This window comes from Coregonus lavaretus (assembly GCF_964263955.1).
Source record: "Coregonus lavaretus genome assembly, chromosome: 1".
In the NCBI taxonomy this organism is placed as follows: Eukaryota; Metazoa; Chordata; class Actinopteri; order Salmoniformes; family Salmonidae; genus Coregonus; species Coregonus lavaretus.
The window spans coordinates 43,967,480-44,039,568 of record NC_139988.1 but is presented as its reverse complement, the minus strand read 5'-3'; the positions used below and the strand labels follow the sequence as shown (position 1 = coordinate 44,039,568).

Here is a 72,089-nt window from a genome sequence, read left to right as displayed (position 1 = left end):
TAAACACAGTGATCAGCTGGGTTCTGTGTAAAACCATTTTCACTAAGGTGATCATGCAACATTTTGTTCCAGTTCCATCCTGACTGTTTCAGGCCGTACAGTGACTTGTTCAGTTTGCAGACTAGTTGCTCACCTGAATCTGACCTGACTTCAAAACCCTCTGGTTGCTCCATGTACACTTCAAAGTCAATAGGAGCATGTAGATATGCTGTTTTGACATCCATCTGATGTAACTCTAAGTCATACTGAGCTGCTAGCTGCATCAAACAACGTACTGATGTCATGTTTGCAGTTGGAGAAAAAGTATCCTTATAGTCTATTCCTGCCACTTGACTATACCCCTTTGCAACATATCTTGCCTTGTATGTCTCAGTCTCATCTGAATTGTTTTTGACCGCATAGACCCACTGCCCCCCACTGCATTTTTACCCTCTGGCAGTGTGGTCAATGTGAATGTATCATTTTCCCTAAGGGAATCCATCTCCTCCTTCATAGCAGTAGCCCAAATCTCTGATTTTGGTGAAATCATTGCTTCTTTGAAGGTTTGTGGTGCATTGCACATTACTCTGTAGCAGTAGTCAACACTAGGTGGTATCTGGTCATCACACTTCACTTTACACTCATAGTCTTTTAAGTACTGAGGTTTCTTCCTCGCTCTGTCTCGATAGCATGGACTCTGACTATCTGAAGTCTCGATTTGCACATCTTGTGTCTCTTCGGAATTTTGATCTGCCATCTATATAAATAATTAATAATAATTAATAATCTTGGCTTTTGGCATGGGGGATTCAAATCTCTCCTCATTTCCAAATCTGTCTGAGTTTGGCGTTCGACTACACCTTTTGTAACGAACTTGACTAATCTGTTTTTAAGAACTTTTCCAGTGTCTGGGTAGTAGACTAGGTATGCTGGACTATTTTTATCATACCCGACAAAAATACCCTTTTCACATCTTGAGTCCAACTTTTTCTTGTTCTGTCTGTATGCATAGCAAACAGATCCACATTCTTTCATCTTTGAAAGATCAGGCTTTCTCCCAGTAAACATGTAGTGTGGAGTCTGTCCTACACGCTTATCGTAACACCTATTGTGAATTACTGCAGCAGTCATTACAGCATATGTCCACAATTTCTTTGGTAGGTTGCTCTCAAGTAGCATGCATCTTGCCATTTAAAACAGTGTTCTCCAATTTCTCTCAGCGGTCCCATTTTGATGGGGTGAGTAAGGGGCTGAAGTTTCATGTCTTATGGCATTCTTACTGAGCAGTGACTGGAACTCTTTGGCTGTGTACTCTGTGCCATTATCTGACCTGACACACTTTATTTTTCCGTAAGGGGCCACATCAGCAATAAACTTCTCAGTAGCTTTTACAGTATCACTCTTTGCTTTTAGGAAATACACAAAAACTGCCCCTGAATAATCATCCGTAAATGCTAGAGTATATCTGAACCCATCTTTCGCCTCTGGCTCAATAGGGCCAGCCAAATCAGTGTGCACAAGCTCAAGAGCTGTTTTTGCCTTTTCATCAGGCTCTCTGTTTCTGCTCTGAACAAATTTTCCCTGTGTGCAGATTTCACAGTTAAGGGTAGATTTGTCAATCTTACCTGTGATTTTCATTCCCTCTGTCACATTTTCTAACTTTGACACATCCTCAAAATTACAGTGGCCAAGAATTTTGTGCCATGTGTGAATATCATAGCACCCATGACATCCATCATCATTTTGATCACTTACAGTGTTAAGATAGTAAAGTCTATCGTACTCCTCGATGACAAAAGTGGTACCGTTCTTGTGGATGAGCTTGTTACACCCCTGTCGAAAGTTGACTGAAGCTCCGTTGGCTGTCGCTGCTTTAACAGAGAAAATGTCCTGTGGAAACGACGGCACGTACAGCGCCTTCGTCAGCGTTGTTTTCACCCGACGACCCGTGTTGTCTCTCAGGTAAACCTCCGCTGCACCTCTCCTCTCCGCGACACCATTCGTTCTTGTTCCGTCAGCCAGTTCCACGGAATGTTTTTCCGGTTTGAAAGACTCGTCAAACTCCTTAAACTTCCCGATGTCCGTGACTATATGTGACGTTGCTCCCGTATCAACCATCAGCCCTTTTTGTTTCAGTCCACGAACCTCAGTCACTTATTCTGAATGCAAATGTGTGGCCAGCATCTGTTGCTTGTTTCACATTGTCTCTTCTTTTTCGTCTGCAATTTGCGTCAGTATGAGTGGAGCTCTTGCAAAAACTACACCACTGTCACCGTTCTTTGTGCTCTCCAGTAACGGTACATTCCCGGGCCTTGTGCCCTTTCTGGCCACAGTTGAAGCAGGTTATCTCGGTCCCTTTATCTCTTCCTCTTGGCCAGCTAACTTTAATGTTAGTTGCCTTCATCACGTTGTCGTCAGTGGAAATGGCGCTAAACTTCTCGGTGCTTTCATAGCTCCTCAACTTGGTTTTGAACTTGCCATAAGTTGCCGGCTTGTCACTCTGCGTTATGTGGATGGCAAACGGCTTAAATTATTCGGGCAAACCTTTCAGAATCATTGCAATCAACAGCCCATCACTTAAAGTCTCTTCAGCATTCCTCAGTGCTGTAATAGCCGTCTCAGCACGAATTATATAATCCGTAACACTTTCGTCAGCAGCTTTCTGAAGAGAAGTTAGCTCAGTGCAGAGGCTAATCACACGTGGCTTCCCTTTACCTGCATAATGTTCCCTCAATATCTTCAACGCTTTTCTCCCATCATCTGCTGCTTCTCTCATTATCAGGGAAAGACTTTTATCATCCAAAACCTGTATCAATTCGGCGTAGGCTTCTTCATTTTTCTCTCCGTCTTCTTCATTTTCATCCACGCTCAATATGGTGGCCTTTAGCCCTAGCAAATGCAAGTGCCCCAAAAACTTCATCTCCCATAACTCGTAGTTTTTTTCATCTCCGTCGAAACATAATCTATTCCATCGGCTTCCATGTTCCCTCCTGGCCCCATAACCTGTTGGTGCTGTCATCTTCAGGACAGGAATACCGGCTTACTTAATGGAGGAATAAACACACATGTTCATCGTTGGTGTTTGAACCAGAACGCGGGAATGCCCTTTCTTTATTTTCGCACATGCGCAGTTGTACATCTCTCATAGGGCATGACTGTACCAGTGTAAGAACACAATTTATAACATATTAGTCTATATGTTAACACCTGTACCCTAAATGCCCTAAGGTCTCTGTTGGCCCCTTACACTAAGTCTAAATTTGTCCTGCTAGGTGACCTACACTGGGACATGCTTAAACCACCTGACCAAGTCCTAAATGTTAGGCCTACTGCTGCTAGGTAGCTCTCTCTCTGCTCTTCCCCTCCCCTCTGTCTGTTCTTGATTGCAGGAGTGAAGTCTGGTGTGCGGGAGTCAGGGTTCCAGCTGCAGCTCATTCACCATAATCACCTCAGCCTTTAAGACCCGGTCAAACTTGCCACTCATCGTCAGATCATAGTCAAGACGACCATGTTAGTCTCGCTGTTGACGCAACCTGCTTGTTTTCGCTCTTTGTGTTTTTGGCCTGTTCTATTTACTTTTCTCCTGTGCCACAGATTATTGGAACCTGACTCCTGCCTCCGCTTCACTCCTGCCACCACCACCCTGCCTTCCACTACCGGACCTCCCTTTTGGACTCACCACGGACACTAGGACGTTACGGTACCACTCCTGCTCAGAACCTGGATCTGTTACCCTCCCTGTAAACCTGGACTTGCTCTTCCCCTATTTTTGGAAACCTGGACAATTGCACATTGTAAATAAACCTGTTAAACCTTCTCTGGCTCGGTGTAGTTGTCTGCATTTGGGTTCACATCTAGTTAAATCGTGACAGTATGATCTGACCATGATGAACCCAGCAGACAGTAGCTCGGATACCACCCCAGAGTGCACTCAGATTCGGACTGCCATAGCCAATCAGGGCATTTTCCTTGTACAACATGATACTTTGTTGAAGACTATTGCTGAGAACAGTCAGGTGCTGCTTAATCAGGTTCAAGTACTCGCCTATCAAGTGTCTGCCCTTACTACTCAAGTTAATAATGCACCCCTCGGGCATGGCATACAAACTGCTCCTTCTCCTGCTCCACCTGTTTTTCCTGCCCCTCCAGCTCAGATCAGAGAGCCTTTTGTTCCTGCTCCAGAGCGCTATGACGGGAACATGGGAACCTGTGGTGATTTTTTGACTCAATGCTCGTTAGTGTTTGAACAACAGCCCCTCACCTACACCTCAGAAAGAGCCCGTATTGCCTACCTTATCAACTCTACTAGCGGTTCCGCTCGTGCCTGGGGATCCGCGGTCTGGGAGAGTCAGTCGGACATTTGCAACGCTTACGTTGCCTTCACCACTGAGATGAGGAAGGTTTTTGACCACCCCGTACGGGGCAAGGAGGCTGCGAAACGGTTGTTTTCTCTTCGGCAGGGGGCTCGCAGTGTGGCGGAGATGGCAGTGGAGTTTCGGACTTTAGCGGCAGTGAGTGGTTGGAATGACGAGGCATTACAAGGAATGTTCATCAATGCTTTGTCTGAGACTTTAAAAGATGAATTGGTGTCATATGATGAATCGCCTACGCTGGATAATCTTATTTCACTCACCATCAGGTTGGATAATCGGATTCGGGAGCGCCGCCAGGAGAGGAGTGTTAGTTCCAAGCAACCTGTCTGTCGTCAACAAACTCCTCCCCGCATCTTCCCTACGGAGAAAGCCGAGTCTTCCCGAGTCGATACGAGGAGCACTGAACCCGAAGCCATGGAGGTGGGTCGTGCACGGTTGTCCTCAGGGGAGCGTGCACGTCGTATTCAGGCTCGGGTCTGCCTGTATTGTGGAGAAGCTGGTCATTTCGTTCCGTCCTGCCCAGTTCGTCCGGGAAAAGGGCCGGCTCATCATTATTGGGAGAAGTTTTGGTGAGCCGAGCAGCGGATTCTTCCTATTCTCCCAGCATTCTGCTCCAGGCTTCCCTCCAGTGGCAGTCCCAGAATTTCTCTGTTAGTGCGCTGGTTGACTCTGGTGCCGATGAAAGCTTTTTGGATCGAGAGTTGGCTCAACAAATGGATTTGGAGACTGTTCCTATGGACCATCCGCTGCAGGCTAAGGGTCTAAATGGACAATTGTTGACCCGTATTACTCATCAGACTGTTCCTGTTTGTCTCAGAGTGTCGGGTAATCATCAGGAGAACATTCAATTCCATATCATTGACTGCCCACAGACCCTCCTGGTCCTTGGTATCCCCTGGCTCATAAGACACAATCCACACATTGATTGGGTGACAGGTAGAATTGTTTCATGGAGCACATTTTGTCATGTGAATTGTTTGTGTTCTGCTCAGACCCCTGCCAGCACTGTGCCTCAACCTCCACTGGAGTCCATGGATCTTTCTGCTGTCCCTGACGTGTATCATGACCTGGCATCTGTTTTCTGCAAACACAGAGCTACTTCTCTTCCTCCTCACCGGCCTTACGACTGCACCATTGACCTCCAGCCAGGAGCCCCTCTCCCCAGCAGTCACCTGTACAATCTCTCCCGCCCGGAGACGGAGGCTATGGAGAACTACATTCGGGACTCCTTGGCGGCAGGTATTATTCGTCCCTCCTCGTCACCTGTAGGAGCGGGATTCTTTTTTGTGGCTAAGAAGGATAAGACCCTCAGACCCTGTATTGATTTCCGTGGACTTAACAACATCACCATTAAGAACAAATATTCTCTGCCTTTAATTAATTCTGCTTTTCCCCTCCTTCATGGTGCAACTATCTTTACTAAACTGGATCTACGAAATGCGTATCACCTGGTGCGCATTCGTAAAGGTGATGAATGGAAGACTGCCTTCAACACACCCTTGGGACATTTTGAGTACCTGGTTATGCCTTTTGGGTTGTCCAATGCCCCTGCCATTTTTCAGGCACTAGTCAATTATGTCCTTCGGGACATGTTGAATCGGTTTGTTTTTGTCTATCTGGATGATATCCTGATTTTTTCAGAGTCCTCCCAGGAACATGAACTGCATGTGCGCCAGGTGTTGCAAAGGTTGTTGGAGAACAAACTGTTTGTGAAGGTGGAGAAATGTGAATTTCATGTGTCTGAGACCTCTTTTTTGGGTTAAATAATAGCTCAGGGGGAGTTGCGGATGGACCCAGCTAAGATCTCTGCTGTCACGGACTGGCCAGCCCCCTCCACCCGCAAACAACTTCAACGATTCCTGGGGTTTGCGAACTTCTATAGGAGGTTCATCAAGGACTACAGCCGCATTCGGCGCCACTCACCGCTCTCACCTCCATCGCACGACCGTTCGCTTGGAATGAAGGGGCCGAAGCAGTGTTTGAAGAACTGAAACATCGCTTCGCCTCGGCTCCCATTCTGATGCAGCCGGACCCCGACCGCCAGTTTGTCATGGAGGTGGATGCATCCGACACTGGGGTAGGTGCGGTGTTGTCACAACGTTCACCGGAAGATAACAAACTGCATCCCTGTGCTTTCCTTTCACGGAAACTTTCTCAGGCAGAGAGGAATTACGATGTTGGCAATCGTGAACTGCTCGCCGTGAAGCTGGCTCTCGAAGAGTGGCGGCATTGGCTGGAGGGGGCGGAACAACCCTTCATCGTTTGGACGGATCATAAGAATCTGGCATACATCCAGTCAGCGAAGCAGCTCAACCCCCGTCAAGCCAGGTGGGCACAAATTTTTGGTAGATTCGATTTTTCTCTGTCTCACCGTCCTGGGTCACGCAACATCAAGCCTGACGCCCTGTCTCGTGTTTATTCTGCTGTTGATACTGGTAGTAACCCTGAACCCATCTTGCCTCCTACCTGCAGTATTGCAGCCATTACATGTGACATCGAAGGGATTGTTAGACAGGCTCAACATCATCAAGCTGACCCTGGGAGCGGTCCTCCTAACCGGTTGTTTGTCCCTGAGTCTGTTCGCTCCCAGATACTTCAGTGGGCTCACTCGTCTCCCCTTACCTGTCACCCTGGAGTTACTCGGACCCTTGACTTTGTGCGACGGAAGTTCTGGTGGCCCAGGATGGAGGCGGACACTCGAGCCTTCATTGCTGCTTGTACGGTATGTGCACGAAGTAAGAACTCCACCCAGGCCAGCGCTGGTCATCTAAGACCTCTGCCAATACCCAGCCGGCCCTGGTCCCACATTGCTTTGGATTTTGTCACTGGACTTCCCCCCTCGTCTGGAAAGACTGTCATTCTTACTGTGATTGATCGTTTTTCTAAGTTTGCTCATTTTTTGGCCCTACCTAAACTGCCCACTGCCAGAGAAACGGCTGATATTTTGGTTGAACATGTGTTCCGCTCGCATGGTCTACCCACTGATATTGTCTCTGACAGGGGTCCCCAGTTTGTCTCCCAGGTATGGAAAGCTTTCTGTAAAGCTTTGGGCATTACATCCAGCCTGTCCTCTGGATATCACCCCCAGACCAACGGGCAAGTTCTATTTACTCTTCTCCTGTGCCACAGATTATTGGAACCTGACTCCTGCCTCCGCTTCACTCCTGCCACCACCACCCTGCCTTCCACTACCGGACCTCCCTTTTGGACTCACCACGGACACTAGGACATTACGGTACCACTCCTGCTCAGAACCTGGATCTGTTACCCTCCCTGTAAACCTGGACTTGCTCTTCCCCTATTTTTGGAAACCTGGACAATTGCACATTGTAAATAAACCTGTTAAACCTTCTCTGGCTCGGTGTAGTTGTCTGCATTTGGGTTCACATCTAGTTAAATCGTGACACTAAAGCAATGGGACACCCTTTCTCAGATTTTACCAATCCCACAAGGTATGACTCTAAAAACCCAGAAAAGGCTACTCTCCTTGATGTTATCCTCACAAATAATCCTGATAGGTATCAGTCTGGTGTTTTCTGTAATGACCTTAGTGATCACTGTTTTACAGCCTGTGTTCGTAATGGCTGCTCATTGAAATGACCTGTCCTGATTTGTCATAGACGCTTGCTAAAAAACTTTCATGAGCAAGTGTTCCTTCTTGACCTGGCCTCTGTAAATTGGTATAGAATCAGCTTGATCCCCTCTGTCGAAGACGCTTGGACCTTCTTTTTTTATATTTTCAGTGGTATTGTTAACAAACACGGCCCCATAAAGAAAATTAGAATTAAAAACAGGTTCAACCCCTGGTTCGACCGTGATCTGGCAGTTACTCCACCTCAAGAATACCTTTTGGCAAAAGGCTCGGCATACGCATACTCAGGCTAACTGGCACTCATTCAGGCAAATGAGAAATAAGTGCACTCAGGCTATCCGGAAAGCTAAAGTTAGTTACTTTAAGGAGCAGTTCTCTCTCTGTGGGTCTAACCCAAAGAAGTTCTGGAAAACGGTTAAATACCTGGAGAATAAACCCTCCTCCTCACAGCTGCTTGTTTATGATTTGGTTGTTACTGACAAGGAGCACATGGCTGAGCTCTTTAATCACCACTTCATTAAGTCAGGATTCCAATTTGACTCAGCCATGCCTCATTGCCATTCCAACATTTCCTCATCTCCCACCCCTTCTAATGCGATTAGCCCCGATGCTCCTCCCTCTTTTTCCCCTGCCCCGCTACAAAGTTTCTCGCTGCAGGCAGTAACTGAGTCCGAGGTACTAAAGGAGCTCCTTAAACTTGACCCCAAAAAAACATCTGGGTCAGATCCAACAATCAACTGACTGGTTTAGATGCTTTCTTCTTTAAGGTTGCAGCCCCTATCATCGCCTATCTCTGACCTTTTTAACCTCTCTCTCCTCTCTGGGGAGGTTCCCATTGCTTGGAAGGCAGCCATGGTGTGTCCTTTATTTAAAAGGGGAGATCAAGCTGATCCTAACTGTTATAGGCCAATTTCTATTTTGCACTCTTTATCAAAGGTGTTGGAAAAACTTGTCAATAATCAACTGACTGGCTTTCTTGATGTCAATAGTATTCTCTCTGGTATACAATCTGGTTTCCGCTCAGGTTATGGATGTGTCACTGCAACCTTAAAGGTCCTAAATTATGTCACCATTACTCTTGATTCTAAGCAATGTTGTGCTGCTATTTTTATTGAATTGGCCAAAGCTTTTGATATGGTAGATCATTCATTCTTGTTGGTCGGCTAAGGAGTATTGGTGTCTCTGAGGGGTCTTTGGCCTGGTTTGCTAACTCCTCTCTCAAAGAGTGCATAAAAAGTCAGAACATCTTCTGTCTCAGCCACTGCCTGTCACCAAGGGAGTACCCTAATTCTTGATCTTTGGCCCCATGCTCCTCTCAATTTACGTCAACAACATAGCTCAGGCAGTAGGAAGCTCTCTCATCCATTTATATGCAGATGATACAATATTATACTCAGCTGGCCCCTCCCTGGATTTTGTGTTAAACGCTCTACAACAAAGCTTTCTTAAATAATATAAATAATTGGTCATTTAGCAGACGCTCTTATCCAGAGCGACTTACAGGAGCAATTAGGGTTAAGTGCCTTGCTCAAGGGCACATCGACAGATTTTTCACCTAGTCGGCTCGGGGATTAGAACCAGCGACCTTTCGGTTACTGGCACAACACTCTTAACCACTAAGCTACCTGCCCACCGGTGTCCAAGAAGCTTTCTCTGCCCTTAACCTTGTTCTGAACACCTCCAAATCAAAGGTCATGTGGTTTGGTAAGAAGAATGCCCCTCTCCCCACCGGTGTGATTACTACCTCTGAGGGTTTAGAACTTGAGTTAGTCACCTCAAACAAGTATTTGGGAGTATGGCTAGACGGTACACTGTCCTTCTCTCAGCACATATCAAAGCTGCATGCTAAGGTTAAATCTAGACTTGGTTTCCTCGATCGTAATCGCTCCTCTTTCACCCCAGCTGCCAAACTAACCCTGATTCAGATGACCATCGTATTCATGCTAGATTACGGAGATGTAATTTATAGATCGGCAGGTAAGGGTGCTCTTGAGCGGCTAGATGTTCTTTACCATTCGGCCATCAGATTTGCCACCAATGCTCCTTATAGTACACATCACTGCACTCTATACTCCTCTGTAAACTGGTCATCTCTGTATACCCGTCACAAGACCGACTGGTTGATGGTTATTTATTACACCCTCTTAGGCCTCACTCCCCCATATCTGAGATACCTACTGCAGCCCTCATCCTCCACATACAACAACCATTCTGCCATTCATATTCTGTTAAAGGTCCCCAAAGCACACACATCCCTGGGTAGCTCCTCTTTTCAGTTCGCTGCAGCTAGCGACTGGAACGAGCTGCAAATAACACTCAAACTGAACAGTTTACTCTCCATCTCTACATTCGAAGACTCAATCATGGACACTCTTACTGACAGTTATGGCTGCTTCGCGTGATGTATTGTTGTCTCTACCTTCCTGCCTTTGTGCTGTTGTCTCTGCCCAATAATGTTTGTACCATGTTTTGTGCTGCTACCATGTTGTGTTGTCATGTGTTGCTGCCATGCTATGTTGTTGTCTTTGGTCTCTCTTTATTTCGTGTTGTGGTGTCTCTCTTGTCGTGATGTGTTTGTCCTATATTTTTATTTTTAATCCCAGCCCCGCAGGAGGCCTTTTGCCTTTTGGTAGGCCGTCATTGTAAATAAGAATTTGTTCTTAACTGACTTGCCTAGTTAAATAAAGGTGAAAAAAATATGTATATAAATAAATAAATTCATTACGGACACACCTCTCCCCATCTTTACAACCCTTGAATCTATATGTTTTGAGCATGACAGTTTACAATCTAAGGTAACACCAAGTAATTTAGTCTCCTCAACTTGTTCAACAGCAAAACCATTCATTACCAGAATCAGCTGAGGTCTAGAACTTAGGGAATGATTTGTACCAAATACAATGCTCTTAGTTTCAGAGATGTTCAAGACCAGTTTATTACTGGCCACCCATTCCAAAACAGACTGCAACTCTTTGTTAAGGGTTTCAGTGACTTCATTAGCTGTGGTTGCTGATGCGTATATGGTTGAATCATCAGCATACATAGACACACATGCTTTGTTTAATGCCAATGGCAGGTCATTGGTAAAAATAGAAAGAGAGTAGAGGGCCTAGAGAGCTGTCCTGCGGTACACCACAATTTACATGTTTGACATGAGAGGAGCTTCCATTCAATAAATTCCTCTGAGTCCTATTAGATAGATAGCTCTGAATCCACAATATGGCAGAGGTTGAAAAGCCATAACACAGAACAACAGGTTATTTTTCAACAACAGGTTATGGTCAATAATATCAAAGGCTGCACTGAAATCTAACATTACAGCTACCACAATCTTCTTATTTTCAATTTCTTTCCACCAATCTGCAGTCATTTGTGTCAGTGCCCTTCTCTATAAGCATGCTGAACGTCTGTTGTTAATTTGTTTACAGAGAAGTAGCATTGTATTTGGTCAAACACCATTTTTTTTCCAACAGTTTGCGAAGAGCTGGCAGTAAGCTAATAGGTCTGCTGTTAGAATGAATTATAGGTAGCGGAATGACTTTGGCTTCCCTCCAGGCCTAAGGTCAAAGACTTTCCTCTAGGTTCAGATTAAAAATATGTCAGATAGGAGTGGCTATAGAGTCAGCTATAATCCTCAGTAGCTTTCATCTAAGTTGCAATGCCTGGAGGTTTGTCATTATTGATCGATAACAATAATTTTCCAACCTCTCCCACACTAACTTTACAAAATTCTAACTTGCAATGCTTTTCTTTCATTACTATTATTTTTTTGATACATGAGTACGATGGCTCACTGTTCGTTGTTGGCATTTACTGCCTAAGTTTGCCCACTTTGCCAATTAAGTAATCATCAAAATAATTGGCAACATCAAATGGTTTTCTGATGAATAAGCCAACTGATTTGATGAAAGATGAAGTTGACCGACCACCTTGATTCAGTCTTATGTAGCAAAATTTGAAATGGTGTTTTTTACATTGGATAAAAGCAGAGACACAGAGCTACAAAATGGTATATCATACACAGCATTTAAGGGAACAATGGGAAAGTAATTCTGCTTTGGAAGTTGATAAACTTGTAATCTCACTTTGGAGAAAATGGCCTTTGAATGTTTTGGTAGCTACTGAAGAGCTATTCTTTGTCTACACCCATTCAGCATCGTTCACACCCTCTTAAGCTTTAGCCCTACCCATCTCGTTTTGCTCTCGGAGCATTCAGAGCGCACACTTGACGCTCTGGCCGATGAGTAGGGTTGATCCGAGCATTCTGACCTCACAACGGCAGTCAAGCACCCAAGCTAACTGGCTAACATTGGCTAGCTTGCTAGCTACTTCCAGACAGAAAATTGGGATTATGGTTCATTGTTTACCTTTAGATAACATTTAATGAGAGAACACCCCACTGACCATTTTACTCACCCTAGCAGAGCTGGTTAGGCTGTTTTCATGTTATCCAGCGCGTTGATGACTGTAACTGTGCTGCTGGCAACAATTTAAATACGTTGTTTTTGCCAACGTTTACTGACACCGGCCATATTCAACGGGTGTTGTGCGTTTGTAAATTCATCAGTTATTCTGCTCTCTGGCATACTCAGACTGAATTCACTAACGCACCCAAAATGGTTACTTGCATAGTGGAGTCTTTTGTCAGCAACAGGTGTAGCTGAAATATCCGAATCCACTAATTTGAAGGGTTGTCCACATACTTTTGTATATATAGTGTATATGACTGTTATCTAATTTTAGCAAGTTATTGACTTCATGAACCTTATTTGTAAGGCTACATATATTAATATGGGCTATTTTCAGCCCTTTCCTGGGTAGCATATCAGAGATAGACACTATGGAAAAGAGCAAGCAAAGCAAGATAAAAAAATTCAGCAGTCCATTTATCAGTTGTGTGTAAGTGTGTGTGTGTGTGCTGCGGGGTTGAAGTTACGAACCCATCGGTTTTACTATATAATATTTTCCATGATTTTGGGAGGGAGGGTGGACAATGAGCCTGTCATAGCGGATGCAAGCCATGTCCCCACGTGCTCTGGCAGTGTTCATGGCTGGGATAACTTATTTCCTCTTCTGGCGCACAGCTTAAGGATAGTCCTCGTTGAGGAAAATATACATTCCTCTCAAGTTCTTGGATCTTTCCAGAACAGCTACCTTGTCCTTGAACCTCAGGAACTTGACCACTATCAGCCTGGACCTGTCATCTGGGCCGGTGGTGGGTTTTCCAGTCCTGTGGGCGCGCTCCACCTCAATCTTCCTGTGGTCCATCTTCAGTTTCTCCAAGATCATTTCCCTCACTTTGTCCTCAGACTCCATCCAGGTCTTATGTGGAGATTCTGCAATTCCGTCCACAACCATGTTGTTCCGCCTTCATTGTCCCTCGAGATAATCTGATTTTTCCATCATCGTTATCATGGATTCACATAGTCTCAATTACTTACAGATTGCTGTCATCTTGCTGTTCTCCTGAAACATCACACTGTTGTACAAACTTCTTGGTATTTACCCACATGCTTGGCCAGTACACCACCTCTTGTAATCGTCGGTAGGTTTTGAAGACTCCAAGATGACCACTCATGGGGTTGTCATGATAAAGTTTGGATCATCTGATCAGTCAATGTAGAGGGGATGTAGACACAATAATTGGTGCTTTGTGTTCCCTCTCCTCTTTGAGTTTTTTTATTAGCTTTATACTGAATTATGCTGAACTTCTCACTGAAGCAGTACAACATTCAGTCTTTGAATCTTCCTCAGACAGACTATTGTGGATCTCCATGATGTCGGCATCATTCTGCTGTGCTCTCCACACACTCTCATCATCAAGAGGGAAATAATCATCCTGACCCTTACCGGTGGTGTAAATGCTGCACAATGGAGGACCGACAGTGGCGGCCTCTGTAATCCGAGAGAGGGTATCTGGTACAACATTCAGTTTTCCTTTTCGGTACTCAATGATGAAGTCAAACCTTTGGAGTCTGATAGACCAGTGAATGAGACGGCTGTTGGTCTTGCATGATGCCAGAACCCACTGCAGGGCAGCATGGTCTGTGACAACGGTGAAGACCTTCGCCTCCAAGTAGTAGCTCCATTTCTCCAGAGCCCAGACCACAGTGAGGCACTCCCATTCAGTCATTGAATAATTCCTCTGCAGAATTAAGGGTGCGACGTGTATTGTTGAGGCAAGACTGCTTAGAGTCCTGTTTGACTTGCATCCGTGTACACCATGAAATTAGCATTCAGGTTAGGATGTCCAAGCACTGGAGGAGTGATGATACTGTTTATGAGTGTTTCAAATGCGCTCTGGCATGCAGGAGTGCATTGGAACTTCACCCCCTTCTTCTTAAGGGGTTTGAGTGGTTCAGCAACCTTTGAAAGGTCAGGCACAAACATGTGGTACCATCCAAGCTGCTCATGCGGTAATGCCATCTTTCTCCACAGGGGCTCCTGCATCACGGTGTAAGTTGCTCATGTGTCCATTATGGCCTTCCATCTCCAGTTCCTAACAGTCCGGGGTTCCAGCAATTGTTGAGGAATATGAATAAGACAGCTAGGTGAGCTGTCTGAATGCTTCATGAATGCCATTGAGGCCGACCTAACCAAATGCAAGCCACCATGCCTGTCTAGACTGTCTGTCTTCTGTCCTTTCGGACCTTTTTCTGAATCCTGATGCTGGCCTTAGAGCGGAGAGGAACGTGGAGGATGTTTGCCCTTACACCTCCAATACATCACTGGACTTTTGTCTTGGTTCTTGGGCACAAACTGCAGAGACGATTTAGCCCCAGGTGGGTTGTTGGGATACCGGGATGAGGGAACAGTCCTTCTCAAACTGGGTCCCAAGATGCACCAGATCCTCCACATTCTGCACACATTCACGAAGTTGACTGGCAAGGCGGGGAACAATGTTCTTAAGAATGCGTTTGACCATCTCCTACTCAGTAATGTCAGCCTTCCATTGCCTACATAGAACTCGATAGGAGAAGGCAAAGTCCCGTATTGGCTCTGCTTCACCCTGGACTCTGTTACGAACCCGTTACGGACAGTTCATACTCATAGTCCTCTGAGAGGAAGGCTGAATGGAATCATTTCTGAAACTCCTCCCAAGTTGACACTTGTTCACGGGCTATCTCCCACCAGTCTCTTGCTGTATCATGGAGAACACTGCGGAGGGTGGCAAGAACCTCCAAGTCATTAAGGGTCCGGATAATCATTACACTTAGATAGGGAAAGCAGAGGATCAACATCATCTTCTGGGCTGCCAAAAATGGGGAAAAGGAGCTTGATAGGGAGGGAGCTCTAGAGGAGGCATGACAGTGGCAGGGGGTCTTGGTGAAACTAGAGTTCTGTTGTTTAACAGTGTCTTCAGCTGGGTTTTTCCCACACTATCTGTTCCTATTTCCTTAATGACAGAGCCAGTGACAGAGGTAAACACTGAGGGAGTTGCAGAGGGTTTGCCCAGATGGGAGAAGCACTGCATCACTAACTGAAGGTGAAGGGCTGTGGACTTCTGCGCTTTTTGCATCTCATTAGAGGTCTCCTTTTGACATTGTTCAATCAAACATTGTATTTCCCCTGTGAGTGAGTTCTTCATGTCCTCCATAACATCTTTCAGGTGAGCACACACTTCCTTCACAACAGAGGCTGACTCCTCTGCTCTCTGTTTTTGTTCCTCCTCAAGACAGGTCATGATTAGATGATGGTTAGTTTCAATTAATATTTTGAAACTTTGCATTTTTCCTTGAACATCCTGTTTCAGAGAATCTTGCAAATATTTCTGTCTCTGACAGTTTGTATTGGTTTTCCTCAATTTCATGGGGGAGATGAGCCAACTTCAGCTGCACATCTTTCTGATGAGCCTCCAGACTTTCACTGAGTTTGCAAATGGCGTTCTCCTGCATTGTCAAACTATTGTTGGTGTGTGTCCATTGTTGTTCCATTTGTCCAGTGAGCACAGAGACACCTCTCCCAGTCTGTCTGGTCAGTGTAACAGGAAGAGGTTGAGGGGAGGGTAATGGTGGAGAGATTATAGGCGGGCCAGAAGCCTGGGGATAAGGGAGAGTGCATTCCAACTCCGTTACAAAATCGAGTCCTTCCACAATGAAACAATCCCGGTCATACTGTAATTTCCATTAGGCGTGTCCACATTGACATAGTATGGGGTTCCAATAAAATACATGATTCAACAACTGTGTGTGGTGTGTTCATGGTTGATTTTCTCAATAGGTCACTAGGGAACAGCTGTTCAGGCACCAGTGCTGTAGCCGTACTGTTAGAGAGGGGTAAAGATAAAGATTTTTGTTTGGGCACAAGGCAGATATTAACCCTGCCGATAGAAATATAGTAGGATAGAGAGAGTACCACTACCAGACAAACACACATCAGCAGAAGAGACTGCCTAGAGTGTAGCCAGTGGAGAGAAAGAACAGGACACACCATAAAAACACAAATCACTGCACAGGGGTAACCTAACCAATAATATATCTCATAAAATAATAATGATTAGAGAAACTCAGAGGCAACTCCATAGACAATAAAGAACCCAGTCATCAACAGAGGTTTGCAATAATCTGTATTCATTCACAGAGTGAAGAGTGAGTGGGTGTATAACAGTGGAGGCTCCTCAGAGGGGGAAGGGGAGGACCATCCTCCTCAGTGAATTTCATAAAAATTAAAATAGGAAAACTTTGAAAAAGTTATCATTTTTAGATAAAACTATACTAAATATATTCACGTGAGAATGAATGAATCTAGTACCGAAAGCATAAGCTACAGCTAGCTAGCACTACAGTGCATAAAATGTGGTGAGTAGTTGACTCAAAGAGAGAGAAAGACAATAGCTGAACAGTTTTCAACAAATTAATTTCTTCAAAAATGAAGGAGAAGCAAGAGAGAGAGAAAGAGAGATTGTAATTTTTTTTCACTTTCAGTTTCACTTACTTCGCTAGCAAATGCAGTTTAGTTACTCAAACAACAGGCTCAGACAGATGGATGCTATGTTAGCTAGCTGGCTATGACTATCCAACACAACACTGGAACTGTTCCAAGTCAAGGTAAGCTTTTGGTTTTAATAATGTATTGCCACAGGGTCCTGCCGGTCTAATTGCTTACTGACTATACACTGTAACGTTACTGTATGATTGTAGCGGGTTTACTAACACATTCGTTCTATTAGCTAAAGTTACAGTGTCGGAAGTTTATATACACCTTAGCCAAATACATTTAAACTCAGTTTTCACAATTCCTGACATTTAATCATAGTAAAAATTCCCTGTCTTAGGTCAGTTAGGATCACCACTTTATTTTAAGAATGTGAAATGTCCGAATAATAGTAGAGAGAATGATTTATTTCAGCTTTTATTTCTTTCATCACATTCCCAGTAGGTCAGAAGTTTACATACACGCAATTAATATTTGGTAGCATTGCCTTTAAATTGTTTAACTTGGGTCAAACGTTTCGGGTAGCCTTCCATAAGCTTCCCACAATAAGTTGGGTGAATTTTGGCCCATTCCTCCTGACAGAGCTGGTGTAACTGAGTCAGGTTTGTAGGCCTCCTTGCTCGCAAACACTTTTTCAGTTCTGCCCTCAGATTTTCTATAGGATTGAGGTCAGGGCTTTGTGACGGCCACTCCAATACCTTGACTTTGTTGTCCTTAAGCCATTTTGCCACAACTTTGGAAGTATGCTTGGGGTCATTGTCCATTTGGAAGACCAATTTGCGACCAAGCTTTAACTTCCTGACTGATGTCTTGAAATGTTGCTTCAATATATCCACATCATTTTCCTTCCTCATGATGCTATCTATTTTGTGAAGAGAACCAGTCCCTCCTGCAGCAAAGCACCCCCACAGCATGATGCTGCCACCCCCTGTGCTTCATGGTTGGGATGGTGTTCTTCGGCTTGCAAGCTACCCCCTTTTCCTTCCAAACATAACAATGGTCATTATGGCCAAACAGTTGCAAACCGTAGTCTGGCTTTTTTATTGCGGTTTTGGAGCAGTGGCTTCTTCCTTGCTCAGCGGCCTTTCAGATTATGTCGATATAGGACTCATTTTACTGTGGATATATAGATACCTTTGTACCTGTTTCCTCCAACATCTTCACAAGGTCCTTTGCTGTTGTTCTGGAATTGATTTGCACTTTTCGCACCAAAGTACGTTCATCTCTAGGAGACAGAACGCATCTCATTCCTGAGCGGTATGACGGCTGCGTGGTCCCATGGTGTTTATACTTGCGTACTATTGTTTGTACAAATGAACGTGGTACTTTCAGGCATTTGGAAATTGCTCCCAAGGATGAACCAGACTTCTGGAGGTCTACAATTTTCTTTTTGAGGTCTTGGCTGATTTCTTTTGATTTTCCCAGGATGTCAAGCAAAGAGACACTGAGTTTGAAGGTAGGCCTTGAAATACATCCACAGGTACACCTCCAATTGACTCAAATGATGTCAATTAACCTAGCAGAAGCTTCTAAAGCCATGACATCGTTTTCTGGAATTTTCCAAACTGTTTAAAGGCACAGTCAACTTAGTGTATGTAAACTTCTGACCCACTGGAATTGTGATACAGTGAATTATAAGTGTAATAATCTGTCTGTAAACAATTGTTGGAAGAATTACTTGTGTCATGCACAAAGTAGATGTCCTAACCGACTTGCCAAAACTATAGTTTGTTAACAAGAAATTGGTGGAGTGGTTGAAAAACAAGTTTTAATGACTCCAACCTAAGTGTAGGTAAATGTCCGACTTCAACTGTATGTTGATTAGGACGTTACTTTAGCTAAAATTGGGACAACAATGTAGGCTGTGTGTAGCGGTTATGACATGGTTTGGAAAGGTTTATTCACCTGGTCACATACAGCTGATGTGTTGTTCATTGAAGTCCACAAACGAAAGGAAAAGGTGAGAGGAGGAGTGTGCATAGAAGCTAGAATGAATACAATGTGGCTGCTACGTATGAAAGTGAATTATGTTTATGCATGATCAGGTGTTTATTCATTCTGCCGATCCTGTTGAAAATGGTTCTTAAACGGAAACAAAAGAAACGGGAATAAAAACACCTGAATTTGTCCAATAGAAACTGTTGGACTAATGATTACACCCTAGATAAGCTAGATGCAGGCAAGATTGTGCAAGGCGGTATTGAATGTGTCACTGTTTGTCCATGTGTCACTGTCTGTCATCTCAAAATGTTCTTGACCTACATTGTAAACTTTAATTCATAGGTTAGGTTGTTGCAACCTCATGAGGGTATAGGGAAAATGTGAGTATCATGTAGTAGCCTAAACCTTTCGATGTTACATTGAACTGGGTGAATGGAGTATGAATGACAGTCATCCAACATGCTGTAATAGAAATAAGGCTATGCTCATTAAAATAAAAATCGTCCTCCCTCATCATAAACGACACTGACCGCCACTGGTGTATAAATGTGTGTTTAGCCCAAAACAAAAGGCCTTAAAATGAACCAAAGTCTCTTAGGCCAGTAAGCAATAGTCACACAATAAATCAAACAATTCAGTCAAAAATGATAATAAAAATGATAAACAATCTCATGTGCAGTGCATTAATAGTTCCCCAAAGGCACTGAACATAAAAGGGAGCGCAGCGCAAAGAGAGATAGAAAAAGAGAGAGAGAGAAAGAGAGAGGGTCTTAGCTGTTGCATCCAGGCTTGAAGGTGCATTCATCCATCCGACACAATCGTAAGTTGTTTGTTTGACAAAAGCTTTGCAACAATGTTGCTAGTAATCCATGAGATCAGAGGATAGAACAGTCCCAACAGGTTCCAACTCGTTTTATAAATTAAGCACGCCGAAAATACACAAGACTTCTGCATAAATTGCACACACCATCAAAACCGCAGCTCCAACCGAGAAAGCTTTCCCACAGAGACGGAAGAGACACATTTACTTCTTCTTCTTCTATGATATAATGGCGGTCTACAAACAAACGTTAAAGGTGCATGCCGCCACATACTTTGCTGGAGTGTGTGGTCAATCATGATTTACAACATTTCTAAATCCTCGAACCTAACTCAGTACTTCTGAGAAAATTTAAAAGAGCCCTACTAACTTCTAATAGACCCTACCCATCCCCAAAATCCCTTCCAAACCCTGTCCAACCCCGTCCAACCTCAATGACCCTACACGTCAATCTTTCCCTCTCTTCAACATACTTTCAACAATATAACAACACATGCTCCACCGTTTCATCGACCATACACTCCAGACACAAACCATTCACATGCTTGCCAACCAGATGTAATGACGAGTTCAATGTACAATCTCCTAAGCACAATCGAGCAAACACCACCTCTTACTTCCTAATGTAATCCTAATCCTAAAGTTGATCACGGCCGGTTATGACATAGCCTGGGATCGAACCCTGGTCTGTAGTGACGGCTCAAGCACTGCGATGCAGTGCCTTAGACTGCTGCGCCACTCGGGAGGTGCATACTATAATTCTAACATGTTGTACGTCCTCCACCCACTGGAGGGCATCTACTATCGCCAACAGCTCAACTGAGTATACTGACAAATCATCTGTTAGTCTTCTACATATCTGCACATCAAATTCAGGAATGTAAACGCCTGCTCCTGTGCTCCCACTATCTGGGTCCTTGGATCCATCTGTGAAAAGCAGGGGAAAAAAGCAAAAAAACTTCTACCAATGTAATTGTCAACCTGTTTCTCTATATCACTGACTTCTGACCAATCTTTCCTTTTCTCTACCAAGGTTAGATCAACAACAGGATCTCGGAGTAACCATGGAGGAACATCCCATATCACCACAGAAGGGCCAACCTCCAACTCCCTCAAACCACTCTCATCAGCAAGCTTTCCAACTATCCAACCAAAACCACTGCCTTGTCTACTAATATATTCCCAACAGTCATCTAGAACAGTAGCAGTGGGATGCTCAAACTCACAGCCTTTCAACCTAACCCAATAAGCTAATGACCCCCCCCAAAATCACTGTATATCCAAAGGCATCTCACCTGCCTCCACTAGTAAGGCACATACTGATATTAATTTAAATGCACCAATACATATCCTTAAAGCTATATACTGGATTCTGTCCAGCCTCTGAAGCCAAGTCTTCACCGCTGTTCCATAAACTATACACCCGTAATCAATTGTCATCCTGATCAGAGCTCTATAAATATCCATCAACGATAGTCTATCAGCACCACATTCATAACCAGAGACCAAGAGCTACCACCACTTTGTTTCAACATTTATGACATGATCTTTCCGTGTATATCGCTCATTGAACCATAGAGCCAAATGTTTGTATTTAGAAACCCTCCCCATAGGCTGTCCATACAGAAACAACTGTATATTATAAGTAACTACCAACATTCGAAAACACATCATTAATCATAACGTTGAACAAAATAGGACTTATAGCACTGCCTTGAGGAATACCATTGTCTACATAGTGATCAGATCCTATTTTAACTTGAAAATAGCAATTAAATAATGCCAAAACCCAGTTAAATAATCTCCCACCTATACCAAGTCTTTCCATCTGAATCAGTAGGCCTTCTCTCCACATAGTGTGATAAGCCTTTTCAGTGTCATAAAAGACAGTAGCCATTACTTCGTTTGTTCAATTTCATTGCTCACCTTTACTAATGCATCAAAAGTTGATCTACCTTTACATAATCCACTTTGACATTGACTCAATAAACCTCTATGTTCCAGGAAATATGACAATCTGTTGACTATCATCTTTTCCATCAGTTTACACAAGTTAGAGGTCAGTGCTATTGGTCTATAACTATCACCGCATGAAGGATCCTTACCAGGCTTTACAAAATATAATATTACGGCATGTTTCCAACAAGAAGGTATAACCCCCTCACTCCACATCTTATTAAATAATCCCAGGAGAACATGTATGACCTCATCAGGTAGATGCTTAAACACTACATAGCAAAACTGATCATGACCTGCGACTGTATATCCACAGCCTATTAAGGCTGAACTCATCTCATGCATGGTAAAAACAACATCCAAAGAAGAGTCAATAGTATCCCTTTTCTTATACACATTAACATGAGCATTTAAAATCTCACACCTGCGTTGCTTATATACTTCATCTAAAGAAACCCCACTATGTACCCTAGCAAATGTCTTCCCCAACAAGTCAGCTTTTCTTTATCAGTTATGGCAATTTTTTGAAACACAACCAAAATTGGAGAGGTCACAGAGGCAGGACATACATCAACCGGCCTCTCTAAAGACAACTCTCCAACAGACTTTAAGAAATGATCACCAAACTTTTTCCAGTCTGCTTTATGAAAGCACCATCTTCTGAATGGTACCCTATCTGGAGTAGTAACATCAAAGTTCATGGTACACTAAATCGGGAAATGATCACTTCAAACAGTAGAATCATTCATTACATTACATTCACACATACAGTAGATGCAATAGAGTTAGAAACCAGTGTGAGGTCCAGGCAGGATGTAACCCCTCTACCAACATCCATTGTTAAGACATACTAATGCTCTTGTTTCCATTATATCTTCCACAATAGTAAAATTAGCATCTGTATGTTGGCTTCCCCATAAACTAGTATGTGCATTAAAGTCACAGCACCATATCTCCAGAGCCCAATTCTCCTGAAATTTCATCAAACATCGCTACAGATAGTTGACGACAACGTTTGTAGAAATGTTGTAACTTAAGATTACTACCTGCACTGTAGATTTCCACCATCACTCATTCATATTCAGATGGGTCAGGTATATTATGATATACAATACCTTCCCTTATGAACGTAGCACACCCACCACCCTGTCCAATTGATCTATCAGATATAATTGAGCAATAACCAGGAATAATAAAATCAAGATGTGGTCTAAGCCATGTTTCTTGAACACATATCACATCAGGTTTGATCTCTAAAACAATTACATATTTCTTCAACTCCTGACAATTAGCAATAAGGCTTCTGGCATTCCACTGAAGGATAACAAAAACCATAACTCTAATTATCATCATACTGAGACATTCCATCATTAGTATTATTAGTCAACATATCAACAATCAAGGCGACAGTAACATCTGTTACTCCTAAAAACGATTTTGCTGCTTCCACAATGATCTTCAACTTGGCAGTTATTCTTTCCACAAATGCAGTCACATTGATAACCTTTCCAATGAAGGCTATGAAGTCAATCTGATTAACTATTAAGGTGTCCTTTGACACAACACATTTGTGAGAGGAAGATTTCTGAACAGGTCTCATATCTGTGTCTGGACCAACATAAGCAACATTTCCTACAGTAGGTCTACCTATTCCAGGAGTAACCCTATTATCTCCATCATTATGCCTATTAATTCCACCAATCTGCCTCGCAGCCTCTGCATAAGAGACATTATAAATGATTTTATATTTTTGGGCCTCTTTAGCCTCTTTCTGCATCTGGCAACCACCAAAATCTGGCATCCACCAAATGCTGCCTTGTTTTCAAAAGAAAAGCAATTTCTATGTCCATTAAAATAACATCGAATTGATCAGAAATACAGTGTAGACATTGTTAATGTTGTAAATGAGTATTGTAGCTGGAAACGACTGTTTTTAATGGAATATCTACAGAGGCCCATTATCAGCAACCATCAGTCCTGTATTCCAATGGCATGTTGTGTTTGCTAATCCAAGTTTATCATTTTAAAAGGCTAATTGATCATTAGAAAACCCTTTTGCAATTATTTTAGCACAGCTGAAAACTGTTATGCTGATTAAAGTTGCAATAAAACTGGCCTTCTTGATACTAGTTGAGTATCTGGAGCATCAGCAATTGTGGGTTCGATTACAGAATCAAAATGGCCAGAAACAAATCACTTTCTTCTGAAACTCGTCAGTCTATTCTTGTTCTGAGAAATGAAGGCTTTTCCATGTGAGAAATTGCCAAGAAACTGAAGATCTCGTACAACGCTGTGTACTACTCCCTCTAACCAGAATAGAAAGAGGAGTGGGAGGCCCCGGTGCACAACTGAGCAAGAGGACAAATACATTAGAGTGTCTAGTTTGAGAAACAGACGCCTCACAGGTCCTCAACTGACAGCTTCATTAAATAGTAACCGCAAAACACCAGTCTCAACATCAACAGTGAAGTATCAACTTCGGGATGCTGACCTTCTAGGCAGAGTTGCAAAGAAAAAGCCATATCTCAGACTGGCCAATAAAATATTAAGATGGGCAAAAGAACACTGGACAGAGGAAGATTGGAAAAAAGTGTTATAGACAGACAAATCAAAGTTTGAGGTGTTCGGATCACAAAGAAGAACATTAGTGAGACGCAGACCAAATGAAAAGATGCTGGAGGAGTGCTTGATGCCATCTGTCAAGCATGGTGGAGGCAATGTGTTGGTTTGGGGTTGCTTTGGTGGTGGTAAAGTGGGAGGTTTGTACAGGGTAAAAGGGATCTTGAAGAAGGAAGGCTATCACTCCATTTTGCAACGCCATGCCATACCCTGTGGACGGCGCTTGAGTGGAGCCAATTTCCTCCTACAACAGGACAATGACCCAAAGCACAGCTCCAAACTATGCAATAACTATTTAGGGAAGAAGCAGTCAGCTGGTAGCTGGTATTCTGTCTATAATGGATTGGCCAGCACAGTCACCAGATCTCATTGAGCTGTTGTGGGAGCAGCTTGACCATATGGTATGGAAGACGTGCCCATCAAGCCAATCCAACTTGTGGGAGGTGCTTCAGGAATCTCTTCAGATTACCTCAACAAATGGACAACTAGAATGCCAAAGGTCTGCAAGGCTGTAATTGCTGCAAATGGAGGATTCTTTGATGAAAGCAAAGTTTGAAGGACACAATTATTATTTCAATTAAAAATCATTATTCCTAACCTTGTCAATGACTTCATTTCCTATTCATTTAGCTATATTTCCTATTCAAACTCATTTCATGTGTGTTTTCCTCAAAAACAAGGACATTTCTAAGTGACCCCAAACTTTTGAACAACCCAGCTTAGCCAAAGCTCTAGGGACACGTCTTGTGATTTTCTTCCCATTGAGAGTTTTCATTTTCAGAATATTCCCTTGCTGACCATGGTTAGCACAGAATATTAACGGTCTACCATTACCAATGTACCGGGCTAATGTGACTTCACCTATCTCTTTCTTAACAGCATTGGTTAATAGAATAGGGTGTATTTGAGACCCCGTGGTTGCATCAAACACGATTACAACATTCCACTCATCATTACTTTTGTTTTTCACTACCTTCACGTTCTCAACACTAGAAGTGCCACTGCTGTCAGGAGCGCTTATAGCAGGGCCATTCTTTTTATTTTCACATTTCACCACAGACCATCCAGGTCTATGACTTTCATCAACCCCAACCATACCACAAAACTATCATCCATGTCGACCGCAGTCCAGCACAGCTGTTGCTAAAACCGCCTACCACAGTATAGAACGAATGCGTCTACCCGCTCCCACTTCCGCATCGGGCGGCAACTTCAGTTCCACTTCCTCCTTCCTGACAGCTGGTGCACTCTTAAAGTGGCAACACAGGGTGAAGTCTCTGTGCAGGATTACGCCACACCCTTATGCTTGTCCTCTCTGCCCTGCTCTGGGCTCAGTTGGGATATAACCTTTTTACGGAAGTAGTACCTATTCAGTATGGGAATTGGGACAGAAGAGCCCATATACTAAACAGTCTCAGAAGGAAAGGTCCCCTGTAGCTCAGTTGGTAGAGCATGGCGCTTGCAACGCCAGGATTGTGGGTTCGTTTCCCATGGGGGGCCAGTATGAAAATGTATGCACTAACTGTAAGTCGCTCTGGACAAGAGCGTCTGCTAAATGATTAAAATGTAAAAATGTAAAAGAAGACAATCTCAGAAGAAGACATAAGACTGAATGATCGGGCAAATTTTAGATTTCCACCTAAATAGACATACCCAAACACAATTATTTTTTTGTGAGATGGTCATAAATAATAACTGGTCATTTTGTATTGTTTTAGAAAGGTCTGGAACTCAACTTTCTTGCAAAAATAGTACATAGTACAAATATTATGAAAATATGAATAATCATATACTGTTTTTTTTCCTATTCAACAAAAGTGGGGCAATAGGGCTTGAAATGACTGAAATGCTTTCTAAATATAGTAAAAATCGAATTATAAATGAGTATAAGATTTAACCTTTTATATAACTGTAAAATAAATATGATCATACTTTGAGACAGTACAATATTGCCATTATTTCATATACAGTGAGGGAAAAAAGTATTTGATCCCCTGCTGATTTTGTACGTTTGCCCACTGACAAAGACATGATCAGTCTATAATTTTAATGGTAGATTTATTTCAACAGTGAGAGACAGAATAACAACAACAAAATCCAGAAAAACACATGTCAAAAATTTTATAAATTGATTTGCATTTTAATGAGGGAAATAAGTATTTAACCCCTCTGCAAAACGACTTAGTACTTGGTGGCAAAACCCTTGTTGGCAATCACAGAGGTCAGACGTTTCTTGAAGTTGGCCACCAGGTTTGCACACATCTCATGAGGGATTTTGTTCCACTCCTCTTTGCCGATCTTCTCCTAGTCATTAAGGTTTCGAGGCTGACGTTTGGCAACTCGAATCTTCAGCTCCCTCCACAGATTTTCTATGGGATTAAGGTCTGGAGACTGACTAGGCCACTCCAGGACATTAATGTGCTGCTTCTTGAGCCACTCCTTTGTTGCCTTGGCCGTGTGTTTTGGGTCATTGTCATGCTGGAATACCCATCCACGACCCATTTTCAATGCCCTGGCTGAAGGAAGGCGGTTATCACCCAAGATTTGACGGTACTTTGCCCCGTCCATCGTCCCTTTGATGCGGTGAAGTTGTCCTGTCCCCTTAGCAGTAAAACACCCCCAAAGCATAATGTTTCCACCTCAATGTTTGACGGTGGGGATGGTGTTCTTGGGGTCATAGGCAGCATTCCTCCTCCTCCAAACTCGGCGAGTTGAGTTGATGCCAAAGAGCTCGATTTTGGTCTCATCTGACCACAACACTTTCACCCAGTTCTCCTCTGAATCCTTCAGATGTCCATTGGCAAACTTCAGACGGGCATGTATATGTGATTTCTTGAGCAGGGGGACCTTGCGGGTGCTGCAGGATTTCAGTCCTTCACGGCGTAGTGTGTTACCAATTGTTTTCTTGGTGACTATGGTCCCAGCTGCCTTGAGATCATTGACAAGATCCTCCCGTGTAGTTCTTGGCTGAGTCCTCACCGTTCTCATGATCATTGCAACTCCACGAGGTGAGATCTTGCATGGAGCCCCAGGCCGAGGGAGATTGACAGTTATTTTGTGTTTCTTCCATTTTCGAATAATCGCACCAACTGTTGTCACCTTCTCACCAAGCTGCTTGGCGATGGTCTTGTAGCCCATTCCAGCCTTGTGTAGGTCTACAATCTTGTCCCTGACATCCTTGGAGAGCTCTTTGGTCTTGGCCATTGTGGAGAGTTTGGAATCTGATTGATTTATTGCTTCTGTGGACACGTGTCTTTTATACAGGTAACAAGCTGAGATTAGGAGCACTCCCTTTAAGAGTGTGCTCCTAATCTCAGCTCGTTACCTGTATAAAAGACACCTGGGAGCCAGAAATCTTTCTGATTGAGAGGGGGTCAATTACTTATTTCCCTCATTCAAATGCAAATCAATTTATAACATTTTTGACATGCGTTTTTCTGGATTTTTGTTTTGTTATTCTGTCTCTCACTGTTCAAATAAACCTACCATTAAACTTATAGACTGATCATTTCTTTGTCAGTGGGCAAACGTACAAAATCAGCAGGGGATCAAATACTTTTTTCCCTCACTGTAACTGATGACAGAGACTTTTCCCCTAAACATCCACTGAGTGGTGCAGAGACAACATTCAAATGTAAGCAGACTCGTTACAACTTCAGCTTTAAGCACAAAGTGATTTTGTCCATTTGTATCCTTGTTATAATTTTGCGAAATTATTTTGTATTTTTCCCTGTTGAGAGCTATAAATCCATCTGCGAACATCACAGCGGGAAGAAACTGATATTATTGCATCTGCTAGACTCCTGTTTCATATGCACTATTGCAAGCGCATCTGTGAGGTTCACAGGCACAGTAAATCGGTCCTTTGTCTGGATAGACAAATAAATGTGACACATCACTCCTTATGCAAATGTGGGGTCTGAAACCTGACACTTTAAGTCAGCTCAGTTAGAGAGTGGAAGAGAGAGCAGACCGATGTGGCTTTCTGGCACTATAAGACACGGGACCCTAAGGCGTTCACAGAGCGCTTTGTACACCAAAATGTCAGTCAGAACCAGAACCGCTCAAAGTTCCCCATATGGGGGACTTAACATCTAAGAAGTGTTTTCTTGAATGTGAATTTACTTTTCACTTGGGAAATATGAGTTGGTAATGAGTTCCATTCAGTGATGGCTCTGTATATAACTGCTGATTTGAGAAGACCTTTCCTTGGTCTGGTGGGTATCAGATGACCCAAACTTGACTGTCTGGTTTGGTGATTATGTCTATTGCCGGTATACACAAATTGGACTGAGAAATAAGGGGGTTTCTATATCTCTTAAACCGACACTATTCATTTCCCTGTGAGGATACCTTTCCAGTATTGCAGATTGAGATTAAGGATACAAAGGAACTTGATCATTTTTATCTCAACCAAAAACCTGCTTGTTGGGTTGGTTTTTTCACTCATCACTTGTTCAAAGGAAAAATAATACTGTCACTACCATGCCTTCCAAACAAGATACATTCACAAATGAGCTGAACATTTCAAAACTGTTCAGCAAAGAGGACAATGGAAGTTGACTTCAAAGATACACATTCATTATATAAACCAATGTGTTATGATTTACAGGCTTCATCTGTATATTGTCACATTTATTTACACACACTCAAACCAGTACATGTATTTCTAATTGAAAACAATTTATACTGAACAGAAATATTAACGCAACATGCAACAATATCAACAATTTTACTGAGTTACAGTTCATATAAGGAAATCAGTCAATTGAAATAAATCATTAGGCCCTAATCTATGGATTTCACATGACTGGGCAGGGGCGCAGCCATGGGTGGGCCTGGGAGGGCATAGGCCCATCCACTTGGGAGCCTATGCCCCTTTTATTGTCCCCAGCACAAGGTGCAACTGTGTAATGATCATGCTGTTTAATCAGCTTCTTGATATGCCACACCTGTCAGGTGCATGCATTATCTTGACAAAGGAGAAATGCTCACTAACAGGGATGTAAAGATATTTGTGCACATAATTTGAGAGAAATAAGCTTTTTGTGCGTATGGAAAGTTTCTGGGATCTTTTTTTTTTCCAGCTCATGAAATATGGGACCAACACTTTACATGTTGCATTTATATTTTTTTCAGTATAATTGCTTCCAGGGGTAAAATGCAGTCTGGCCATTGACATAACTGATTGTTAAAAGCAAGCTCTAACGCCAAAGTGTTAATCGGAAGGACATTTTGTGATTTAAAAAACTAGCTAAATTGTTAAAATGTCACATAGTGAATAGAAATTTCACCACATAGGCCTATGAATAGTCTTGAATTTGTATTTTAGAAAATGTGTTAAACATTGTGGCCCTGTGAGTGAGCGAGCTGCGACCTCTGCCAATATACTGGCAAAGCTCCCCATTAGGTACTGTAGGCTACAATGTTATTACAGTTGCAACACAATTCAATTAGCAAAGCCAGTGATATCAAAGTAGGCTAGCTGTCAATGCAGGGAACAGGACTTCCCGTATCCAACTAGTGACTGAGTGAACAACATCACACATACAGCACACTAATCCCGAATTCAAGACTTGAGACAGGACACCTTCTCAGCTAGAACAGGAGCCTCACCTCCAGGGAGAGGATCAAGACGCGTCTTTTTTGCTTCTCTAGGGGCACGTTGGTGGAGAGGAGAGAACGAACAGCAGGGAGGAAAGGAGCGACAGTGCACTGGGAGTGATGGAGAGGATAGGACCTGTTGTTTTCTTACAATAGCCTATGGAAAGTACTTGCCTGGGGACGTACACGTTAAATCCATGAGCTGCTCAAGTGAGATTGATAATGCAAGAAGACTGTACAATTCATGGGATCTGCTGAAAGTAAGTGAGTATTCTGCATATATTTTCAGAGTCTTATGTATGAAAGTGGTGGTGATTTGTTATTTCTATATATATATATATATATATATATATATATATATATATATATATATATATATATATATATATATATTTTACTTTCCACAACCTTAAATGTACAATGCTTATTGAATAACGTACCCATAGTGACAGCTTTATTTGGTTTTCTCCACCCCACGTCCTTTTGCTTATTTAATTCAAAGAGGTTTCATTCTAAATCGAATTGATTTCACATTTTGAGAATACATATAGGAAAGTACCCTCTGTCAGTTAGAATAACATAGTGATGTAACTTCATCTCATTAAATATTAAATATGCCTATAAACATTTTAAAGTTAAATGTTTAATCCCAAAAAAAATCTGTGTGATGCGCATAGTTCCTAATTAATATATTTTTTTCATTGGGGTGAGAATGAGATTGTATGTTTTCTGCACTTTAATATTCGACATAACCTAACAGTCTGTTCATGGACTGCTAAAAAGCCGTAAGACTGCTAAATAGTTAAGTAAATGGTTACCCGGACTATCTGCACAGGCAAAATCTTAGAGGAAAATCTGGTTAAATCTGCTTTCCACCAGATACTGAGAGATGAATTAATCTTTCAGCAGGACAGGACAATAACCTAAAAGGCCAAATCTACACTGGAGTTGCTTACCAAGAAGACAGTGAATGTTCCTGAGTGGCCGAGTTACGGTTTTGATTTAAATCTGCTTGAAAATCTATGGCAAGACCTGAAAATGGTTGTCTAGCAATAATCATAAACCAATTTGACAGAGCTTGAAGAATTTTGAAAATAATCATGGGCCAATGTTGCTCAATCCAGGTGTGGAAGCTCTTAGAGACTTAGCCAAAATGACTCAATGCTGTAATCACTGTAAAAGGTGATTCTAACATGTATTGACTCAGGGGGTTGAATACTTATCTAATCAAGATAAATTAGTGTTTTATTAAAAAATATTCAAACGTTAGATTTTTCTCCCAATTTGACATTAGAGAATTTTGTGTAGATCGTTGATGTTTGTGTAGATCAACTTTGGTCCCACTTTGTAACACAACAAAAAAAGGATACATCCATTTTAATCCCACTTTGTAACACATCAAAGTGTGGAAAATGTCAAGGGGTGTGAATACTTTCTGAAGGCACTGTATCTACAGTGGGGAGAACAAGTATTTGATACACTGCCGATTTTGCAGGTTTTCCTACTTACAAAGCATGTATAGGTCTGTAATTTTTATCATAGGTACACTTCAACTGTGAGAGACGGAATCTAAAACAAAAATCCAGAAAATCACATTGTATGATTTTTAAGTAATTAATTTTGCATTTTATTGCATGACATAAGTATTTGATACATCAGAAAAGCAGAACTTAATATTTGGTATAGAAACCCTTGTTTGCAAAAACAGAGATCATACGTTTCCTGAAGGTCTTGACCAGGTTTGCACACACTGCAGCAGGAATTTTGGCCCACTCCTCCATACAGACCTTCTCCAGATCCTTCAGGTTTCGGGGCTGTCGATGGGCAATACGGACTTTCAGCTCCCTCCAAAGATTTTCTATTGGGTTCAGGTCTGGAGACTGGCTAGGCCACTCCAGGACCTTGAGATGCTTCTTACGGAGCCAATCCTTAGTTGCCCTGGCTGTGTGTTTCGGGTCGTTGTCATGCTGGAAGACCCAGCCACGACCCATCTTCAATGCTCTTACTGAGGGAAGGAGGTTGTTGGCCAAGATCTCGCGATACATGGCCCCATCCATCCTCCCCTCAGGACATGCGCTGGCTTGAGCAGGGGGACCTTGCGTGAGCTGCAGGATTTTAATCCATGACGGCGTAGTGTGTTACTAATGGTTTTCTTTGAGACTGTGGTCCCAGCTCTCTTCAGGTCATTGACCAGGTCCTGCCGTGTAGTTCTGGGCTGATCCCTCACCTTCCTCATGATCATTGATGCCTCACGAGGTGAGATCTTGCATGGAGCCCCAGACCGAGGGTGATTGACTGTCATCTTGAACTTCTTCCATTTTCTAATAATTGCGCCAACAGTTGTTGCCTTCTCACCAAGCTGCTTGCCTATTGTCCTGTAGCCCATCCCAGCCTTGTGCAGGTCTACAATTTTATCCCTGATGTCCTTACACAGCTCTCTGGTCTTAGCCATTGTGGAGAGGTTGGAGTCTGTTTGATTGAGTGTGTGGACAGGTGTCTTTTATACAGGTAACGAGTTCAAACATGTGCAGTTAATACAGGTAATGAGTGGAGAACAGGAGGGCTTCTTAAAGAAAAACGAACAGGTCTGTGAGAGCCGGAATTCTTACTGGTTGGTAGGTGATCAAATACTTATGTCATGCAATAAAATGCAAATGAATTACTTAAAAATCATACAATGTGATTTTCTGGATTTTTGTTTTAGATTCCGTCTCTCACAGTTGAAGTGTACCTATGATAATAATTACAGACCTCTACATGCTTTGTAAGTAGGAAAACCTGCAAAATCGGCAGTGTATCAAATACTTGTTCTCCCCACTGTACCTCAATTACCTCATTCCCCTGCACATTGATCTGTTACTGGTACTGCCTGCATATAGCTCCATTCTTGTGAATGTTATTTATTTGTATTTTTTACCTCTGCATCGTTGGGAAGGGCTCTTTAGCATGCATTTCACGGTAAAGTCTACACCCGTTGTATTCGGCTCATGTGACAAATCAAATTTAATTTGATTTGATGGAAGAGCACAGACGTAAATTAATTCAGTCGGAACCCTATAAGGACAGGGATGCAGGTCCGAAATCTCCAAATCATCAAAAGCTCTGATTGATCTAAAATCATTAAAGCTGCAATATGTAACTTCTTGGGCGATCCAACCAAATTCACATAGAAAAATGAGTTATAGATCTGTCATTCGCATTGAAAGCAAGTCTAAGAAGCAATAGATATGTTTTATGTGCGCTATTTATATGCTGTATATATATATATATATATAAATATATATATATACAGTTGAAGTTGGAGGTTTACATACACTTAGGTTGGAGTCATTAAAACTTGTTTTTTCAACCACTCCACAAATTTCTTGTTAACAAACTATAGTTTTGGCAAGTCGGTTAGAACATCAACTTTGTGCAAGACACAAGTAATTTTTCCAACAATTGTTTACAGAAAGGTTATTTCATTTCAAATTCACTCTATCACAATTCCAGTGGGTCAGAAGTTTACATACACTAAGTTGACTGTGCCTTTAAACAGCTTGGAAAATTCCAGAAAATGATGTCATGGCTTTAGAAGCTTCTGATAGGCTAATTTATATAATTCGAGTCAATTGGAGGTGGACCTGTGGATGTATTTCAAGGCCTACCTTCAAACTCAGTGCCTCTTTGCTTGACATTATGGGAAAATCAAAAGAAATCAGCCAAGACCTCAGAAAATAAATTGTAGACCTCCACAAGTCTGGTTCATCCTTGGGAGCAATTTCCAAATGCCTGAAGGTACCACGTTCATCTGTACAAACAATAGTATGCAGGTTTAAACACCATGGGACCACGCAGCCTTCATACTGCTCAGGAAGGAGATGCGTTCTGTGTCCTAGAGATGAACGTACTTTGGTGCGAAAAGTGCAAATCAATCCCAGAACAACAGCAAAGGACCTTGTGAAGATGCTGGAGGAAACAGGTACAAAAGTATCTATATCCACAGTAAAACAAGTCCTATATCGACATAACCTGAAAGGCCGCTCCGCAAGGAAGAAGACACTTCTCCAAAATCGCCATAAAAAAGCCAGACTACGGTTTGCAACTGCACATGGGGACAAAGATCATACTTTTTGGAGAAATGTCCTCTGGTCTGATGAAACTAAAATAGAACTGTTTGGACATAATGAACATCGTTATGTTTGGAGGAAAAAAGGGGACGCTTGCAAGCCGAAGAACACCATCCCAACCGTGAAGCACGGGGGTGGCAGCATCATGCTGTGGGGTGCTTTGCTGCAGGAGGGACTGGTGCACTTCACAAAATAGATGGCATCATGAGGATGGAAAATTATGTGGATATATTGAAGCAGCATCTCAAGACATCAGTCAGGAAGTTAAAGCTTGGTCACAAATGGGTCTTCCAAATCGACAATGACCCCAAGCATACTTCCAAAGTTGTGGCAAAATGGCTTAAGGACAACAAAGTCAAGGTATTGGAGTGGCCATCACAAAGCCTTGACCTCAATCCTATAGAAAATGTGTGGGCAGAACTGAAAAAGTGTGTGCGAGCAAGGAGGCCTACAAACCTGACTCAGTTACACCAGCTCTGTCAGGAGCAATGGGCCAACATTCACCCAACATATTGTGGGAAGCTTGTGGAAGGCTACCCGAAACGCTTGACCCAAGTTAAACAATTTAAAGGCAATGCTACCAAATAGTAATTAAGTGTATGTAAACTTCTGACCCACTGGGAATGTGATGAAAGAAATAAAAGCTTAAATAAATCATTCTCTCTACTATTATTCTGACATTTCACATTCTTAAAATAAAGTGGTGAACCTAACTGACCTAAGACAGGGAATTTTTACTAGGATTAAATGTCAGGAATTGTAAAAAACTGAGTTTAAATGTATTTGGCTAAAGTGTATGTAAACTTCCGACTTCAACTGTATGTGCTGTAAAATTACTCACTTCAATCCACATAAATGGACATTGTTTCAGAGTGATTTGTGGCCAGTGGATAGAATCACCTTACAAAGCTGAAAGAGAATTAGCCAATTTACTCTCAGGATTAGAATAATATTGTGGAATATGAGCTGGCTGTAATAACCTGGACACCATTCAACACACAATAGAGTGTTATGAAATACTCAGAAATTCAATAGACAAGCCCTCTGCAAACAACAGCATCACTCTTGGTAGGGGGGAGGGGAAAGTGACAGGTAGAGAGAGAGGGAAGGAATGTTATGTTTTTGTTGTGTGTGTGTGTGTGTGTGTGTGTGTGTGTGTGTGTGTGTGAGCACAAGCAATTAATACAATTTAAAGATCAATTGTGCACACACATAGGCTAATCAGCAAATTAAATAGCCACTTGTTGCCATGTAATGCAAACTGAGATCACTAATTGTGAGGTGGAATATTGCATTAAATTAAAGTGCTTCTTTGATACGAACCAGCTCATCTCTATTTACCAAACCACTGGGACTAGAATGAATAATTTAGCCCTTCTTTATAATGGATTATAACCATGCAATTGGATTATCTGTGAATTAAAGGTGCACTATGCATAAATCCCTGTACAATTTCTTGGTTGCTAAAATTCTAATAGTTAGCCTAATTTCAGTTTATGTGACAAAACAAGCAAGTATAGTGTAGAGAATCATTGTACCATTAAAACCACTGTGAAATAAATTTTTCAGAACCAAATACATTGTATTTTCAGCTGTTTGAAGCTGGTGTACAAAACCGAAAGTAAAAGACACAAAAACGAAACTTAAGAACGGGAAGCATAGAAATAGCGCACATAGAACAGATCTATAACTTCTTAGACTTGCTTTCAATGTGAAAAAGTGACATATTGCAGCTTTAAAAATTTAGATCAATTAAATAAGCAAATGGGCGTGGGGTGGAGAAAACCAAATAAAGCTGTCACTATGGGTACGTTATTCAATAAGCATTGTAAATGTACGGTTGTGGAAAGTAATATACATATATATATATACACAGTTAAAGTCAGAAGTTTACATACACCTTAGCCAAATACATTTAAACTCCGTTTTTCACAATTCCTGACATTTAATCCTAGAAAAAATTCCCTGTTTTAGGTCAGTTAGGATCACTACTTTATTTTAAGAATGTGAAATGTCAGAATAATAGTAGAGAGAATGATTTATTTCAGCTTTTATTTCTTTCTTCACATTCCCAGTGGGTCAGAAGTTTACATACACTCAATTAGTATTTGGTAGCATTGCCTTTAAATTGTTTAACTTGGGTCAAACGTTTCCGGTAGCCTTCCTCAAGCTTCCCACAATAAGTTGGGTGAATTTTGGCCCATTCCTCTTGACAGAGCTGGTGTAACTGAGTCAGGATTGTAGGCCTCCTTGCTCGCACACGCTTTTTCAGTTCTGCCCAAACATTTTCTGTAGGATTGAGGTCAGGGCTTTGTGATGGCCAGTCCAACACCTTGACTTTGTTGTCCCTAAGCCATTTGACACAACTTTGGAAGTATGATTGGGGTCATTGTCCATTTGGAAGACCCATTTGCAACCAAGCTTTAACTTCCTGACTGATGTCTTGAGATGTTGCTTCAATATATCCACATACTTTTCCATCAATTTTGTGAAGTGCACCAGTCCCTCCTGCAGCAAAGCACCACCACAGCATGATGCTGCCACCCCCGTGCTTCACGGTTGGGATGCTGTTCTTCGGCTTGCAAGCATCCCCCTTTTTCCTCCAAACATAACGATGGTCATTATGGCCAAACAGTTCTATTTTTGTTTCATCAGACCAGAGGACATTTCTCCAAAAAGTAAGATCTTTGTCCCCATGTGCATTTGCAAACCGTAGTCTGGCTTTTTTTTTTGGCGGTTTTGGAGCAGTGGCTTATTCCTTGATGAGCGGCCTTTCAGGTTATGTCGATATAGGACTCGTTTTACTGTGGATATAGATACTTTTGTCCCTGTTTCCTCCAGCATCTTCACAAGGTCCTTTGCTGCTGGGATTGATTTGCACTTCTCACACCAAAGAATGTTAATCTCTAGGAGACAGAACGTGTCTCCTTCCTGAGCAGTATGACGGCTGCGTGGTCCCATGGTGTTTAAACTTGCTCACTATTGTTTGTACAGATGAATGTGGTACCTTCAGGCGTTTGGAAATTGCTCCCAAGGAGGAACCAGACTTGTGGAGGTCTACAATTAGTTTTCTGAGGTCTTGGCTGATTTCTTTTGATTTTCAAGGTAGGCCTTGAAATACATCCACAGGTACACCACCAATTGACTCAAATTATGTCAATTAGCCTATCAGAAGCTTCTAAAGCCATGACATCTTTTTCTGGAATTTTCCAAGCTGTTTAAAGGCACAGTCAACTTAGTGTATATAAACTTCTGACCCACTGGAATTGTGATACAGTGAATTATAAGTTTAATAATCTGTCTGTAAACAATTGTTGGAAAAATTACTTGTGTCATGCACAAAGTAGATGTCCTAACCGACTTGCCAAAACGATACTTTGTTAACAAGAAATTTGTGGTATGTGTATGTAAACTTCAGATTTCAACTGTAACATTAGGTCATTAACCCAGGGTTTGACTTGGATAAAGAGAAGTCTGGGGGCATGAATCTGTGTCATTGACTAATAATAAAACTATGAGCAGAAAACATACACAAGATGACATTTTTTTTCATGCTTATTTGATACAGCCAGCATGTTCAATTCTGAAATGTATATTTCATTAATCTTCATGAACATTCTCTGGTCTCTGTGTGAGTCATGCTAAGTTGAGAACAACTGTGTTCCAGGTGAAGATGTTCTCTTTGCTGTCTGAGTGACAAGTGGGATCTTCTCTTCACTCCAAAAGACCCTCCATCATACACCTGCATGGTTCCTGCAAGACACTTACACCATGACCCAAACACCTTATGAAATGGTTCCTGGAAGACACTGACATAACTTATGAAGTAGACACAAATAAAAACAACTTCTTGGGAATTCACCATGGGAGATCCCAACATCAGCCACCCAGCGGAGGTGTACGCTGAGACCCGTGACCACGTGCAGGGCGGAAGCGAGCTTGACCCATTTATGGATAACTACGACACGGACTATGGTGTTCCCGTCAACGAGATGCCCGACACCACGCAGGGCACAGCCTTCTTCGTTGCCACCATTGTCATCTCCGTGGTGCTCATCTGCATTATGCTCGTCTGCGGTGTTGGCAACTTCCTGTTTATAGCTACTTTGGCACGGTACAAGAAGCTGCGTAACATCACTAACCTACTCATAGCTAACCTGGCTATATCAGACTTCATAGTGTCAGATGTGTGTTGCCCGTTCCTGGTGGATTACTATGTGGTGAAGCAGCTGTCCTGGGACCATGGCCTGGTGCTGTGTGCCTCAGACAACTACCTCAGGACTGTGTCTCTCTACGTGTCCACTAACGCACTGCTGGCTATCGCTGCAGACAGGTGGGTGCCTCATCCCCTTCTATTGGTGTCTTTCAATGACAGGCATGTTAGTTTGTGTGTGTGTATGTGTGTGTGTCCAGTAATTGCCTTGCACAGTTTTATTTTGTTGAGGCCATCTTGACCCCTTGTGTTATTGGTACACAAGTCAGCCTTATAGCAATCAATAAGGAACTCAGCAGGGTCTACCATCAAAGTCTGTGTCACTATCTATAAATTGTCCCCTGTACGTGTCTTCCTTCCTTTGTCACACTGACCTGAAAAAGAAATAGGTTGGTTTGATGGAGTTTCTTACATACTGCTTCCACCTGTCAAATCATTTCAAAACAAACAAAAAAAGAGGAATAAAGTAAGCTATTGGAACAGGTCATTAATAAAAGATCAGCATGCCGTATAGAATCTAAGGCGGGACTCAACAGATGTTTTCTTCATTCACTCATCGAAAAGACCTGTCTCTCATCTTTTACAGTGAGGGAAAAAAGTATTTGATCCCCTGCTGATTTTGTATGTTTGCCCACTGACAAAGAAATGATCAGTCTATAATTGTAATGGTAGGTTTATTTGAACAGTGAGAGACAGAATAACAACAACAAAATCCAGAAAAACACATGTCAAAAATGTTATAAATTGATTTGCATTTTAATGAGGGAAATAAATATTTGACCCCCTCTCAATCAGAAAGACTTTTAGCTCCCAGGTATCTTTTATACAGGTAACGAGCTGAGATTAGGAGCAAACTCTTAAAGGGAGTGCTCCTAATCTCAGTTTGTTACCTGTATAAAAGACACCTGTCCACAGAAGCAATCAATTAATCAGATTCCAAACTCTCCACCATGGCCAAGACCAAAGTGCTCTCCAAGGATGTCAGCGACAAGATTGTAGACCTACACAAGGCTGGAATGGGCTACAAGACCATCGCCAAGCAACTTGGTGAGAAGGTGACAACAGTTGGTGCGATTATTCGCAAATGGAAGAAACACAAACTAACTGTCAATCTCCCTCGGCCTGGGACTCCATGCAAGATCTCACCTCGTGGAGTTGCAATGACCATGAGAACGGTGAGGAATCAGCCCAGAACTACACAGGAGGATATTGTCAATGATCTCAAGGCAGCTGGGACCATAGTCACCAAGAAAACAATTGGTAACACACTATGCCGTGAAGGACTGAAATCCTGCAGCGCCCGCAAGGTCCCCCTCATCAAGAAAGCACATATACAGGGCCGTCTGAAGTTTGCCAATGAACATCTGAATGATTCAGAGGAGAACTGGGTGAAAGTGTTGTGGTCAGATGAGGAGGAGGAATGCTGCCTATGACCCCAAGAACACCATCCCCACCGTCAAACATGGAGGTGGAAACATTATGCTTTGGAGGTGTTTTTCTGCTAAAGGGACAGGTCAACTTCACCGCATCAAAGGGACGATGGACGGGGCCATGTACCGTCAAATCTTGGGTGAGAACCTCCTTCCCTCAGCCAGGGCATTGAAAATGGGTGGTGGATGGGTATTCCAGCATGACAATGACCCAAAACACACAGCCAAGGCAACAAAGGAGTGGCTCAAGAAGAAGCACATTAATTTCCTGGAGTGGCCTAGCCAGTCTCCAGACCTTAATCCCATAGAAAATCTGTGGAGGGAGCTGAAGGTTCGAGTTGCCAAACGTCAGCCTCGAATCCTTAATGACTTGAAGAATATCTGCAAAGAGGAGTGGAACAAAATCCCTCCTGAGATGTGTGCAAACCTGGTGGCCAACTAGAAGAAACGTCTGACCTCTTTGATTGCCAACAAGGGTTTTGCCACCAAGTACTAAGTCATGTTTTGCAGAGGGGTCAAATACTTATTTCCCTCATTAAAATGCAAATCAATTTATAACATTTTTGACATGCGTTTTTCTGGATTTTTGTTGTTGTTATTCTGTCTCTCACTGTTCAAATAAACCTACCATTAAAATTATAGACTGATAATTTCTTTGTCAGTGGGCAAACGTAGAAAATCAGAAGGGGATCAAATACTTTTTTCCCTCACTGTACATGCTTAAAATTTTTTTATTTTAAGTCTAAAACTGTATCAATAATGAGAGAATAACTTTTCCATACTTCTGGATATGAGTATTACATTTTCTTCATGTTAATGGCTTGTGTCTATATTCATAGTCTCTTGCATGTTCTGGCTACAGTAGGTACTGGATTTGATTGTTCTGGCTGAGGTGTTCAAGTCTATAAAGAACAAAAACAGCAGATAACCCTAAGGGACACAACACGTAATTTTTATGTGGAAATTTGGGTAATATTTGGTAAAGACATTGATCAATGAGAGTTCAACCTTTATTCACCAACTCTCAAATACAACCAGAGGTTTGTTGAATTCCCAACGTGATATCACAACAACAAAAATGTCTGATTTTTGGTTTAGTTGTCATCTAAATGTGTTATCATTGTGTTTTCAACCATTTAAAAGCACAACAAAGTTCACATGGGAATACAATGTCAGATAGTTTGTATTTATACAACAACTTAATGTATCACTGTGCTTAATCTAATCAAGCCAATTAGTCAATTTCCAACAATCCCACCTCTGGAACGATGATCACTCTCATGTTCCACGATACCTAGAAAACATATTGACTTGAACAGGGAAGAGAGAAAATACGTTTAAAAATTTCACACCACCCTTGAATAAGATTGGGGTAAGAACCGTCCATCTGTTCTGTTCTATGCCAATGGGATGGTAGTCTCCATGCCAGTCTCCTTCATCCTCATCCTCGGATGTCGAAGCAAGGCACAGACTATGAGCCTTGTACGTAATTAATTCTACTGTATCCTCCAGCAAGCCATATGTATTTATGCGCTTTAACATTAGGATTCTGATTATATGGTAAAACAAAACCCCTACTATCAAGTACCCCCTCATGGTTGGCCCAAGCTATCATCTAGTTGGTTAATAACCTTCCTTTCGGAGGACACTAAAAGATAAGGTTTCAAGGGAGGAAAACCCTCCCTAGACTCAATAAATACATTCGAGCAGCGCACCCTCCCCTCACTTTGTGCTCTCCTCACAGCTTATGGGCCATGCTCTCTCTCTTTCTCTCCTTTTCAAATCATAATTAAAACAGTTGATAAATTATCCAACCCAATTTTAGAATGACAGTCCTTCATGCTTTACGTTGAGTCTATCACTCGAATTCAAGACCTTCAACTTATCACACACCGACACAGTTAGAATGTACATTTACAGACAGGGAAAATATATAGACAACTGTTTTACAGTTGCGAGTGGCATGTTAATGACAGATCGGTATCTCAATGCATTTTTTACCTAAATTACCATAAATGTCCCAGTGTGTAGACCTCCAAAATCAACCTGATGCCACAAATAAACAGTTTAGGGCAACCCTAAATCAATTTACAGGCAATGCCTGTCACAGTTGATGGTCCTTGATAATGTCCGATTTCAATATCTGGGGGATAATCACATTTTCCCAAGCACACGAATCTCTCACCTGAGCCTCCACCACCATTCTGTACAGTCTATTCTGTCAAGTCAATTTTCCCACCAGTGCACCAGCAGCATAAGAGGAGTTTGAACGTGATCTCTCTCCATGCTCACTCCACATGCACGGTCTCAGGACTAATGCCTCGCTCACGTCGCTAGTACACAGGTGGCTGGCTCGGACTCAGGTCTCAGTAGAAGTGGTGCAGGACAGGGCCATAGTGAACGCCATTTCTTCCGCCGGTTAGGGGGGGTGTGGTTCACACTGTTCTTGTATTATTCCTTCCATGCACATAGATACCATCGGTAGTCACTATCTCCATACCTTCGTGAGAGGATACACCAAAACAACAGTTTAAGGCATTTCTGATTCAGAAAATCCAAACAACTATTTACCGTATGACAAATTATTACCTTCCCAATTTTCTTTCAAACTTATCCAAAATAAGACCAGAGGACAATATTCAGAAAGTATTTCAAAACCCACACAAAGTAGGCTGTCTGATTGTTACAGAAGTGAGAATCATTGTCAATGCAAAAATGCAAACAACTATTTAGCAAATGGCGTCGGAGGAGATGGCTGACGTTTTACGGGCTCCTAACCAATTGTGCTATTGTGTGTGTGTTTTCGCGTTATTTGTACTTAATATTTCTGCCACCGTCTCTTATGACCGAAAAGAGCTTCTGCATGTCAGGACAGTGATTGCTCACCTCATACTGGACGAAGATCTTTTCCTTAATGAGTCGGACACAAAGGATTTTCTTCAGACACCTGACAAGGCCCAAATCCCTGTCATTCGCATGAGAAAGAGACAGAGATATCGGGGACGTAGGTCGGGGTGACTTGTAAGGATCCGACGGCGAGTGGGTAATCTGCCTCTACCATCAGTCCAATTAGCCAACGTACAATTATTGGATAACAAAATAGACGAACTACGATCACGGATATCCTACCAACGGGACATTAAAAACTGTATTATCTTATGTTTCACAGAGTTGTGGCTGAACGACGACATGGATACCATACAGCTGGCGGTAGCACCCAAATCTGTAGCCATGAAGTGCTTTGAAAGGCAATTCATGGCTCACATCAACATCATTATCCCAGAAACCCTAGACCCACTCCAATTTGCATACCACAGATGATGCAATCTCTGTTGCACTCCACACTGCCCTTTCCCACCTGGGCAAAAGGAACACCTACGTGAGAATGCTATTAATTGACTACAGCTCAGCGTTCAACACCATAGTGCCCTCAAAGCTCATCACTAAGCTAAGGATCCTGGGAGTAAACACTTCCCACTGCAACTGGAACCTGGACTTCCTGACGGGCCACCCCCAGATGGTAAGGGTAGGTAACAACACATCTGCCATGCTGATCCACAACACGGGGGCCCCTCAGGGGTGCGTGCTCAGTCCCCTCCTGTACTCCCTGTTCACCCATGACTGCATGGCCAGGCACGACTCCAACACCATCATTAAGATTGCCAACAACACAACAGTGGTAGGCTTGATCACCGACAACAATGACACAGCCCATAGGGAGGAGATCAGAGACCTGGCCATGTGGTGCCAAGATAACAACCTCCCCCTCAACGCGATCAAGAAAAAGGTGATGATTGTGGACTACAGGAAAAAGAGGACCGAGCATTACCCCACTCTCATCGACGGGGCTGTAGTGGAGCAGGTTGATAGCTTCAAGTTCCTTGGTGTCCACATCACCAACGAACTACCATGGTCCAAACACACTAAGACCATTGTGAATAGGGCACGACAAAGCCTATTCCCCCTCAGGAGACTGAAAAGATTTGGCATGGGTCCTCAGATCCTCAAAAAGTTCTACAGCTGCACCTTCGAGAGCATCCTGACTCTTTGCATCACTGCCTGGTATGGCAACTGCTCAGGCTCTGACCATAAGGCACCACAGAGGGTAGTGCGTACGGCCCAGTACATCACTGGGACTAAGCTTCCTGCCATCCAGGAACTCTATACCAGGCGGTGTCAGAGGAAGGCCCTAAAAATTGTCAAAGACTCCAGCCACCCTAGTCATAGACTGTTCTCTCTGCTACCACATGGCAAGCGGTACCGGAGCGCCACATCTAGGTCCAAAAGTCTTCTTAACAACTTCTACCCCCAAGCCATAAGACTCCTGAACAACTAATCAGAAGGCTACCTGGACTATTTGCTCCCTAACCCTAACCATAACCGCAATCCTAACCATAACCCACTTCTCCAGCGTGCCCGTGGCCATTGAAGGTGAGCATTTGCCCAGTGAAGTCGGTTACGGCACCAAACTGCAGTCAGGTCAATATCCTGGTGAGACGACGAGCACACAGATGAGCTTATCTGAGACGGTTTCTGACAGTTTGTGCAGAAATTCTTCGGTTGTGCATGCTCACAGCTTCATCAGCTGTCCGGGTGGCTGGTCTCAGACGATCCTGCAGGAGAAGAAGTTGAATGTGGAGGCCAGCAGGCGTGGTTATATGTGGTCTGCGGTTGTGAGGCCGGTTGGACATACCTCCAAATTCTCTCAAACAACGTTTTAGGCAGCTTATGGTAGAGAAATTAACATTCAACTCTCTGGCAACAGCTCTGGTAGACATTCCTGCAGTCAGCATGCCAATTGCACGCTCCCTCAAAACGTGAGACATATGTGGCATTGTGTTGTGACAACACTGCATATTTTAGAGTGGCCTTTTATTATCCACAGCACAAGGTGCACCTGTGTAGTGATCATGCTGTTTAATTATCTTCTTGACATGCCACAGCTGTAAGAAGAATGAATTATATTGGCAAAGGAGAAATACTCACTAACAGCGATGTAAACAAATTTGTGCACAGATTTTAGATATATCAGCTTTTTTTGCTTATGGAAAATGTCTAGGATCTTTTATTTCAGCTCATGAAACATGGGACCAACACTTTACATGTTGCGTTCACTTCAGCGCTGTCATTTTGAACAATGAAGTGAAAAAAACGTTGAAAAGTCAAATGACAGCTCCCTTTTTCCTTTTACGACTCTGAGGTAGGGTCAGGAGACGGAAAACAGAAGCATTCTGCAAATCAGCAGTCCGTCTTCTGATCTGCATGTGTATTCCGGGGGAAGAGAAGTCAGGAGATTTTACTTTTGTAACATAGGAAAATGGCGCCAATACAGCCCAGTGACAATTAAACACGTTTTCTGAACAATATACTTTATCTAACTGGAGGACTCATGACATGTTAGTATAACTTGAAGCGTACTGTAATATATACAGTACCAGTCAAAAGTTTGGACACACCTACTCATTCCAGGGTTTTTCTTTATTTTTATTATTTTCTGCATTGTAGAATAATAGTGAAGACATCAGAACTATGAAATAACACATATGGAATCATGTAGTAACTAAAAAAGTGTTAAACAAATCAAAATATATTTTATATTTGAGATTCTTCAATGTAGCCACCCTTTGCCTTGATAACAGCTTTGCACACTCTTGGCATTCTCTCAACCAGCTTCTTGAGGTAGTCACCTGGAATGCATTTCAATTAACAGGTGTGCCATGTTAAAAGTTAATTTGTGGAATTTCTTTCCATCTTAATGCGTTTGAGCCAATCATTTGTGTTGTGACAAGGTAGGGGGTTATACAGAAGATAGCCGTATTTGGTAAAAGACCAAGTCCATATTATGGCAAGAGTAGCTCAAATAAGCAAAGAGAAACGACAGTCCATCATTGCTTTAAGACATGAAGGTCAGTCAATCTGGAAAATGTCAAGAACTTTGAAGATTTCTTCAAGTGCAGTCGCAAAAACCATCAAGCGCTATGATGAAACTGGCTCTCATGAGGACCGCCACAGGAAAGGAAGACCCAGAGTTACCTCTGCTGCAGAGGATACATTCATTAGAGTTAACTGCTTCTCAGATTGCAGCCCAAATAAATGCTTCACAGAGTTCAAGTAACAGACACATCTCAACATCAACTGTTCAGAGGAGACTGCGTGAATCAGGCCTTCATGGTGAAATTGCTGCAAAGAAACCACTACTAAAGGATACCAATAATAAGAAGAGACTTGCTTGGGCAAAGAAACACAAGCAATGGACCATAGTCCTTTGGTCTGATGAGTCCAATTTTGAGATTTTTGGTTCCAACCACGTGTCTTTGTGAGACGCAGAGTAGGTGAACGGATCTCTGCATGTGTGGTTCCCACCGTGAAGCATGGAGGAGGAGGTGTGAGGGTGTGGGGTGCTTTGCTGGTGACGCTGTTGGTGATTTATTTCGAATTCAAGGCACACTTAACCAGCATGGCTACCACAGCATTCTGCAACGGTATGCCATCCCATCTGGTTTGCGCTTAGTGGGACTATAATTTGTTTTTCAACAGGACAATGACCCAAAACACACCTCCAGGCTGTGTAAGGGCTATTTGACCAAGAAGGAGAGTGATGGAGTGCTGCATCAGATGACCTGGCCTCCACAATCACCCAACCTCAACTCAATTGAGATGGTTTGGGATGAGTTGGACCGTAGAGTGAAGGAAAAGCAGCCAACAAGTGCTCAGCATATGTGGAAACTCCTTCAAGACTGTTGGAAAAGTATTCCTTATGAAGCTGGTTGAGAGAATGCCAAGAGTGTGCAAAGCTGTCATCAAGGCAAAGGGTGGCTACTTAATCTGAAATATAATATATAATTTGATTTGTTTAACACTTTTTTGGTTACTACATGATTCCATATGTGTTATTTCATAGTTTTGATGTCTTCACTATTATTCTACAATGTGGAAAATAGTCAAAATAAAGAAAAACCCTTGAATGAGTAGGTGTGTCCAAACTTTTGACTGGTACTGTATATGTATGAATTTGTAATTAAAAAGGGTATAACGTGTATTTGCTTTAACATGGAATGTGTGTATTTTATAACCTACAACCTACATATTTAATCCTACGGACTGTTGAACTGTTTTCTGTACAGTAGAAACATTCAGTGAACACTTATGAGAACATCTCAGATTTATCTTAAGGGACATGACTGCACTGAATTCTCAGAATCCACGGGGTGGTCCCGTGACGCCCTGTCCGGCCTAATCGGCCCGCCCTCTTTGAGTATCCCTATAAATGACAGAACTTGTAAACAGACGTGACATCAAGTTTATTTGAGGTGTGGCCACACCATGAGGAACGAATGACCTAATTCTCCTTGGAAACCAAACAATGACTGACAAAAACCTATCCTACTCATTCCGAAGCAATCATTCCAGAGGTGGTCCTGCAGGAATGCACTGTTTGCATTCGAGACTGACTGAGTTCGAAATCCATCCCGAATGGGAGTAGAGGAATAATTCACTGCATGGAAGAGCTCACATAGACTTTTCTTTCCTGGACTAAGAACTGAGAGGGAAAGAGAGAGAGTCTTGGACAACACGCCCTTTTCGGCTCCGTCCTATCCTAACGGAATCCTACTTGGCAAGCAACATCGACGTACAAGTAAATTACCCCATTGCAATATTAATTTCCTCTGAAAGTGTGTATAAAGTGGTGGAAGTCATTGAGTGTTGTAAGACGGCAGGTCTAATTTACAAACCCCTGGTCAATATTGTCCCGGCACTGTCCACATCAGATGCTAATCGATAGCCTAGTTCATGTCTATTCCTGGTTGGGGAACTCTAGAGTTCACGGTTACGAAAGCCTATGTTGACGTAATCTTATCACATTTTCTCTTTCAATGAATAAGATCATACTATTCTCAAAGGTCCTGTAAATGTGTTCTGTATTTGCCCGAGTTGAGTATGGAAGTTAATTTATACTGACCTGTGGAGACTGTGTTGTACCCCATTGTACCCTGTTTATATTGTGTTGTTAGTAAGAGTCTGTTGACGCACCCGTGAATCAATCTAAGTAACATAATGAAAAAATCCCCATCAAAATCTATCAGTTTAAGCTAGAAATATATTTTTTTAGACATCCAAAAAATTGGTCTTTCTTACGAAAACGTCTGTAGCGTCCGAACAGTTTGGGCTAAGGTTTGGGCTACCACTGTGAAAAGGGGAGACTCCCATGAACATGATGTAGTTCTCTGTTTGCTCTACAACCCCCACAAGTGTCACGGGAATTGTCAGAAGGTAACCCATACAAATGAAAGGACGTATAGAGGTAGTTTTGTGCCAACAGAAATAAGGAGTTGAATATTTCCTGAGCTTTCTTATCTCCTAGATAGAGGACAGACACTTGAAAACCTTATTCCTTACGATTTCTTTTATTTACTGTCTTTTTAAAATAATGTAGAATGTGTTATTCAATGTGTTTCTATGAGTTATAGTAGTAAAGGCCAAATTAAATATATATATATATATATATATTTTTTCTTTTTTCATACCTAAATTTCCAAACCAAATAGCTAAATGATTAATGGTATAACCATCTTAAAACAATTCCATATGTAAGCTTAGTTGAAACCCCTCCCCCCAAAGTCTTAGACTTTTAGAGGTTAACTAACTAATGTTCCAACTTATTTAGTCTAGTAAATAAAACCTTGAATTAATTATTTGTGGAGTGAAATTGTTTTAAGATGGTCATACTATGGATCATTTAGCTATTTATGAATTGGAGATGCTTACCAAGACAACATTGAATGTTCCTGTGTGGCCTAGATACAGTTTTGATTTAAACTGGCTTGCAAATGGCTGTCTAGCAATGATAAACAACCAACTTGACAGATCTTGAAGAATTTTTAAAAGAAAAATGTGCAAATATTGTACAATCCAGGTGTGCAAAGCTTTTACAGACTTACCCAGAAAAACTCACAGCATTAATCGCTGCCAAAGGTGATACTAACATGTATTGACTCAGGGGTGTGAATACTTACAGTGAGGGTAAAAAGTATTTGATCCCCTGCTGATTTTGTACGTTTGCCCACTGACAAATAAATGATCAGTCTATAATTTTAATGGTAGGTTTATTTGAACAGTGAGAGAAAGAATAACAACAAAAAAATCCAGAAAAACGCATGTCAAAAATGTTATAAATTGATTTGCATTTTAATGAGGGAAATAAGTATTTGACCCCCTCTCAATCAGAAAGATTTCTGGCTCCCAGGTGTCTTCTATAAAGGTAATGAGCTGAGATTAGGAGCACACTCTTAAAGGGAGTGCTCCTAATCTCAGCTTGATACCTGTATAAAAGACACCTGTCCACATAAGCAATCAATCAATCAGATTCCAAACTTTCCACCATGGCCAAGACCAAAGAGCTCTCCAAGGATGTCAGGGACAAGATTGTAGACCTACACAAGGCTAGAATGGGCTACAAGACCATCGCCAAGCAGCTTGGTGTGAAGGTGACAAAAGTTGGTGCGACTATTCGCAAATGGAAGAAACACAAAATAACTGTCAATCTCCCTCAGCCTGGGGCTCCATGCAAGATCTCACCTCGTGGAGTTGCAATGATCATGAGAACGGTGAGGAATCAGCCCAGAACTACACAGGAGGATCTTGTCAATGATCTCAAGGCAGCTGGGACCATAGTCACCAAGAAAACAATTGGTAACACACTACGCTGTGAAGGACTGAAATCCTGCAGCGCCCGCAAGGTCCCCCTGCTCAAGAAAGCATATATAAAGGCCCGTCTGAAGTTTGCCAATGAACGTCTGAATGATTCAGAGAACTGGGTGAAAGTGTTGTGGTCAGATGAGACCAAAATCGAGCTCTTTGGCATCAACTCAACTCGCCGTGTTTGGAGGAGGAGGAATGCTGCCTATGACCCAAAGAACACCATCCCCACCGTCAAACATGGAGGTGGAAACATTATGCTTTGGGGGTGTTTTTCTGCTAAGGGGACAAGACAAGGGAAGATGGACAGGGCCATGTACCGTCAAATCTTGGGTGAGAACCTCCTTCCATCAGCCAGGGCATTGCAAATGGGTTGTGGATGGGTATTCCAGCATGACAATGACCCAAAACACATGGCCAAGGCAACAAAGGAGTGGCTCAAGAAGAAGCACATTAAGGTCCTGGAGTGGCCTAGCCAGTCTCCAGACCTTAATCCTATAGTAAATCTGTGGAGGGAGCTGAAGGTTCGAGTTGCCAAACGTCAGCCTCGAAACCTTAATGACTTGGAGAAGATCTGCAAAGAGGAGTGGGACAAAGTCCCTCCTGAGATGTGTGCAAACCTGGTGGCCAACTACAAGAAACGTCTGACCTCTGTGATTGCCAACAAGGGTTTTGCCACCAAGTACTAAGTCATGTTTTGCAGAGGGGTCAAATACGTATTTCCCTCATTAAAATGCTAATCAATTTATAACATTTTTGACATGCGTTTTTCTGGATTATTTTGTTGTTATTCTGTCTATCACTGTTGAAATAAACCTACCATTAAAATTATAGACTGATCATGTCTTTGTCAGTGGGCAAACGTACAAAATCAGCAGGGGATCAAATACTTTTTTCCCTCAATGTATATAATTGAGAAAATAATCAAAAAACCTGTTTTCACTTTGTAATCATGGGGTATTGTTTGCAGATGGTGAGAACTAAAGAATATTTTTGAATTCAGGCTGTAACACAACAAAATGTGGAATAAGTCAAGGGGTATGAATACTTTCTGATGGCACTGAGTATACAGTGCATTGTTACATTACAGCCTCATTCTAAAATAGATTGAATTAAACATTTCCCTCATTAATCTACAGTCAATACCCTATAATGATGAAGCGAAAAAAGGTTTTTAGAAATGTTTGCAAATGTATTAAAAATAAAAAACAGAAATACCTTATTTACATAAATATTCAGACCCTTTGCTATGAGTCTCGAAATTGAGCTCATGTGCATCTTGTTTCCATTGGTCAACCTTGAGATGTCCCCCTGTGGTAAATTCAATTGATTGGACATGATTTGGAAAGGCACACACCTGTCTATATAAAGTCCCACAGTTGACAGTGCATGTCAGAGCAAAAACCAAGCCATGAGTCGAAGGAATTGTCCGTATATAGCTCCAAGACAGGATTGTGTCAAGGCACAGATCTGGGGAAGGGTGCCAAAAAATGTCTGCAGCATTGATGGTCCCCACAGTGGCCTCCATCATTCATAAATGGAAGAAGTTTGAACCACCAAGACTCTTCCTAGAGCTGGCCACCCGGCCAAACATAGCAATCGGGGGAGAAGGGCCTTGGTCAGGGAGGTGACCAAGAACCCGATGGTCACTCATACAGAGCTCCAGAGTTCCTCTGTGGAGATGGGAGAATCTTCCAGAATGACAACCATCTCTGCAGCACTCCACCAATCAGCCCTTTATGGTAGAGTGGCCAGACGGAAGCCACTCCTCAGTAAAAGGAGTTTGCCAAAAGGCACCTAAAAGACTCTCAGACCATGAGAAACAAGATTCTCTGGTCTTATGAAACCAAGATTGAACTCTTTGGTCTGAATGCCAAGCGTCACGACTGGTGGAAACTTGGCACCATCCCTACGGTGAAGCATGGTGGTGGCAGCATCATGCTGTGGGGATGTTCTTCAGCAGCAGGTACTGGGAGACTAGTCAGGATCGAGGGAAAGATTAACAGAGCAAAGTACATAGAGATCCTTGATGAAAACCTGCTCCAGAACGCTCAGGACCTCAGACTGGGGCGAAGGTTCACCTTCCACCAGGACAACGACCCTAAGCACACAGCCAAGACAACGCAGGAGTGGCTTTGGGACAAGTCTCTGAATGTCCTTGAATGGCCATGCCAGAGCCCGGACTTGAACCCGATCGAACATATCTGGAGAGACCTGAAAATAGCTGTGCAGTGATGCTCCCCATCCAACCTGACAGAGCTTGAGAGGATCTGCAGAGAAGAATGGGAGAAACTCCCCAAATACAGGTGTGCCAAGCTTGTAGCGTCATACTCAAGAAGGCTCGAGGCTATAATCGCTGCCAAAGGTGCTACAACAAAGTACTGAGTAAAGGGTCTGAACGCTTATGTAAATACTCATATATCAGTTTTTAATTTTAATACATTTTCAAAATGTTCTAAAAATCTGTTTTTGCTTTGTCATTATGGGGTATTGTGTGTAGATTGATGAAGGGAAAATATATATTCAACCCATTTTAGAATAACGTAACAAAGTGTGGAAAAAGTCAAGAGGTCTGAATACTTTCCGAATGCACTGTATATGCATTGTTAAAACGTTCATATAATTATGTGTATGTCCCTAACAGGGTGGAAATAGCTCATGGTCCATGTGTGAACAATCCACCTATAATTATTAGGATTTAAGAGCCTGAGCTTGACCAATGTGTTTTTCTTAAAGTTGTTCTTATTCTGATAGAATACTAAAAACATGACATATATATATATATATATATATATATATATATATATATATATATATATATATATATAGTTTTTCCCCTAAAGGTTATGAGGTCCAAAAGGCACCGGATAGTAGGAATGGCCCAGCTCTGCTCACCATGGGCAGTGCAGCCAGGGCTAGCACATTAGGGAGCGACACCACTTTATTATTTTCATGTCTATTACAACGAGACATTCCTTTCATGTTGCATATCCTCTTTCTATTGAGTATTTGATGTGCCTGCTATCTACATTATGTAAATACATCTTAGGGCTAGATTCTATCAGATCTGCGCTAGCCGACACCCGCATGGTGTGGTTTTTTTGGCGGCTCCCGGCATTATACCTGAAGCGGATATTCCAGCCTTGTTTACAAGTTATAACAATGGAATGTGAGATGTAATCTACACTTCGATTAGGCTGATAGAAATGCTCATTATTTAGTATAATGATTTTCTATTTCAGCGTCATTATTTCTATATAGCCTACACTTCATCATTCTGAACTTCTAACACGAGTGGGACGGATGTGGTTTTGTGACAATGATCACAAGCTGCTCACCGATTTGACAGCTACTGCGCAGTTAAACTTCTGGCACCGCCAAAACAAAACATCAGCTATGCGGGTGTTGGTTATCGCCGGTTAACTCTTGATCTGATTGAATCTAGGCCTTAGCCTCGCTATGATTATGAGAAGGTTGCGATATGATTTTTAAAAACTTTACTCATGGCCCAGGCTAAAGTTTTTCCTGGAAGATAGAGTGGAGATTCGTTGATGAGCATACTGCATAGCAAAAATTGGAGTGTTGAAATTTCAGGGTTAAACATTTCCGAGTTGATTTTCACTCCCAGAGTGTAATTTTAACACATTCTGATTTAAATGGTGTTCAGTGTTGGAGTTATTTGACAGAGTTTATCCGGTCAGTGTTAACCCAACTCCGCAGAGATGTAATTAAGCTCCGCCCATGCATTTCACTTCTTCGGTCGGAGAAAGAGGAGACAAGGTGGTGCCATTTTCTCCCTCCCATGCAGTACTACATGGTAAGTTGAATTAACTCAAACTTACTGAAACAATTATAAATTGATGCTGAGAATTTCAGTATGAACAATGAAACATCTACAGAGAATATATGCCTCACAAAACCGTGTTTGTTGCCAGGACTGAGCAGCAAATTTGTCCTGGTGATTAGCTAGCTAGAAGTGTATGGTAAGCTAGCTAACATTTTGTTACTTAAACCGTCTACAACTTTATCAATGATGATTTAATAAAGGAAAAACAAAGCGTTATGTTTTTTTACTGTACAAAATCTTGTTTGAGGCTGGAGCTAACGTATTTTTTCCCCCCTTCACTTTGAACATCAAAGGGGCCGCAAAAAACATGTCCCAACATGCAGACGGTGTTTCACGTGTTTAGTTGTCTGTGTGACCAGCGTACCACTGTATTTGGTGACCCATCAGATTCTATGACCTGCAGTGTTGGAAAAAGTACTCAGATCATTTACTTAAGTAAAAGTATATAAGTATTACCAGTTAATTGTACTGAAATTACTAAGTTAAAGTTAAAGTACAAAATTAGCAGAAAATCGGGCTGTGACTGATATATTAAACATTTATTAAACATTTAAGTGCATCATTAAATACTGATGAGTCAATGCATAAACAGCATTTTAATATCTCAGTCACAGCACGATTTTCTGAAAATTAGTACTTTTTCCAACAGTGCAGGTCACAGAATCTAATGGGTCACCAAAAATGGTGTAACACTGTCGACTTAGCTTTAATCTTTACCGTTCTTCCTTTAAATGTTTATTTACTTTGTCAAACTTCCTTGCATGTCTCAGTCAAAATGCTGGTCGAGGTGAAGTACAGCCAACAGCAGAAATATGTGAAGCTGGATGAGGATAAAGGACGGTTTGACTTTATGCAATTCCATGAAAACGGTTAGCATGGCTTAGGAAAAAGGTTTTAAACCACACCCATGTTCTTTTAAAAGCTCATTGTGCAAGCTCCTTAATGTTGTCGATTCTGATTTCTTTACATGCCTTTATCAGACTCTTTTATACGGTAAATGGGGTTAAATTGCTAATCATTTTCAGTTCTGTAATGTGTGCTTCATAGAGTGTAAAGTATTAATATACACCAAAACAGTCAATAAAAAAAGCCAATCATAAATTTTTAAATTTGGACTTAAGAGGGAATGGGTTATGTGAGGGAAAATGCTCTAGTGGTGGATGTATGTATTTAACGTGAACAGTTATTGGCTGTGAGGCAAGAAACAGTGCTGACTTCAAAGGCACATTCAGTTTGACCTTACTATCTTTTCCAGTCATCGAGAGATTTTGCCTGCCACCTGATGCAAAAGTTATATACAAGGATGGAACAGGGACAGAAGTTGATGCAGAAATTTTCAGCGACCTCGTTGGACAAGGCAATGTGGTGCTGACAGTATTCTCAGATCAGGGTGAGATATCAAGGCAGGTATAATAAAGCACTTTACACCTTACATAATATAATTATTTGCATTTTTTCTATTCCTTTAGAATTCTCTGATTTCTCCTTGTCTTCTGCTTCTGAGACGTCTGACTCAAGCTTCAGCTCAAGTGCATCAACTATAATCCTAGATGATGTCCCTAGCAAGAGACAAAGAATTGAGGATACACGTGATGCTGTGTCTGCTGAACAGGTTTCTTAATGCTTTCAAATTTTTTCACTCTGAGTCTCTAGACAAGCTATTTATCACCATGTTTTGTATTCTAATGTTTTTGTTTTTTATTAGTTGATTGAAGCTGTGCTAAGAGGCAAGTCTGGGGGTGAAGAAGTACTACAGGAGTACCAAACAACAGAAACCCTAACAGATGCTGCAAGAAGAAAAATGGTTAACATCCTGGTGGCTCACATGATTGACAATCATGGGTATGTTTGTTTCACATTGTTTTTATTTGTGCCAAATAACTGCATGGCCATTGCATAAATGTACTAATTTAATATCTCCTCTCAGGCACCGCCCCACTAAAGCAATCAGATAAGATTATGCACGTGGGATAGTGATGTTGTTCCCTTCCCTCAAGGATCCATACTCCAAGAAGGGCTATGTAATAGGCATTATTATTGTTAACTCTTTCATGTCATTTTGTGACACAAAACTGTGTGGACGACATTGATATTTGAATTCCGTGAGATTTCTCATGAGCTTGGTATGACTAAGCATTTTTTTTCATTTTTTTCATTTCAGGAACACTTCTATGATGCTGCAAGCAGCACAGGATACATTTATTGGCGTCTGAAAACAGTCCAGAGGAAGATGTCACGATTCTCTAAAGCGGAACCCAGAAGCAGACCAGGACAAGGTGAGTTGAATGAAGGTGAGTATTTATTTAAAGACTTAAATGTGGAAGCAGGAGAATCCAGGTGACGGAGCTGGCAGTGGAGGTGAGTTGGTGGGAGGGAATGGACAGATCCAATGTTGTTTCTGAAGCCACAGACGACCAGACAGAGGTGAAGTGAATATTCCGGGAGAGTAACTGTAGACAGAGGAACGAAGGTGAGTTCACAGCAAGCAAACAGTAACAGAACAGCAAAACTAACTTTTAGTAATCTGAGGCTGATACGCAGGCACAACATACTGTTCATGGCTAACGATCCGGCAGGGAATGGATGTCAGGTCAGAGCTTATGAAGTGGAGAGGTGATGATCAGGACCAGGTGTGCAGATAGCTGATGAGATGCAGGTGCGGTTAATAGAGAGATCTCCCGCCTAGCTTCGTTGCCCGGCAACCAGACAGGGTGCGTTCAGGAACCTCAGGAAAAAAGACTCCAGGAGAGAAAACAGGCAACTCAGGCAGAAACAGACTCAGGAAGCGAGATTCATGACAGAAGATTCGTCGAGAATCTGCACTGCCACCAAATAGCCCAATTTACTTTTCTCCAGGGGGCCAAAATGTCCAAAGGACTGTTAATGTTGAAAGGAAGCTTGATGGTGATGCTTGCCAAGAGGCCATGTCTTTGCTCAACCATACCACAGACAATTCCCTGATTTTCCAGAAGATGAGAGAGACCTTTCAGCACCGTCAGAAGCTCGTTAATGACCCAGGCAGAAGTGTTGATATCCTCTCCAGCTTCCCAAGATTCCTGGATACAAAAGGATTGGTAAGTTTGGGATGAGATGTTTAGAATGGCTTGAAATTTGAAAATATTTCCTGAAGTAGTAGTAGTAGTAGTAGTTTAATATCTTCTTTCTTAAAGGTGGACCAAGACTTCACTCTCCTATTTGATGACGACAGATCCTCCAGGCTTCTTCAGAAATGGGATTTGTTCTTCAAGCCAAATGTCATAAAAGAGGCTAAGCGGTTCACCTCAACACCAGAGTTGCGTCGCTTGGTGCAGTCAACAGAAAGTCCCCCAGGAAGTGATCTTGATGAGGCAACAAGTGAGTTGTTTTTATTTTTTTTATTTTAATAAATTTGCTATAATTGCAGTTAAACTATAACTGCAATACTATTTCATTTGTTTATTCTGTGTATCTCTGAACGTTGATCAGATTTTTGGGATAAATGTGACTAATAGATGGATGACGGTTTAAAACTTTCTCATAATGCCTCCCTGTTCTCATTCAAACTTGAAAAGTATTACATTTGAAGAGTTTTCAGTTAATTCTTGTGACTCTTTGTCCTCAGCCTACGACCAAGAAATGGCTTCCCTGTTGTTGCTGTTACATCTCCTTCCACCACCTCCAGGGGGACTGAAGTCTCCAAAAATTACTGCATGTGATGCAGTTGAGAGACTTGTTGTCTTTCATAAGGTAATTATATTATTAAGGTGATTATAATAATTTGTCACGTCACTTTCTTAGCCACATATGTAAATGAGGGTTGTTAAAAAGTGGATGGAATTGCAATTAAGTCTTCATTCCCATCTTGCACTAGCCAATGAAAAGATGTTTGAATAAGCACTTCTATAATGTAATTTTCTCTGTGGCTGCACATTATTGTTGTGGCAAATTTTTTAAGTTTTCTGATCTCAACCCTAGTCATGCTGCAGTTTGGAGGAGCATCTCCGCAACCAGCAGGGTCGGCAGCCGTACAGTGGGGAAAAAAGTATTTAGTCAGCCACCAATTGTGCAAGTTCTCCCACTTAAAAAGATGAGAGAGGCCTGTAATTTTCATCATAGGTACACGTCAACTATGACAGACAAATTGAGAAAAAAAATCCAGAAAATCACATTGTAGGATTTGTAATGACTTTATTAGCAAATGATGGTGGAAAATAAGTATTTGGTCACCTACAAACAAGCAAGATTTCTGGCTCTCACAGACCTGTAACTTCTTCTTTATGAGGCTCCTCTGTCCTCCACTCGTTACCTGTATTAATGGCACCTGTTTGAACTTGTTAATAGTATAAAAGACACCTGTCCACAACCTCAAACAGTCACACTCCAAACTCCACTATGGCCAAGACCAAAGAGCTGTCAAAGGACACCAGAAACTAAATTGTAGACCTGCACCAGGCTGGGAAGACTGAATCTGCAATAGGTAAGCAGCTTGGTTTGAAGAAATCAACTGTGGGAGCAATAATTAGGAAATGGAAGACATACAAGACCACTGATAATCTCCCTCGATCTGGGGTTCCACGCAAGATCTCATCCCGTGGGGTCAAATTGATCACAAGAACGGTGAGCAAGAATCCCAGAACCACACGGGGGGACCTAGTGAATGACCTGCAGAGAGCTGGGACCAAAGTAACAAAGCCTACCATCAGTAACACACTTCGCCGCCAGGGACTCAAATCCTGCAGTGCGAGATGTGTCCCCCTGCTTAAGCCAGTACATGTCCAGGCCCATCTGAAGTTTGCTAGAGTGCATTTGGATGATCCAGAAGAGAATTAGGACAATGTCATATGGTCAGATGAAACCAAAATAGAACTTTTTGGTAAAAACTCAACTCGTCGTGTTTGGAGGACAAAGAATGCTGAGTTGCATCCAAAGAACACCATACCTACTGTGAAGCATGGGGATGGAAACATCATGCTTTGGGGCTGTTTTTCTGCAAAAGGACCAGGACGACTGATCCGTGTAAAGGAAAGAATGAATGGGGCCATGTATCGTGAGATTTTGAGTGAAAACCTCCTTCCATCAGCAAGGGCATTGAAGATGAAATGTGGCTGGGTCTTTCAGCATGACAATGATCCCAAACACACAGCCCGGGCAACGAAGGAATGGCTTCATAAGAAGCATTTCAAGGTCCTGGAGTGGCCTAGCCAGTCTCCAGATCTCAACCCCATAGAAAATCTTTGGAGGGAGTTGAAAGTCCGTGTTGCCCAGCGACAGCCCCAAAACATCACTGCTCTAGAGGAGATCTTCATGGAGGAATGGGCCAAAATACCAGCAACAGTGTGTGAAAACCTTGTGAAGACTTACAGAAAACGTTTGACCTGTGTCATTGCCAACAAAGGGTATATAACAAAGTATTGAGAAACTTTTGTTATTGACCAAATACTAATTTTCCACCATAATTTGCAAATAAATTCATAAAAATTCTACAATGTGATTTTCTGGATTTTCTTTTCTCATTTTGTCTGTCATAGTTGACGTGTACCTATGATGAAAATTACAGGCCTCTCTCATCTTTTTAAGTGGGAGAACTTGCACAATTGGTGGCTGACTAAATACTTTTTTTTCCCCACTGTACCTCCTCGCTGTTGGGCGTCAGAAGAGCAAGATTGAGAGCTTCTACATCACAATGGATAAGCGTCTCATCCCATGCAAGGCAAACCGCTCCCTCGGGGCATGTGATGAACTTTTCAAAGCACATTTTGTGTTTAATTTGTCTTACGATGTGGCACTTGTGAATTTTTACACATTCCTGCAGACAACAGTGTATAACATTGATGTGGGGAAAATGAAGGAGTCACCCAGAGTTAAAGACTTGAGAGCGAGACTGCTTAACCAGCCAGTAGCACTCTCACCCTATGAGTAAGAAGCTATAACAATGTTAACCTGTTTCATGTGTCAGAAATATTATCCCAGCAGTCAAAAGTAGATTTCACATTTAAGAGTTGAACATGGTTACTATCCTGGACCCAAGTTCAAATTGTTTTGTTCTCAGCAAGGCTGTAGGCATCAGTTCCTAAGATATACAGGTTTTCGGAAGCACCTTAATAGTGTTCATAGTATTGTTCAGCAAATTGCTCAAACTTCAACTGTTGCATGTTCATCTAGTGAGCCAGTTGCAACTTCATCTCAGGTACATGCTTTGGAGGACACATTTAATCCACAAAATCAATGTAGCTCTTCCAGTGTTTATTCTGAGAGCAATGATTCAGGACATACTAAAGATCCAACTAAAGAAATGTGTGCATCCATCGTGGCCAAATTACAGGGGAGTGGGATTTCCAACAGTTTGGTATCCTCAATTGTAGGACATTTTGAAGAACTAACAAGTGACATTCGCTCACAAGCAAAGCATACAGCTATTTCTGCTTTACCTATAACTGACCCCGACATATCTGTGATAAATGAATATTTTGAAGATTATGAAAACCCGTTCACAAATCTAAATACAGAATGGAAACGAAATAAATACTTCCCCCAAAAATGGGGAGTTGTCGAGTCAGTAGAAATAACACTGGGAGTGAGATATGACAACAGGCGAAATCAGAAATCCGGTACTTATGATCAAGTACCTGTGAAGGATACTTTTATATATGTGCCGATTTTAGAAACATTGAAGTTCATGTGCAGAAATCCAGACATTTGTGTTTTGCTAAAGAAAGAGTGTAGACCAGAGCCTGACACTTATACTGACTTTTTTGATGGAAGTTATTTTAAAACCCACCCTTTGTTTACAGCTAATAGACATGCATTACAAATCCAACTATACTATGATGATTTTGAAACAGCCAATCCCCTTGGCTCCAAACGTGGAATTCACAAAATTGGCTCTATATTTTGTTGTAAGAAACTTTCCCCCAAAATTTAATTCGGTTTTTAATTTTCGGAATTTAATTCTGGCCTAACCAGTCTCCAGATCTCAACCCCATAGAAAATCTTTGGAGGGAGTTGAAAGTCCGTGTTGCCCAGTGACAGCCCCAAATGATCACTGCTCTAGAGGAGATCTGCATGGAGGAATGGGCCAAAATACCAGCAACAGTGTGTGAAAACCTTGTGAAGACTTACAGAAAACGTTTGACCTGTGTCATTGCCAACAAAGGGTATCTAACAAAGTATTGAGAAACTTTTGTTATTGACCAAATACTTATTTTCCAACATAATTTGCAAATAAATTCATAAAAAATCCTACAATGTGATTTTCTGGAGAGAAAAAAATATCTCATTTTGTCTGTCATAGTTGACGTGTACCTATGATGAAAATTACAGGCCTCTCTCATCTTTTAAGTGGGAGAACTTGCACAATTGGTGGCTGACTAAATACTTTTTTCCCCCACTGTATGTTTGAAATGCATTGCCAGTCTCTCCAGGAAAACCCACAATTGAAGTCACTTTATGGTTTGAAAAAAAGATCTACACTTAATTCATTGAAGTATTTCCATGTTTGTAATAACTATTCATTTGATATCATGCATGATCTTCTTGAGGGTGTGGTTCAGTATGAGATCAAATTGGACTTGCTTTCCAGGATTTATGGTTTTGATTTAAAGATTATTTTGGAGAGTGTTGGCAATGGCATTGGTTTGAATTCTATTCAGACATTGTGTCTTGTGAAAAACATCCCACTGTTGTTTGGTGACATTATTCCTGCAGGAAACAAAAACTGGAATTTGTTATTGTTGTTACTTCAAATAATGAACATCGTTTTTTCACCTTCTCTCACTCTAGGTACAGTGAGGGAAAAAAGTATTTGATCCCTTGCTGATTTTGTACGTTTGCCCACTGACAAAGAAATGATCAGTCTATAATTTTAATGGTAGGTTTATTTGAACAGTGAGAGACAGAATAACAACAAAATAATCCAGAAAAACGCATGTCAAAAATGTTATAAATTGATTTGCATTTTAATGAGGGAAATAAGTATTTGACCCCCTCTCAATCAGAAAGATTTCTGGCTCCCAGGTGTCTTTTATACAGGTAACAAGCTGAGATTAGGAGCACACTCTTAAAGGGAGTGCTCCTAATCTCAGTTTGTTACCTGTATAAAAGACACCTGTCCGCAGAAGCAATCAATCAATCAGATTCCAAACTCTCCACCATGGCCAAGACCAAAGAGCTCTCCAAGGATGTCAGGGACAAGATTGTAGACATACACAAGGCTGGAATGGGCTACAAGACCATCGGCAAGCAGCTTGGTGAGAAGGTGACAACAGTTGGTGCGATTATTCGCAAATGGAAGAAACACAAAATAACTGTCAATCTCCATCGACCATGCAAGATCTCACCTCGTGGAGTTGCAATGATCATGAGAACGGTGAGGAATCAGCCCAGAACTACACAGGAGGATCTTGTCAATGATCTCAAGGCAGCTGGGACTATAGTCACCAAGAAAACAATTGGTAACACACTACGCCGTGAAGGACTGAAATCATGCAGTGCCCGCAAGGTCCCCCTGCTCAAGAAAGCACATATACATGCCCGTCTGAAATTTGCCAATGAACATCTGAATTATTCAGAGGAGAACTGGGTGAAAGTGTTGTGGTCAGATGAGACCAAAATGGAGCTCTTTGGCATCAACTCAACTCGCCGTGTTTTGAGGAGGAGGAATGCTGCCTATGACCCCAAGAACACCATCCCCACCGTCAAACATGGAAGTGGAAACATTATGCTTTGGGGGTGTTTTTCTGCTAAGGGGACAGGACAACTTCACCGCATCAAAGGGATGATGGACGGGGCCATGTACCGTCAAATCTTGGGTCAGAACCTCCTTCCCTCAGCCAGGGCATTGAAAATGGGTCGTGGATGGGTATTCCAGCATGACAATGACCCAAAACACACGGCCAAGGCAACAAAGGAGTGGCTCAAGAAGAAGCACATTAAGGTCCTGGAGTGGCCTAGCCAGTCTCCAGACCTTAATCCCATAGAAAATCCGTGGAGGGAGCTGAAGGTTCGAGTTGCCAAACATCAGCCTCAAAACCTTAATGACTTGGAGAAGATCTGCAAAGAGGAGTGGGTCAAAATCCCTCCTGAGATGTGTGCAAACCTGGTGGCCAACTACAAGATACGTCTGACCTCTGTGATTGCCAACAAGGGTTTTGCCACCAAGTACTAAGTCATGTTTTGCAGAGAGGTCAAATACTTATTTCCCTCATTAAAATGCAAATCAATTCATAACATTTTTGACAAGCGTTTTTCTGGATTTTTTTTGTTGTTATTCTGTCTCTCACTGTTCAAATAAACCTACCATTAAAATTATAGACTGATAATTTCTTTGTCAGTGGGCAAACATACAAAATCAGCAGGGGATCAAATACTTTTTTCCCTCACTGTATGACAATATATTTAAAGTATTTGATTGTTGACCACCACAAACTATTTAAGCACTTGTATCCACATAGAAACTTGATACCTAAGCATCATTTTATGATCCATTACCCATCTTCTATAAGGAAAATTGGCCCCTTATTATATATGTGGTGTATGAGGTTTGAGGCCAAACACAAGCTGTTTAAAGATTGTTTTAAAAATTTCAAAAACATAACCAAATCGCTTGCTAAAAAGCATCAGATGGCCATTGCTTATCCCTGGAAACCTTCACCCTCAAACAAAATGAGTATGGGCCAATTAAATATTTTCTCTTCAGAGATGAGAATATCGTCAACAATGAAATGCTTTAAACGATATTTTCAAAAGATGTTTTCTCAACTAGTTGGGTTAAAGTTGATGGTGTAGAGTATAAAGCTGGACTAGTTATTTGCAGTGCACTGGAAGAAGACATGCCAGTCTTTTGTCAAATAAGTGATGTACTTTTGGTTGAAGATAAAAACATTTTTTTGACAAACAAGCTATTTACAGAGAATTTTGATGACCATCATCATGCATTCAGAGTATTTCGAAGTGCGGAAAGATGTCTACTAAAAATGTCTGAGCTTAAATTTCATAAACCGTTTGATATTCAAAGCTCATACAATGTTTCAGATGAAAGTATGTACATTATACCTTCATTCACAATGTTTTAATTCAACTGACTGCAAGGGAGAAAAGGCACAAATAAATGTTTTTGACAACGATTGTTTATTGTGATTCATTGTTATTAATATATGTATATATTACATTAATTAATAAATAATATTGAATAAATTAACAATTAATTTGAAAAAAAATTCAGTGTAGATAATTGACACTTTAGGGAGTGAAATGAACACTACACAAATAGTTTTAAAAAATTTACTCGGAGCAGTGTTAGTTGTCTAATCCCTTAGTGTTACTTTAACTCTGTTTTGTGAGTTAAAAAAGGAACTCTGGCAGAGTGTTAAATGTTTAACTATTTTGAAAGTGTTAATTTAACTCTGGAGAGTGTGGACCTATATAAACCCTCAGAAAGTGTTGAAATCAACTCTGTGGGAGTTAATTCAACACTGGACTTTTTTGCTGTGTGGGATTAGGATGGTTTGATTATACCATCAAATGAGCTTTTATCCTATTTACCCTGGCTGATTTATTAAAGATATTCATCCACTCTTGGTAAAGCATGGACAACTGTTTAAAATGTTTGATTAACATTTTTGTTGAACTTTCATGTTCCTCCAAGAGCAGCTCAATATTGTTTGCAGATCCCATTAGGATTGGTTTACTCCTCAATTCATGCACCTACAATACCGGTCAAAAGTTTTAGAACACCTACTCATTCAAGGGTTTTTCTTTATTTTTACTATTTTCTACATTGTAGAATAATAGTGAAGACATCAAAACTATGAAATAACACAAATGGAATCATGTACAGTGAGGGAAAAAAGTATTTGATCCCCTGCTGATTTTGTATGTTTGCCAACTGACAAAGACATGATCAGTCTATAATTTTAATGGTAGGTTTATTTGAACAGTGAGAGACAGAATAACAACAAAAAAATCCAGAAAAACACGTCAAAAATGTTATAAATTGATTTGCATTTTAATGAGGGAAATAAGTATTTGACCCCCTCTCAATCAGAAAGATTTCTGGCTCCCAGGTGTATTTTATACAGGTATCGAGCTGAGATTAGGAGCACACTCTTAAAGGGAGTGCTCCTAATCTCAGCTTGTTACCTGTATAATAATAATAATATGCCATTTAGCAGAAGCTTTTATCCAAAGTGACTTACAGTCATGTGTGCATACATTTTTACGTATAGTAAAAAAGACACCTGTCCACAGAAGCAATCAATCAATCAGATTCCAAACTCTCCACCATGGCCAAGACCAAAGAGCTCTCCAAGGTTGTCAGGGTCAAGATTGTAGACCTACATAAGGCTGGAATGGGCTACAAGACCATCGCCAAGCAGCTTGGTGAGAAGGTGACTACAGTTGGTGTGATTATTCGCAAATGGAAGAAACACAAAAGAACTGTCAATATCCCTCGGCCTGGGGCTCCATGCAAGATCTCACCTCGTGGATTTGCAATGATCATGAGAACGTTGAAGAATCAGCCCAGAACTACACGGGATGATCCTTTCAATGATCTAAAGGCAGCTGGGACCATAGTCACCAAGAAAACAATTGGTAACACACTACGCCGTGAAGGACTGAAATCCTGCAGTGCCCGCAAGGTCCCCCTGCTCAAGAAAGGACATATACAGGCCCGTCTGAAGTTTGCCAATGAACATCTGAACGATTCAGAGGAGAACTGGGTGAAAGTGTTGTGGTCAGATGAGACCTCTTTGGCATCAACTCAACTCGCCGTGTTTGGAGGAGGAGGAATGTTGCCTATGACCCCAAGAACACCATCCCCACTGTCAAACATGGAGGTGGAAACATAATGCTTTGGGTGTGTTTTTCTGCTAAGGGGACAGGACAACTTCACCGCATCAAAGGGACGATGGACGGGGCCAAGTACCGTCAAATCTTGGGTGAGAATCTCCTTCCCTCATCCAGGGCATTGAAAATGGTTCGTGGATGGGTATTCCAGCATGACAATGACCCAAAACACATGGCCAAGGCAATGAAGGAATGGCTCAAGAGAAGCACATTAGGTCCTGGAGTGGCCTAGCCAGTCTCCAGACCTTAATCCCATAGAAAATCTGTGGATATAGACTGATCATGTCTTTGTCAGTGGGCAAACACACAAAATCAGCAGGGGATAAAATATTTTTTTCCCTCACTGTAGTAACCAACAAAGTGTTAAACAAATCTAAATATATTTGAGATTTGAACATTCCAGGTGAAGCTGGTTGAGAGAATGCCAAGAGTGTGCAAAGCTGTCATCAAGGCAAAGGGTGGCTATTTGAAGAATCTCAAATATAACATATATTTGGATTTGTTTAGCACTTTTTGGGTTACTACATGATTCCATTTGTGTTATTTCATAGTTCTGATGTCTTCACTATTATTCTACAATGTAAAAATGAAGAAAAACCCTTGAATGAGTAGGTGTTCTAAAACTTTTGACCGGTAGTGTACGTTAAATTGTAAGGGAAGCGACTGTATAATTCTTAATTTTCATGTAGCCTAATAGCCTGATGCAAATCTAAAAGGACTATTTCTCTCCCCTTGATGCAAGTAGTGGCAGCATACATTTGTTTACTTGTTTACTTTTTATGTACATTAATACACCCTCTCCTCTGTCCTCAGGTACAGTGGGGAAAAAAAGTATTTAGTCAGCCACCAATTGTGCAAGTTCTCCCACTTAAAAAGATGAGAGAGGCCTGTAATTTTTATCATAGGTACACGTCAACTATGACAGACAAAATGAGAAAATAAATTCCAGAAAATCACATTGTAGGATTTTTTATGAATTTCTTTGCAAATTATGGTGGAAAATAAGTATTTGGTCAATAACAAAAGTTTCTCAATACTTTGTTATATACCCTTTGTTGGCAATGACACAGGTCAAACTTTTTCTGTAAGTCTTCACAAGGTTTTCACACACTGTTGCTGGTATTTTGGCCCATTCCTCCATGCAGATCTCCTCTAGAGCAGTGATGTTTTGGGGCTGTCGCTGGGCAACACAGACTTTCAACTCCCTCCAAAGATTTTCTATGGGGTTGAGATCTGGAGACTGGCTAGGCCACTCCAGGACCTTGAAATGCTTCTTACGAAGCCACTCCTTCGTTGCCCGGGCAGTGTCTTTGGGATCATTGTCATGCTGAAAGACCCAGCCACGTTTCATCTTCAATGCCCTTGCTGATGAAGGAGGTTTTCATTCATTCTTTCCTTTACACGGATCAGTCGTCCTGGTCCCTTTGCAGAAAAACAGCCCCAAAGCATGATGTTTCCACCCCCATGCTTCACAGTAGGTATGGTGTTCTTTGGATGCAACTCAGCATTCTTTGTCCTCCAAACATGACGAGTTGAGTTTTTACCAAAAAGTTATATTTTGGTTTCAACTGACATTCTCCCAATCCTCTTCTGGATCATCCAAATGCACTCTAGCAAACTTCAGATGGGCCTGGACATGTACTGGCTTAAGCAGGGGGACACGTCTGGCACTGCAGGATTTGAGTCCCTGGCGGCGTAGTGTGTTACTGATGGTGGGCTTTGTTACTTTGGTCCCAGCTCTCTGCAGGTCGTTCACTAGGTCCCCCCGTGTGGTTCTGGGATATTTGCTCACCGTTCGTGTGATCATTTTGACCCCACAGGGTGAGATCTTGCGTGGAGCCCCAGATCGAGAGAGATTATCAGTGGTCTTGTATGTCTTCCATTTCCTAATAATTGCTCCCACAGTTGATTTCTTCAAAACAAGCTGCTTACCTATTGCAGAATCAGTCTTCCCAGCCTGGTGCAGGTCTACAATTTTGTTTTTGGTGTCCTTTGACAGCTCTTTGGTCTTGGCCATAGTGGAGTTTGGAGTTTGACTGTTTGAGGTTGTGGACAGGTGTCTTTTATACTGATAACAAGTTCAAACAGGTGCCATTAATACAGGTAACGAGTGGAGGACAGAGGAGCCTCTTAAAGAAGAAGTTACAGGTCTGTGAGAGCCAGAAATCTTGCTTGTTTGTAGGTGACCAAATACTTATTTTCCACCATAATTTGCAAATTAATTCATTAAAAATCCTACAATGTGATTTTCTGGATATTTTTTTCTCAATTTGTCTGTCATAGTTGACGTGTACCTATGATGAAAATTACAGGCCTCTCTCATCTTTTTAAGTGGGAGAACTTGCACAATTGGTGGCTGACTAAATACTTTCCCCCCCCCACTGTATATGGCCATCGTCCATCCTCTGAGGCCCCGTATGAAGTACCAGATGGCTTACTGTCTGATCACTGGTGTGTGGATCGTACCCATCCTCATCTCCATCCCTTCTGCCTACTTTGCCTCCGAGACCATGTACCCTCATGGTGGTGCCAGCTCCTCTCAGAACATCCACAAGACCTTTTGTGCCCAGATCTGGCCCGTGGACCAGCAGGCCTACTACCGCTCCTACTTCCTGTTTATCTTTGCCCTGGAATTCCTCAGGCCTGTTTTCGTCATGGCAATATGTTATGCACGGATATCCCGTGAGCTCTGGTTCAAGATCGTTCCGGGCTTCCAGACGGAGCAGATCCGGAAGAGGTTGCGTGGTCGGCGTAAGACAGTCATGGTCCTGATCGCAATCCTGATGGCATACATTCTGTGCTTGGCACCACATTATGGCTTCACCATCCTACGCGACTTCCACCCGATGCTCATCTCCTGCCAGAGGAACTCCCTGGTGGCCTTCTACATCATTGAGTGCATCGCCATGAGCAACAGCATGATCAACACCATCTGCTTTGTCAGCGTCAAGAACAACACGGTAAAATACCTGAAGAGGATTGTGCTGCTTTGCTGGAGGTCCACCTACACTCCCAGTAAGACCGTTGACGTGATCGAAATCCAGATGTCCTCCATGCCCGTGACTGAGGAAGTCGGATGCATTCGCCTGAGGTGAACGGGGAGACACCATTTTGAAACATTCATTCATGGTTTTCGGATGTTTGTGTTTCATCTGAAACTTGAGGCAGAATATTGGAGTTCCACAGTTGCTATGATGTCTCTTTCATGGAGATGTCTTTGAGTTGGTGTTTTCCTGTGTTTTGGCACAACAGAATCTTCAAATAAGCTAATGTAATTATTGTTTTATGATATCACCACACGTCCAAATATCCTGGTTCAATAAGGGAATAAGGGAAATTGATCATCTCTCCAAGATGGTACTTTTTTTTGTCAACCAAGTACGTGAGACATTCTGTATTCCGTCGACCCATTTGTTTAGATTTTTTCAAGTCCGACATACACTCAGTTTATTAGGTACACCCTTCTAGTACCTGGTCGGACAACCCTTTACCTCCAGAACAGCCTGAATTCTTTGGGGCATTCTACAAGGTGTCGGAAATGTTCCACAGGGACGTTGGTCCATGCAGACGCGATGGCATCACGCAGTTGCTGCGGATTGGACGGCAGTACATTCATGCTGTGAACAGCCCGTTCCATCTCATCCCAAAGATGCTCTATTGGGTTGAGGACTGGGGACTTCGCATGCCACTCAAGTAAACTGAACTCGCTTTCATGTTCCAGGCAAGGTTTTTCCATTCTTCAATTGTCCAGGGTTGGTGATCGCGTGCCCACTGGAGCCACTTCTTCTAGTTTTTAGCTGATTGGAGTGGAACCTGGTGTGGTCGTCTGCTGCAATAACCCATCCGTGACAAGGATCGACAAGTTGTGCGTTCCGAGATGCGGTTCTGCACACCATTGTTGTACTGTGCCGTTATTTGTCTGTTTGTGTCCCGTCTGTTAGCTTGCACGATTCTTGCAATTCTCCTTCGACCTCTCTCATCAACAAGCTGTTTTCACCCACAGGACTGCTGCTGGATGTTTTTTGTTTGCCGCGCCATTCTAAACCCTTGACACGGTCATGTCTGAAAAGCCCAGGAGGGTGGCGTTTCTGAGATACTGCGCCTGGCACCGATAATCATACTATGCTCAAAGTCGCTTAGGTCACTCGTTTTGCCCATTCTAACATTCAATCGAACAGTAACTGAACACACAACAAAACAATAAACAAACAAAACGTGAAGTCCTAAGGCTAAACACAAAACAAGCCTACTCACAGAACAAGATCCCACAACTAACGAGTGCCAACAGGCTGCCTAAGTATGATCCCCAATCAGAGACAACGAGCGACAGCTGCCTCTGATTGAGAACCACACCGGCCAACATAGAACTACACATACTAGATCATTCACATAGAATACACAACATAGAATATTCACACCCTGACTCAACATATAAGAGTCCCCTGAGTCAGGGCGTGATAGTACCCCCCCCCCCCCCCCCAAAGGTGAGGACTCTGACCGCACAACCTTTGCATAACAGGGTAGGGGCCGGGTGGGCATTCCGCCTCGGAGGCGGATCCGGCTCCGGGGGTGACGACCACATACTCTCCGCCTCCCTGTTGCGCCCCTGGTCTGGTCTGGACCTCGGCGCACTGCTTCCCCTCTCCTTCCTCCCACGATACTCCAAGCCCTGTCTGGACCCTGGTGTGGGAGACCCCGAACCTAGAGAGGGGCTGACGTCTGGGTCTGGACTGGAACCGCTGACCGGAGCTGGACCGGACACCGGTGGAGCGGACTGCTCAGGCTCCGGACTGGAGCCGCTGACCGGAGCTGGACTTGGCACCGGTGGAGCGGACTGCTCTGGCTCCGGAGTGGAGCCGCTGACCGGAGCTGGACTGGGCACCGGTGTAGCGGACTGCTCTGGCTCCGGAGTGGAGCCGCTGACCGGAGCTGGACTTGGCACCGGTGGAGCGGACTGCTCTGGCTCCGGAGTGGAGCCGCTGACCGGAGCTGGACTGGACCCCGGTGGAGCGGACTGCTCTGGCTCTGGAGTGGAGAAGCTGACTGGAGCTGGATCAGGCACCGGGGGAGTGGACTGCTCTGGCTCCGGAGTGGAGCCGCTGACCGGAGCTGGACTAGAACCCGGTGGAGCGGACTGCTCTGGCTCCGGAGTGGAGCAGCTTACCGGAGCTGGATCAGGCACCGGTGGAGCGGACTGCTCTGGCTCCTGAGTGGAGCCACTGACCGGAGCTGGACTGGACCCCGGTGGAGCGGACTGCTCTGGCTCCGGAGTGGAGCAGCTGACCGGAGCTGGTCAGGCACCAGTGGAGCAGACTGCTCTGGCTCCGGAGTGGAGCAGCTGACCGGAGCTGGATCAGGCACCGGTGGAGCGGACTGCTCTGGCTCCGGAGTGGAGCAGCTGACCGGAGCTGGACTAGACCCCGGTGGAGCGGACTGCTCTGGCTCGGGAGTGGAGCAGCTGACCGGAGCTGGTCAGGCACCGGTGGAGCACTGCTCTGGCTCCGGAGTGGAGCAGCTGACCGGAGCTGGATCAGGCACCGGTGGAGCGGACTGCTCTGGCTCCGGAGTGGAGCAGCTGACCGGTGCCGGACCAGGCACCGGTGGAACGGGCCCGGGCCGTGCCGGACTGGACACACGCACCACTGGTCTGGTGCGAGGAGCAGGAACATGCCGGGCCGGACTCGGAACGCGCACCATTGGCTTGGTGCGAGGAAAAGGGACGGGCCGGGCCGGACTGGGAACACGCACCACTGGCCTGGTGCAAGGAGCAGGAACGGGCGGGGCCGGACTGGGAACACGCATCACTGGCCTAGTGCGAGGAGCAGGAACGGACCGGGCTGGACTGGGAACACGCACCACTGGCTTGGTGCGGGGAGCAGGAACGGGCCAGGCCGGACTGGAGACACGCACCACAGGTCTGGTGCGAGGAGCAGGAACAGGCCGGGCCGGACTGGCAACACGCACCACTGTCTTGGTGCGAGGAGCAGGAACGGGCCGGGCCGGACTGTGGAGGCGGACTAGAGCTCTGGAGCGGAGAGCTGGCACAACCCGTCCTGGCTGGCTGCCCACTTTCGCACGACACGTGCGGGGCGCTGGCACAGAACACACTGGGCTGTGCATGCGCACTGGCGATACAGTGCGTATCTCTGCATACCTAGGTTCCTTTATTAACCCCCGCTCCTTATATTGCCTAACCAGCTCCTCTCTCCGTGCCTCTACTTCCTCCTTCTCCCTACGAGCCTCCTGCAGTTCCTCCTCTTGAATGGATCTCTCCCGCTCTATTCTATCTATCAGGCCCCATAATATGGTGGCCTCCTCTCTTACCCTGCAGATCCGATCCTTCTCTCTCTCTCGGCACTCCTCCTCCAGTGAGGACTCCTCCGTGAGCCCCCACGAGTTAGGGAACAGAAACTCATCGTCGTCGTCATCCTCCGACTCCTCAGTATAATACTGTTCCCACTCGTCTTCCCATGGTCGTAGGGAATCTAGAAACCCACCGGGGGGAGTGGTCGGGGCTATTCTCTCTCGCTCCCCGACCACCACTTTAGCCCCCCACATTTTTTTTCTTGGGGCTGCTTCTCAGGCTTCTTCCTCGGCCGGCGCCTTCTGCGTTGCCGTTGCTCCTCTCTATACCGGGCCTCCACTGTCTCCTCCCACGGACGGCGATCCATCCCAGCCTGAATCTCCTCCCATGTCCAGGATCCCTTTCCGTACAGGATCTCCTCCCATGTCTAGGCTGTCTGCTCCTGGGCACGCTGCTTGGTCCGTGTTTGGTGGGATCTTCTGTCACATTCGTTTAAGGATGGGTCAGACCAAGGCGCAGCGTGAAATGCGTACATGTTTATTAAACTGATAAACACACAACAAAACAATAAACAAACAAAACGTGAAGTCCTAAGGCTAAACACAAAACAAGCCTACTCACAGAACAAGATCCCTCAACTAACGAGTGCCAACAGGCTGCCTAAGTATGATCCCCAATCAGAGACAACGAGCGACAGCTGCCTCTGATTGGGAACCACACCGGCCAACATAGATCTACACATACTAGATCATTCACATAGAATACACAACTTAGAATATTCACACCCTGACTCAACATATAAGAGTCCCCTGGGTCAGGGCGTGACAGTCTGTAGGAGAGATCAATTTT

The 72,089-nt window shown here is 42.7% G+C and overlaps 1 protein-coding gene across 1 annotated transcript; it reads left to right on the top strand.

Moving 5' to 3' along the window:
• Positions 1-37,790: 37,790 nt before the first annotated feature.
• On the top strand, positions 37,791-68,031 carry LOC311133204 (prokineticin receptor 2-like; the record flags this gene model as incomplete). Its single annotated transcript, XM_084166679.1, has 2 exons — positions 37,791-38,260; positions 67,320-68,031. 2 exons carry the CDS (start codon positions 37,791-37,793, stop codon positions 68,029-68,031), a joined length of 1,182 nt encoding a protein of 393 aa, XP_084022805.1.
• Between the last annotated feature and the right edge of the window lie 4,058 nt (positions 68,032-72,089).